Source organism: Mugil cephalus, chromosome 14 (genome assembly GCF_022458985.1).
Source record: "Mugil cephalus isolate CIBA_MC_2020 chromosome 14, CIBA_Mcephalus_1.1, whole genome shotgun sequence".
Lineage (NCBI taxonomy): Eukaryota > Metazoa > Chordata > Actinopteri > Mugiliformes > Mugilidae > Mugil > Mugil cephalus.
Window position 1 is genome coordinate 4751271 of NC_061783.1, and position 72089 is coordinate 4823359.

Consider the following 72089-nt stretch of genomic DNA (forward strand, 5'->3'; position numbering starts at 1 on the left):
AGGGCAGCTCAGAACAGAGCCAGCCTTCTTTATCAGTCTGTTCAGTCTCTTTTTTGTCTACCGCTGTGATGCTGCCACTCAGTCCACGTAAGCAGCAGTCCGTGTCGTATATACGCAGTTGTAAAGGCTCCACAGGAGTCTTCCCTGCACTCCGAAGGACAGAAGGGACATTAGCAGGTAGAGTCTGGTCTGGCCTTTCTTATAAATTACCCTCAGGTGGTCAGACCAGTGCAATTTTCTGTTCAAGTGGACATTCATGTACTTATAAGAGTCCACTACCTCAATGTCCATTCCCTGGATGTTCACTGGTGTGTGCGGTGTGTCCTTGTGCCAGCTCCTTGGTTTTACCCACATTCAGCTGGAGGCAGTTTTCCTGGCACCAAAATACAAACTCTCAGGTGAATCCTCTGTAATGTCCATCTTCCGCATCCTGTATGAGGTTGACGACTGCAGAGTCATCTGAGAATTTCTGCAGATGACAGCTGGTTGAAAGGCATCTAGAGGTTGTTCATGGCCTTAAGCTATGGATGTGTTTTCCACTGAATGCTGTATAGGATTGTAAGCACAAAAATATCCTGCAGGGCTACCTTTGCTTTTAGCTTTCCAAGGGTATCTTGTTGGCATTTAATATCTCTGTTTCAATTTCACTAATTAAAATGAATACAACCACAATAATGTGAATGTAGCAAGCTGGCCAAGATGTATTGTAGCGTAAAGGAGCTTTGCTTGTTAACTAGTTACCAGTGTTGTCTTGCAACATTTAAGTTTTCTGTTATTTAATAGATAACATATTGAATGGCCAGCCGGTTACAACTAAGGTACCCTCTATATGCTCCATCTGTCACATCCCAGTTTCCAGTTGCAGCACAGTTGCCAAATCAGATTGACTGGCCTTCTGTCCTGTGCATGTGTTCATTCCGTTATGAACAGAATATGACAGGGGGACCTTGTTTAGGGCCATCAAAATCCCAGAGACACTTCTAACTATGAGCCGCTGTTGATATTCTCATGGTGAAAAAAAGTTAGATATGAGCTGGAGGAGAATGAAGCAATCAAATTGAAAGCTAGAGAGTGGTGAGCTTGGGCAGGCTGGTCCAGGGATTGGTGCCAGGGTAGGCTGATTGGCATTGGCATTTTTTGAGCATTCTCTGATCAGCATCTTTCTGTCTCTGTGGGCGTTCAGTCAACCAATATGAGTTCTTCTCTGAACTTGTGTTTATAGTGGGCTCCTTGACAAGTTACTGGTGTGGACTTGGTATAGCCATGTATTCCAGACTGCATTTCTCAGGCGTCATCAAGTGGACCACTGTTCCATTCCAGAATGACTGTAATCCGTCTGTTCCAAGGAGGGTAAGAAAAATAAGACGAGAGGCTACCTAAAGATAGTATGTTTCAAAGCTACAGTATACAGCATCTTTTATATGATATAATCTATAATCTATTTTTGGGCATCTTTGGAGCAATTTAGGCACAAGAGGACAAGAAAAGGACACACACCATTGTCTGTGAAGGTTCTTGGTCACCCAGGTCATTGTATATTTGGAAAGTGTTGCAAGTCATTGTCATAAAGAGAGTTTTGTGTTTTGATGTTTTCGAAGTTGCAGACAAGCTGGACTTGTAGGATTTCTTAAAGATCACCTCAGTCTGTGGGAAAACTTTTACGCAAAGGAGGTTCTTGTAATGCAGGTTTCAGATGGCCAATACATACAGATGTTCCTATCTAACGTCCATTCCTTATCCATCTTTCAGAAGTAAGGAAGCAACTTGGTGTCAACAAAAGTAGAAAAAGAACAGCAGGCATGCGTTAAAAATCAGTATAAGAATGACTGTCAATGACTGAATCTGAAAATCTTAGGTTACTCCTTACAGCATGACACACTGTGTTAATGGCAGAGTGTCTTTACTGGTGAATGATTTTTCTTTGTGTTAGCCCTGCTATAGACTGGCAACCTGTCCAGACTGTACCCCGTCTCTCACCCAGTGACAGATAGGGTCCAGCAAACCTAGGATAAGCGATCATAAGCTTTTCCTGCATGGCCCTACCAGAATTTCCAAACCAATATTGCCACAGTATACAAGTACACATCTAAAAGCATTGATATAGGTATTGGCATGTTAGCCTTGGGATTACTCGGTATCAAAGCAAAAGGAAAAATAGCGGTAATTCACATCCCTTATAAAAGTGCACATCACTTGAGGAACTCTAAGTACAGACATTACAGTGGAAATAGTTCAAGGAAAAGGGTACATGTACAAGAAACCACCACCATTATATAAGCTGCTGTTTTAAAAATTAATTTCGTCGTAACATTTCAGCATGGCTTGCTACCTAATGACATTTCAAGACTGGCCTTTCCTGCTGTGATAAACAGTGCAACCGTGTGCACTGTGCGGTGTAAAGGAAGTGAACTCCAGAAAATATATGTTTTATGCATACAGCATTGCATGATGCAAGCACCTCCTATGTAGGCACAGTCTGATAAAGCATGCTGAAGTACACTATGGGTGTCATATAATTCTCATATTGGTCTGAACATGAAATTGCATTAAATATGCATTAAGCAGCACATTACCTCTAAGGGAAACTGCTTTCATTGTACGGATGCCGAGCCATTTCTAGCAGAGTCATCACAATGCAAGAATTGTTAGGCTTGCAAGGATACAGCATCATTCAAAGCACATGGTTGTGGTTTGAATAATGCTGTATAAAGAAAAGTCATAACACAAGTAGTGAGACTAGTGAAGGTTTAGTCTCATATACATGTAAGCACAAATATACACATTTATTGATATCTATCTATAAATCTATTAATTAATTAATGATAAGAATAACTTCTTACAAGCTAGATTGTAGATTCAATAGATCAAAGAGGCCTCTGTTTTACATAATCATCAACCTAAATGTTGTTTCTTTCTAACATTTTTTTGTTGTTGTTTTTACAATTATGTATCATATCTTTGGACGCGTGATGCTTTATAACCACAGAAACCAAATGCAGCAACACTTTCTATGAAGGTTGTATTTATAATGCCCTATGAATGCACTCATAATGTTTTATAAGGTGTCTATAAAGCATTATAATGGTAATTATTACCATCTATACATATTCACAAGTCCTTATAACCAACTTCATGATGCATTATGACAACTGGTTATGAATGATTATAATTTTAATCTGAATAGTGCATTATAAATATGTCAATATCTGCCTACTCACTTGTTAGTTTTATGATGCATCATAACTACTTCGCTTTGCTAAATGTGCATAGTGATGCATAATGAGTTTTGACTTCGCCTATAGTGCTTTATATCTGTAGTTATAAGTATATGTAATAAAGTTATAATAATGTATACATCTCCCTACAGCACACTGTTATAAACAGCTATGCAATATCATAAGTGCTATTTGTCAGTGCTAAGTAAAGTGACAAGAATATGACACTATTATTAACAGATATAAGTTACTATGAGTAATTAAAAGGTGCAATGAACTAAGTCCTGACTCTGGCATCTTTACCCCATATGCACAATGTTAATATCATAGGTGTTATTTATCAGCTTTAGGTAAATTAGTGCAAATGAGGTGTTGTGGATATAAGACTATTATAAATATTTATTTATTTAAACCAACACACATAATCAGAATGATTATCAATGCTCTGAGCACATTACACAAACACATGAAACAGGCCACAAAAGTGGCACGCCGTGGTCCTAGAGATGTGGCTCTTGAAAGTGCCTTTGGGTTGGTGAGGTGATTCAGGGTCAGAGGTCAGGGGATGGTTTGACAGCAACTACAAGAAGAACAGAGGCAAATCTTTAGTGCTCTAGCTGGGTTTGTTTTTAATGCAGGTTTGATTGAAAACACATAAGCAGATCACGTTTTTTTGTTTAAAGCAGCCTAATGAGACATTGTGTTACCGCATATCGTGCAGGCAGCGCAGATTACCCGTAGGTGGCTTAAGCTAGCTACACGAAAGTTACCAGACACGGCTAGTTTTAACTCACAATTTAGATCGTTTTCATATTCTTGCGTTTAATGATTGAAACCATTCGAAATCATTGCTTTATTACGTAAACGATGTGCTTCATATAAGCAAAGTAAGGCATTAGCTCACAAAACACTAGCAGGACAGAGAGACAACCTACCTGTCCTGGAGAGGACTCAGCGGAGAAAGGAAAGAAAAGCCGCTTTACGACTAGTACATACAGTCAATGCTTTGCGACAGTGGGAGGAGCTGTGGACGGAGGTGGGTGGGGTCTGAGGTCAGGGGTCATGGACTAAGGAATGACATTTCTACAATAATAATAATATAAATAAAAACGATATTAAAATAATATCTTACGGCATTCAATAAATGCGGACATTTCTAGCGATCCTGTATAAGCGACCGATACAACAAATAACCATTATTTTTTTTCGAATCTCAAAGTGCCGAATCTTGCAGCAAAATTGTCGTTACATTAAAAACCGAAATAAGACCATTACAAATCTACTCTAAATGAAATAAAATCAAACCTCTTTATTGCGCAGTGTCACATTGACAGTCATCCTCATAGCACGAAATAACTTCCAATTGAAATACATCAGTTTGAAATTCGTTTCGAGCGGCATGAAAATTTGAGGAAAATCGGCAGGCACCAAACAATAGATTAATTTTCGTGACAGTTTCACATCCACTGTTAGACCGGGTTGGCATTTAACCGCTTGTTTATACAGGATCGCTAGAAATGTCCGCATTTATTGAATGCCGTCAGATGTTATTTTAATATCGTTTTTATTTATATTATTATTATTGTAGAAATGTCATTCTTTAGTCCATGACCCCTGACCCCTGACCCCACCCACCTCCCTCCTCAGCTCCTCCCACTGTCGTAAAGCATTGACCGCGGCTTTTCTTTCCTTTCTCCGCTGAGTCCTCTCCAGAACAGGTAGGTTGTCTCTCTGTCCTGCTAGTGTTTTGTGAGCTAATGCCTTACTTAGTTTACATGAAGCACATCGTTTACATATTAAAGCAATGATTTCGAATGGTTTCAATCATTAAACGCAAGAATATGAAAACGATCTAACTTGTGGGGGAAAACTAGCCGTGTCTGGTAACCTTTGTGTAGCTAGTTTAAGCCACCTTCGGGTAATCTGCGCTGCCTGCATGATATGCGGTAACACAATGTCTCATTAGGCTGCTTTAAACAAAAAAACGTGATCTGCTTATGTGTTTTCAATCAAACCTTTCTGCATAAAAACAAACCCAACTAGAGCACTAAAGATTTGCCTTTCTTCTTCTTGTAGTTGCTGTCAAACCATCTCCTGACCTCTGACCCTGAATCACCTCACCAACCCAAAGGCACTTTTAAGAGCCACATCTCTAGGACCACGCCGTGCCACATTTGTGGCCTGTTTGATGTGTTTCATGTGTTTGTGTAATGTGCTCAGAGCATTGATAATCATTCTGATTATGTGTGTTGGTTTAAATGAAAATAAAGTGAAATAAATGCATTTCTTTTGTCTTTACTGTTCAGGCTCTCATTTCATTGCGCCTCATATTTGTTTATAATAGTCTTATATCCACAACACCTCATTTGCACTAATTTACCTAAAGCTGACAAATAACACCTATGATATTAACATTGTGCATATGGGGTAAAGATGCCAGACTCAGGACTTAGTTCATTGCACCTTTTAATTACTCATAGTAACTTATATCTGTTAATAATAGTGTCATATTCTTGTCACTTTACTTAGCGCTGACAAATAGCACTTATGATATTGCATAGCTGTTTATAACAGTGTGCTGTAGGGAGATGTATACATTATTATAACTTTATTACATATACTTATAACTACAGATATAAAGCACTATAGGCGAAGTCAAAACTCATTATGCATCACTATATACATTTAGCAAAGCAAAGTAGTTACGATGCATCATAAAACTAACAAGTGAGTAGGCAGATATTGACATATTTATAATGCACTATTCAGATTAAAATTATAATCATTCATAACCAGTTGTCATAATGCATCATGAAGTTGGTTATGACGACTTGTGAATATGTATAGATGGTAATAATTACCATTATAATGCTTTATAGACACCTTATAAAACATTATGAGTGCATTTATAGGGCATTATAAATACAACCTTCATAGAAAGTGTTACCCCAAATGCTGAACCAGAAAGTTTGTATTGAAAATGTTTCATCATAAGTAAAAAGTTCATTTGTTTCCCAGGGAATTATATAGTTCAGGAACACACAGAGACATGAGGAAAAAGGGAGGAATAAAACAAAGAAATGCTCTTAAGCACCTAATTGTTTTACACCAAGATAAAAGAATATTAAAATCAATACAGAGATTGACAAGGAATCAATATAAACTATAACTATAAACTCACTATAAACTACCTGTTTATTTTCCATTTTCTCTTTTTTAGTTTAGATGTTCTGAGGTGCAGAACAAATGAATCTTCTATCACTGTTCAATAAAAGATATATGAGGAGGAAAAAAAGGTCACTGTCACTGCGTCCCATGTTATGTGATAAAAAAGATTAACGCGTTTAAGCTAACACTGGGTGTAACGTTTATTGGTTCTCTGCCTCCTTTGGGCATTGTGTTGCTATGAAGAAGCTGACTTTGCAATGACTGCTGTTGTTCTGTGGTCCCACAAGGTACATTCAAGCTCTGACTTATAGGACTGAAAATTGAAGCCAATGTGGAAGGGCCAAGAATTGCAGTTCATCAAACTGCCACTTCAGGCTGGTTAGGTATAGTCAGGCACTGCAAAAAATATGATTGCTGGAGCCACAACGTTGGACTTCACACTCAAGTGAGTTTAGTACGTCCAAGCATGATTGTTGGGACGATCCCCCACATGGTACATATCGCACTGTCTACAGCATCCTGTTCAGGTGTGGGTATATGAGGCTGGAACCACCACCGCACCGTGGCTGCCACTGCCTATTTGTGAGAGCATTAGTCTTACATACCATCACCTGCCCTGTATCAGCACACTGTTCATACTGGTGCATCTTTCTAATTGTGCTTTCATGACTAATTTCTGCTGGTAAGCTGGCATCCCAAGGCATTATGCTGCCATGTACTATGCTTTCACATCTTCAGGCATGAAATGTTAAGGAGATGTTTTGTTACCTGCTTGACAGTTTCGACTGTGCCTCCAGTCTTCCTCAGAAGCATCATCCGACGTGTTGCTAATGTGTAATTCATCAGGTGGCCGGCTGATAAAAAAGATGCCACATACCTATTGGAGATAGGCCCTGGCGATGACCCCAGAGGCACATTTTCCACGAGTCCCTAACTCATCTGTTATTTATAAATCAGTCAGGGAGAGGGTGGCTGTAACATGAATCCATTTTTGATACACCAGTAGAGGCTTCCCCCTCATAACAGGATATTGATTTAATAAGGTTTGTTGCAGTTTCCCTAGGGAGATTTTCAACAGCACAGCCTCTCATTACGGATGTTGTTTTGCAAGGGTGCATCTAATTTTTCCACATTGGACTTCAAGCTGAGTGGCAGATGTCATATATTGTATTTATTCATGCCACTTAAGTTTGATTTGCATCCTGTTTATTTCAGGATACTTGGTCACAGCGTGCTTTAAGCTAACTGCTGAAGTTTAGCAGGTGCAGTGTTGACGTTGAAAGTGTTTCTACTTGTTAATTAGCAAGAAACACACACGTATCACTGAATTTATATGTCAGATTATATATGTCAGTTATATGTCAACACACTACAGTTCAGTTAGCTATTTCTTTACAGAACTGAGTTACTATTTCAATACTGCACATTCCATGTGTTTGACAACTAAAGGCCAAGGGAAGCTATTCAGTGTATAGCATTGTGCAAAAGCTGCAAAAACGGAATGTGCTGCACAGTAAGGACACTGTCAAAACCCAAACTGAACTTTTTGAGATCAATACTCAGTGAGGAATAAACTTTCTGTTACAGGACTTGTTGTTCTTCTTATGGTTGAAGATGGTTCTTTATGTGTTTCAATTATGTTGGTTCACCAGCAACAGGAACTCTATACTGAAATAAAAAAACAATGAAAATCTTTTCTTGTCTGTGAATGAATAAACAAACTAATTTATTTTAGTGGGTCAGTATATAAACTGAGCAGCAAGGTGTTTAATTCCAAAAGGTTTTGTGTTGAACGTACAAGTGTGATTCTTGACAGCTTTCATATCCAACCTGGCTCTATAAAGCTCATATAAAATCTAAATTAGCTAGACCAGCCTACAGTAAATCTTTGCTTTAGATGAAGACAAGATTAACAACATATAGCCATAGGCTTTCTATAAAACATAACCGGGTGATTGATGAGTTTGGATCAAAGATTTTTAATGAGGCTGCAGCATGCAGTAACCGGATTAGCGAAATGCAAGGCGTAACTGAAACAGGATATATGTGTTTCCTGCTCTCAAGAGTGCTGTTTTTATTTTGTCCGGGTAATCGATTGGTCAAATCTCCTGGTTGGAAATATAACAACTGGAAGATTCATTCTACTTCCAAACACAAGTACTGTATTCGTCACCCGCAGATTCATTTATTCAACATCATAATAAATTAGTTAGTCCAACAAAAATCAATAACAGGCATCTTATCCATCAGCAGCTAAAGCCATGAGAAACAGTGGCCATAGATTATCATCAGAGAGACAAAACTCATTCTGTGACCACAAACCAAGTAATCACCTTTCATCACAACCTGTTTTACAATTATATTTCACCAATAAATAATTTCTTTACGAGTTCCAGCGCCATAGTTAAAGCTACAGTGGGTGCTCACCATTAAACCTGCCTGGATAAGGTAAAAATCTTTACAATTTATGAATTATTTTTGTTGTTAAAGGCCTAAAGGATTGCTGAGATCTGTTATAAGGCTTGACCAGATTTGAACGAACCTTGCTAGTGTTCCTACAGTATTTGTCCAAACAGACAATATATTGTGAAGATATTTCAACTGTGAGCCATAGCTAGCTGGAAATATATGCACCAGTGGGTTTGGGAGTAGCAGTGTTTGTATTCAGGAATTCCACTTCCATTATGGTGTATCTCACTATAGTTTGCTGTTATCTCTGAGTGTTCATGAATTTTTAGGTTAGAAAGTGTGGATAGTTACAAAAATGTTGCTACCTTTTGGACAAAAAATGGAAAAGCTTAAAGTTTAAACTGAACATCTTATCAGGAGTCTGTAGGGTGGATGTATGGATGATTGCACATAAGCATAATAAAACTTAAAAAAATACTTGCTGTTGATTCAATGTTACAACAGTCATTGGTTGTAAGTGAAAAAAACAAACCTTGTGTGTTGTAGATCTAGCGAACTGACATAGTTTAGTGTCATGTCTTGTACAGTATGTTCACAGTAGCTGGCAAATTTAACTACCATGCCCTTGAGCTTGTAAAACATGAAGAAGATAGGCTGGGTTAATAACCAACAACAGCAGGCACATTATATTAAATTTGATTAGACATGTCATCAAGAAAGTAGGACGCTACCCACGTTCTCAACTCTTCATCTGACAAAAGTGATCAATAAAAGGTTTCCTTTCATCCATCCATACATCATCTATGACTGCTTATCCTCTTGAGGATTGTGGGGCCTGGAACCTATCCCACCTGTCATTGGGTGAAGGGCAGGTTACACCATGTATAGATCTGTAATCTATCACATGGCAACATGTAAAGACAAACCACCATTTAGATTCGCATCCCCATAACCAATTCAGAATTACCTTAACGAGAACGTGGGAGGAGGCCCAAGTGGAGAAAACCCACGCAGGCAAATGGAGAACATCAGAGAAGATTTAATTTGATCTAAATTTCATCACCTCATTCATTAGGTTTGTGTGTGCTGGTGTTGTTTTCTGTTTCCATTAATCTTCTGTTTACACCAGTGCGGAAAAAGTACTACCTTGAATTGTAAAATACTCACACAGACTAAAGAGCTATGGCTCTTGATCGACAGATTTTGGACATACCTCCTTTAGTGTAAAGGCAGATAAACAGAAAGTAGAAAATATCAATTCCATCGTTGACACGTGTGGAAATTTAGGACATGATGGAGTATTTTGCTTTCTCTTTGTTGTGTCACTGCAGGTTATAACTGGATATGTCCACAAAACTGTGAATTCTTGGGAGAAAGAAGTGGAAGTACAGAAAGAAAAAAGGTGTACTTGCTGAACATTCTTCTGTTAGCAACAAGGAAAATGATAACATTGTTCTGGCTTAAACCCCACCCATCCACTCTACATCAATGGTAAGAGAGATTAATTAATCTCTTAATTAATTAATGATTCCTCTCTAGATGGATATATAGGATGCCATGGATATGCTTGTCGAATTGTAAAAAGTTCTGATGAGTACTGTGAAGTTGTATAATTTTGATGTGCATATATTTGAGTAAAAAATATTTGATCAAAAAATAAACAAACTGTGAATTCTTTTCACACATGTAACATATTTTTGGACAATCTCGGACGATCTTGTTTGTTCCTATAATTTTTGTCAGTTCTCTTTTTAGAGGTCTACAAATGTTCTGACATGTCTTATTTATTAATACATTAATGCAGGACATCTTTACTTAAGTGAAAGCACCGATTGCTTCTTGCACAATTAAGATTAAAGAATAATCTGTAGTTAATGTCAAATACACTGTACTCGTTTACAAAAAAACAGATGAAACAGCTATTTCAATGACAAATTGTTTCAAAAAGACAACCAGTTTTCTTTTTCAGATGCTAAAGATGAGAAATGAAGAATTCATTTGGATCAGTGGTGAAACATCTTCAAGAAACCTCAAGCAAGTCCACTTGCTTTTGTCTTAGCTTCCATTCAGATAAATGACCTGAATGATAGAGACTCTTCATAGACAGTGATGAGACCTTAGTGCAATGTCACCAACACCACCAACATGACCATCAGTTGTACATCACACACATTTTGTAGTCAGTTAGTGGCGGGATATAAAGTCAGTTCAATTTCCTGTTCAACTGATTTGGAAACATATCCCCATGCAGCTTCTCGTTAAAATGTCAGAACATTTCACACACACAATGCAGAACATTATTAATTCAGTACCCCTCAGTTAAGGATTTTCATGATGAATCCCCAACTAGCAATACTTGCAGAAATTACCAGAGGTCTGTAATAATATATTACTCTAAAAAGCTAACCTCAGTGGCTTGGCTGCATGGACAGGCTTTCTTCAAAGTTGTCAAGACTCTTGGGAGTAATATTTTGTTCTACAAAGGCTCCTAAAACAACTCTCCTCTTCTTTGTCAGTTATTGGTTGTTAAATGTAACAAATAGAGTTTTAATGTCCCTTTGGTTATTTTAAATTCAATGAAAACTGAGTGCAGACGCAACCCATGTCAAAAGCCACTGAACTAGTTTCAGCAAAGTAAAAAGCCAGAGATCTGATATCTGGACCATTAGCTAATTAGTGTGACAACAATCCTTTCCTGGGGGTGCATGCAGATCAGTACAAAGAGTCTTCCTTTTCTATTCACTTGAAATCATACAGCTGAGTAAAAACAAACATCTACATCTTGCTCAAGACCAAAACTCACACAGTTTCACTCCTTTTTTTTCCTTTGGTAACGTTTAAAAAAGAATCATACTGTCACAACACAAGCCTCTGGCTAGCGCAGTGTCTCTTCAGTTTGACTACTGCCACCTTGAGAAAACCCCCCTTTTGTTTGAGTCAAGTCATCTCCTTTGATTACATATGCATCAACAGTGGCTTAGAAGTTCAGTCTGAACACACCCTGAAGGCACACTATGACACTTGCAGGAGTAACACCTACTAGCTTTCTTACAGAATGCTAGTTAACAAGACTAATATGTCTTTCATCAGTAATTTAAATGCTAGAGACAAGAGATGCTACTTGGAGCAACTTGGAGCAACTTGGAGCCAGCAGTCTTGCCCAAAACTAACCCCCTTCCTAATATTGTGTAGGTCTCCCTTGTGCCTGTAAAACAGTTGTGACTCATCAGAGAATGAACAAGGGTCTTCTGAGGGTGTCCTGTGGTGTATGGTAACAGGATGATGTTAGCGGGGGCTTTTGGGCCCCTTTGGGTTGAAGAGAGGGGCCTCTGTGGATCAGATACCCGACCAGTTTGGGTTCTAGTGAATTTGGAGGCCAGGTCAACACCTTGTGCTGTTCTTCATGTTTTTTTGAGATATTCTTAAACCATTTTTGTGTGTGTGTCTGTGTCAGGCTGCATCCTGCTGGGGATGGCTGCTGATACCAAGGAGTGTCATTGCTGTGGGGTGCGGGTGCCTGGTGTGGTCTAGGTGGGTGGTACATGTCTAAGTAACATCTACATCAATGCCAAAGGTTTCCCAGCAGAACATTGAATTGTCACAAGATGATCAATGATATTTACTTATCCTGTCAGTTGTTTTAACGTCTGCTGATCTGTTTACATACAGTTACATACAAACTCACCTATGCCTGACATGTTAGTTCTGCAGTTCAACCACCCAGTCCCTCTCTAACATTCAAACGAATCTACCTCTGACTAGACCTTTCCATAACCCTTGAGACATTCCTTGGTGAATTTAATACTGTGCTTAAGATCAACATCCTTTTAAAAATGTCCAACTCTGGTTCAACTTTCTTCTAATTACCTTCAAGATGTTTTCACTCCAGACAGATGTCCCTCCTGGCTCCACTGGCAGTTGAAGTTGGCCAGATTTTTCATCTAGTCACCTGCCAAGTACTTTTTAAAACCGCTTGCCCTTTGCCAAACAGTTTGCAAGCAATTCTCAGATGGTTCTGTTCACCTACTCCATAGGTCTTCAACAGCGACCCCTAGAGGGTGGTTATTGATTACTGTCATTTTGCATTCAACGCTGCTCTGAATTGTCGTAATTACAACTCTTTATTTTACGACTCTCTGGTATAATACTTGTCTGCAGTTATACTTTTACAAGGAAGCAGCAGCTCCAATTTGTCTTACCATGTTTAATTTTCTATGGTTTGTGTTCTTCTTCAGAAGGCACTCTTTGTGGTAGCAGGTTTTACTTTCGGATCTATTGTAATAATATATTTTTTGGTTAGATTTGTTTTGTTGAAGAGCCCATTATTTTCCATGCACACTTGTGCGTGTGTTACAACCACAACCAGACAAATAACTTGAATAACCTTAAATTACAGCTTTTCACAAATCATCAGAAAAACTTTGTGAGCACAAGTTCACTGATGTTCACTACGTTCTTGAAAGCAGTGCAGCAGTTTGTGATTTGTGGTTGAATGAATATTTCCGTTGAAGCTGCCTTTGGCTACGGTTTTGTTTTTTCTTCCCTCAGAGAGGTCTGGACAGGCAGTCGACAAGCCAATAACGCTTTACAGGAGACAGATGTCAGGTAGACTGGCTAGATTTGCCCTGGGTTATCCCTGCCACCTGCAGCGTTTGAAGTCAGCTCCAAGAAGGCCTCAGTGTCTTCTGTCCCAAAAGACGGCCGATGAGACAGACTGCATCCAGGCATGCCAAGTCTGAGCCCCCAGGGCTGGACACGCTGCCAAGACTTGAACAACCCTCTTTTCACTCACATTTAAACACATATTGGTTCCGCAGTAAGAAGCTGCTCTTCCAGTTTTATAAAGATGAGAAGTTAAGATAGAAGAGGCAAGTAGTTTGAAGCTGAACATAACATTTTGTAGGAGGAGATGGTAGCCCACTTACCGTCCAGTCGTTACAAGATAGTCCACTTCATTTACTTCATCTGTGATTGGCCATGATATTTTAGGTCGTCTGTGTAAATGCCTTATTTTCAGTAGATTTAGATATCACCTTAAATCACTTGTTTCATTTATGATAAATATTAAATTACATTCTACAGTGATTATAGAAGATTTGCCATGTGGTCAATGGCAAGACCAAACCCTAAACTAGCAAGATGGGAGATTTAGGAGGTGGACCATAATGACTTAATTAGCAGCTCCTGTTAGAAATCTAGTTACAGTTAAGTAAATATGTGTGTCACCACAGGCATATCTCTCAATTTACAGTTAGTACAGGGACTATAATTAGAGCATGTTTAAGCCTCATCTAGTATATATCTATCTAGTTGACTGGTGGCTGATCAAAACCTCTTATATGGTGGAGTTGGAACCCCTCTATAGTTGTTTGCTAGCACAAGTAACAGCTGGCTTCCAGAGGCTGAAAGGCATTGGTTTCAAAAGGATAATAATCTAATGGGAGAATTCAACAATTCTACATTTCTCCAGCCAGCATCTGTTCAAAAACAGCTGCATTTTTGTTCCAACCAGATTTCCTCCAGGGTGTAGGAAACACAAAGTCCATGACTACTGATGTGACCTCAGTGGGCTCAGTCACACTCAGCCTCTCCCTTTCTCCAGTTTTCTTCTTTATCCCCTCCCTTCTCTCAGTTGGTGAATTTCTTGGAAAGAAAACAAATGAAGAACCAAACGTAATTACTCCTGGGTACTTGATAATGTTCAATCTTATAGAACAGCCCAACCAAAGCACATGCCTAAATAAGCCGTGTTAGTGATTAGAGTGCAAGCTGATGCTTATTGATGCTTATTTAGCCGAATCATTCCAAATCCCACAGGCAAGCCTTTTCCCCTTTTTCCTCTTAAGCTTGTTGTTGCATGCGTCTCTCCTAACCAGTGGGGTAATGTGTTGCCAAACATGAATCAAAGCTGCATTCTGCCTTCAGGTGTATCAACAGCAGTAATGTGCTCCTGCATTCGTTATCGCAAACGTAGCTTGAAGCGCTCCCGTTACACACAATTACATCACTTTCAGGAGCAGAAATATTTCAGTGTTGTTGCTTATTCTTTTACTGGAGCTGAAATAAAACAGAATCGGCTCAGTTATCGGATACACAGGAGCACAGGTTTTTTTGGGCAAAGTCAAACAGGACTGTGGCTAGACTCCTTGTCATTCCAGATGTCGTCATTTCTGCCTTGTTATTCCTGCCCCCGACTGGTAGCCCCGCCCTGATGTATCTCATCTGTGTTCCCTTCCTACTTTTCCAGTTTGTCTTTGTTCTCTGTGAGAAAAATTCACCAGACTGTTTTAATGTGCATTTAGTTATTTTTATGTGCTCGTGGTGATTTTTGGATTTTGTCTTTTGCCTGCATTCAGATTATAAAACCCAGACAGCTCTTTGGAGTGGTACTGGAGCTGTTAAGCATTACATCCTCTCTCCATACCAACCACAACATCAATTACAGCCTGTGATTGAAAGAAAATAAACACATATACTTTATGGAGATTTAAATTCTGTTTTGTCCTCCTGCTAATCTCTTAGCTTTGTAGTGGCTGCACAAGGGGAGACGGCTGATTGGGAAATAAAAGTGTTTGCGTCTGAAGTAAAAAAGTGATGAGTTGAGGCAGGTTGCAAACACAAGCGTGGTTGGAAAAACAAAGATGAAAGCACTTATCATGCTCTAAGGGTGGGACACAAAGCCTTCATATGTCCAGGCAATAATAAGCCTTTTTTTTTCTTTTTTTTTTTAAATCAACTTTATGTGTTTATGTCACATATTCTGCTTGGCTAAAATAACTATATGTGTTTTTCCAGTCAGCTACATAAATGATCAAATAAAATAAGATGCTCAGTCTGATATGTGCAGAAAAGAAAAGCAGGAAGAGAAAACACCAACAAATTCTCTATAAACTGACAATGCTTGTTAGCAAACAATTGCCTTGGATGAATCCATTTAATCATGAGAATCCAACATTATCTCTTGGTGAGATACAGTACATCAATCAGTTTATATAACAAAGCTCTATCTATCCACCTATGTATCTCTGATGGACTTAAGCCATTTAAACCTAATATGAATGTAGTTAGTTAACTTCCTGTAGTTCAATCGTCTCTGAATCACCAGTCAAACTAATAAAGGAGGAAACCAGAAAATCCATGCAGATACAAGGAGAGCATACAAACTCCACCCAGACTGGAATCCGGACCTTCTCAGAGGCATCAGTGCTAACCACAGAGCCACTGTGCTGTCTCAGTTTCCTCGAGTTGTTACCTCTAAATGACAGTGTATTCATTTAAGTTATTCTACATAATTACTCTATCAAGCATCTCAATCAGTTTAATGATGGAGAAGAAGGGAAAATGACAGCCGGTAATTTTATCAATCTCACCAACCTAGTCCCAGGTCAGTTCTGATTTGCTGCTTCATTTGCTTTAAATGATAGAGGTATAGAAATACTCAAGGTGCACAGACAAAAAGAAGGCTACTTTATTCCTTAATATGGAATTGCAATTGAATTTTTGTAAAACTGTTTAAAATGGATAGTAACTGCGAGAAAACAAAAAACTACTGAACTTGTAACGTGTTTCACAGTTTTCCACTAAGCTTGAAGAACCATGTCTCCACTGCTTTTGTAATTGCAGTTGTTTGCTTATGCGGAACAGGGATACTAGATACTTAGTCTTTCACTGTGTGCTTTGGTGGCGAGGCAGATGGTGTACAGAAGGTCGATCACAGCCTTTAATGAAGGCAATGAGACGTGTAAGAATGAACCAGAACTGTCAAAGCGTGGGCTGGAAAACCAGAAAAAAACAATGCTACAAACATCTATTAGCATAAAATGCTGATCATTGCAGCTTCAGACCAAAGTCTATGTTGCTCTTTGCATATTTCTGCCTCCTTTTGACATGGTCCCTAAGTTCTCTCATTAGTTCCATGCTATATATGGATTTGTACCATGCACATTGAGATCGCACAATAATTCTCTTTTTACATGTCCCTGTGCTCCTTTAAAACCTGCTCAGTTTTTGCTGACCTTCAACACTCTAAAACAATAGGAACTGAAGGCTTCACCAGCACCACTACTGAGATTGTCATTTTAAGCTTACTAACTAATGATAGGCTTAAAGATGATCTTTAGTTCTACAGAGTCATCTTTGATGCCAAACTGTTTTAAGAGCAGATGTACGCTTGGCACCTGAATCATTCATAAAGCAGCACAGCTAACAGACCGCACGACAGTTTCACTGAGAGGACACAATCAGAGTTATTCTTTGTCATTAGAACTGGAAGCAGCAGGGGTGCCATCGTGTCAGTCTCTAAATGCAGATTAATGATCACGTAAAGAAATTGCTGCTATTTCCTCTCTCACCCATTGCACTCTTCAATCCTTTGATTAGCCTCGTATATTAATTGAGAAATGTAATGGACTGAAAGAGCTCAGAGCAAAAAGAAGGGGTGCAGCAAAAAGGCAGAAGCCAAGTGACAGCAATCTGAACACATTCAGACTTATCGAAACCTGGAGAAGCACAGCACATCCCACAGATGAGGAGTACGATGAAGAGTTCCTCTCAAAAGATTGTAGTTTCCTAAGCTCAGACAGCTTCATGTCATTTTCTGGCTGAAAAATATGTTCACTCAGTGTGCAAATTCACGGAAGTGCAAAGATGAAATGATTACTAAGTAGTAATATTACTTCCATTGCGTCATTACTCAATTGCGTAGCTGTTCAACTGGAAAGTCCTGGCGTAACAAATTGAAGACCAGAGGCACTGACCATATGTTATGGCTTCCACCCAGCCAAGTAACAGATCCTGCTTAACGTCTATTTACTGAGAGTGTGAAGTGAAACGAGGCTGGGGCTAATGCGTCTCGACACTACCATCCTCACTTCTCCATCTGCTCCGTCGCCAATGACAAGGCTTCCAGAAAAGCTTGCCGTTTTCAGCTGAATGGCGAAGGACACAATGTGAAGCGGCACATCAACAGGGGACACAGTCCGGCAGAGGAAGTCACAGTCACGGATTCATGTCGTAGAAACTTCGCTTACTAGACAAGCAAATAGACGCTGACACCATGTCCCTGTTCAACACATTCTTCATAAACAAACTATATCCCAGACCACAAATATCTGAGAACTTTCGTTCTTCAGTTCAGGCTCTGGAGTTGGAAGATCAACGAAGGAGAATTTCAGTTTGAAATAATGTATTCTGCAATAACTTACCAAGTCTTATCTTTGATTAGCTTTACACTATTTTCAAATAAATAACTATAGGAGATATCTCACCACACTTCACCCATACACACTAAGTCAAACAAAATCCTGTAACTTTATATTTTTTTGGGACTTTTTGTAGGCAGCTACTGCCTGAAGTCTTGGACCAAACCTTTACTACTTTTTGTATCTTCACTGATGCTCCCCCAAGGCCTCCACTGAATCCGCAATAAGCTTTTGCTTCTTTCTTTAGTCTGTTCCTCAGCAGCTGGACAGCAGGTCAGATTCAGTCAGCCAGTTGAGCATATTCCACCTCTTCACCTTCAAAATCTCACTGGTTGCTTTGAACATAGGTCTTCAATGTTTTTCAGCCCAAGCAGAACTCCACAGTTCAGTGTGGTTGTGTTCCTGCTAAGCTAACTCAGTCCACCAACATGGACGTAAAAGCGTTACAACAGGCTGTCCTGCTGAATGTTGAAATGCTGTGAAATATCATTCAAAAAACTTTTGATGCATTTGGCAAAGAAAGCGCACAGGATGCCGGGAGGCCTCTGAAGTCATCCTGACGCTTTCGTCTGTTGTAGAATCATCAATAGACGCCAGTGTGGCAGTTTCTCTGGCAGATCAACACAGGCAATAGTGTTTGACAGATCTTGAGAGGTTCCTTTCTTTTGTTTAAGCATTTTGAACTTCAGCAGTTTGCCTTTAGATGTTTTTGTGAACTGCCATCTGATTCGTATTTAATGCTTATCTCTTTTGTCATCAGTTAAGAAATGGATCAAAAACAACTGCAGCTGAATAAGAGAAATGTCTTTATACACATGTACACGTTTCTCCCTTGGTACATGCTACCCACAACACAACTTAGTCACCAGCTGTGGCCATTATCAGTCGCTCATGCATCACGTGTCATCTAATACCATGAGTCTTTTTATTATAAATATGCTGAACGTATTATTATACATGTGCATGTATGAATTTTTGTGCTTCTCTCTTCACATCCTCAGCTTCCATCTCTTTTGTACTACTGCCTTTTTTTCATCTTCTTTTCATCTGGAGGGATGGGAAGAGTCGAAGAGTATGTGTTGGAAAAGGAGTGCATGGGATGAAAAGAGGTTAAGGGGATAACAGGGGTGGAATGTGATGACGGGGAACCCAGGGATTGAGGGGTGGGACCACATCTCTGGAGTCACATCTCAGTAAGAGGGGGATGGAGAGGGTGGGAGTTGAGAACTTCATTACAATTTATCAGAGCCCAGAACCATCTTGCTGTGAGGCAACAGTGCTTGCCATGGACAGAGAATTGAAAAATGTCTGCTATAATTTAAAAAAAGCATAAAAATTAGAAAATCTTTGCTATTATAAAGATCACACGCTTAATAAATCATTCAATATTATTGGATGTAATTTAAAACACATATTCTCATATGACTTAATTAAACATGTAAATCATGCAGCAGAGCAACTTCAGATTTCTGCAATTTTCTGCTGTTAGAATTTTATGAAGCTCAAAGAGATATAATTATTAATTATAGTAACTGATGGAGAGAAAAAGAAACAAAGATAAGGAAAGGATTTAGGTGGGAAAACTTCAGATGATGAAAGGTTGCACATATGGAGAGCAATCTACCATATCATCACTTCTGGAAAACGTGTCACCGTTTGGCTCTCTGTTATAGGAAGTTTTCCTTAAAGTTCTTTTTGCAATGAGGTCCCCAACAAAAAGGCATGGTCCTCATGGGTACCATAACTCCCGGCCTGCTAGCAACAAGCCCGCCATCCCCTGGCCAGCTAGCCTCCAGACCCCTATTGTTGTCATCTCTCCCTCTGCCGATGTGACTCCAGTTCCCACTCCAGGGACATGGTTATCTGGCACCTCCCCTACTCATGTTCCTGAGCCTGCAGACATCCGTCTCTGTTCCTGATTTCCCTGACTTCCCTTTCTCCGTCTGCTGCCGTTCCTGCTTCAGACATCTTCCTAGTGACCGTGGCCTGCTGATGTCTTTTGTTAATCGAGACCCTCTCTGTGTCAAGGACAGCCCCCGGATTTCTCAACTCCCTTCCGGCGCCACACCAACACCAAGGATATATATTTAAAATATTGCTAGAGGCTATCACGTAAAGATGGTACAAGCCACATCCGCCAACACAAGATGAACGTCTGAAAGCAGCGAGTGAAAGACATGATGCAGAGCAGTTGACTCGTAAGTGAGGAATACAAGAGCAGCACTGCTATGAGAACATATAGCTATTGTTACAATCAGCCATTCAATAACATTTTGAAAAGTCCATCCATAACGTCCATGAGATGCTGTGTGCTATTCATCTAAGAAGTTCATGAACTACCACACCATTGAAAAGACAGCACTAGTATTGCTGTGAGATTTATTCTGGCTCAAACGACAACTCAGTAATAGATTTCACAGCCCATTAGTGCTCCTATCTGACATGCATAACAACAAACAGCAATTCATGAGGTGGTCTCTGTTGCTGCAGGATTGCAATATTAAAATTTATCACATTGCAGGAACTGTGACTGTTGTGGCCATTGCCTTATCTTGTTTAGTTCAAGAGTTTAGTTTGTTGTTTGTTTAGTTTTAGTGGGGTGGGTGAGATTACCTGATTTGTGCCGTTCTTTCTCCCTACTTGCCGTGCTTGCTCTTACATTTTTTTGTCTTTCAGCTTTCTGTGCGCCCAGTGGTGACAGGGGGAGAGCTGATTGGTGTTAAGTTTAATCAGCATATTGTTGGATCACGATATCTCTTTGTCTTGTGTATATTTGTTGTCGTTTAACTAAAGCAGTCCTAGTACAGTAGGGGTAAAAGGCCAGTGTTTGCTTCCCTTCTGTTTTATCCTACGAGGGAGTTTACTGTAGCACTGGTCCTTCTTGAGAACAGGGAATGGGTAGAGACTTTATTTTATGTGTTACCCACCTGGGCTGGCTGTTTGTACATTTATGTATACACCGTACTAACAATGTGAGAACTGGAATATGGATATGTTACAGTAACAAACTACAGAGTCAATGCAATCCAGCTTGTTTGCAAATGGATGGAGTGTGTTGTACCATTTTTAAAAAACAGAAAATTGAGGTTAAAATCTATGTGTAAGTGTCATTTGCAAACAAGTTCTCCAAAACAGTTTTCAAACTATGGAGTGTGACAGTCGGCTATAAATCACCACTACAAGGGTTAGACCTGGGTCTGGAAAAGGCAATGGGGACTATCTGGTCAAAAGCCATGAGGACAGTCACATTAAGAACCAAGCAGAGGGAATAAACCGGTCATGATCTATTTTTAAGTCTGTCACTGTTCTTCTGTTGATTGTTAAAAAAAAAAAACATTGCCCACACCGCACTAAAGTGACATAGTCTCCTCTCACTACCACTCTTCATCGTGGTGACTGGCCAACTGACTAGGGCTCTGTAGATCCTCACTCACTTTTTATATGAGTATGATAAATATAACATTCGGTCTGGGTCAGGCTCAGGCTACAACAACAGGGTTACATAGCTGATACGTGTAGGGAAAAAACAGACGAGAAAGAAAGATGAGATGCCATACATTTGTGATTCAGTCATTCAGACATTCAGTCATTTGTGATTTAGAAATGGCTTTGGATTTCTAAATGTGGATGAACAACAGTAATAAATGATGCAAAATATGTGTGGACCTGTGCAGTTTCCATCATTGTTGCTGAATACTGTCATTCCACTGAGTACTCATTTGAATACATACTATCAGACTGTGTGCTGCACTGTTGTATTATTGTATTGCTGTAGTGATTGTCTGGAAATGTATCATTACTACTGGTTTTAAATTACATTATGCCGGGGACACTGGAAGGATCCATGACGCCAAAAGGCATCAGACTGAGACACTGGGATTTCAGGGAAACCGGGAACAGGGACAGATAGATGTCTGCAGACTCAGGAACATGAGTATGTGAGGTGCCAGCTAACCATGTCCATTGAGTGGGAACTGGACCGACACCATTAGAACAATTGATGGCAACAATAAGTGGCTGGAGGCTTGCTGGCCAGGTGACGACAGGCTGGTTGCTAGTAGGCAAGGAGTTATGGCATCCACAAGGACCATGTCTTCTTGTTGGGCCTCTCATGTCTAAAATAATTCAATTAAAATACCACACCAGAGACCAAAAGTGGGACACAAAATTTCTATAGATTGCTATGTTTTCCATTTGTACAAAATGTGAAACATTTTGTGTTGAGGTTATAATTTCTTCAAACTGTCGGTCACCTTTTAAAAGTAATTATCCCATTGTTGTCCAGATTTACATTGGGTTTCTCTTTCCTCTCATATAAGAAGCTAAGTCTAAATCTAAAGTGTCACAGGCGGTTGCAGTGAATATGAACACATTTGATTCCACTTCTGCATAACCTGATGTTGCAATATGCATATACACAGGTGAGTCCTCAATTCTAGTTACAGAAAACAATACAAATGAATCAAGAGACAATAGCAACAGTATTGTGGCTCATCACTTAGTATTTTAAGTTTTGTCTAACTTAAACGAATGTTAACTGCATGAGGTCAACTTCAATTATGTATAAATGTGTGAAAATAAATTTTACATTGATGACGAAGGCCCCTGCTCTGACTAACCTTTGTATTTTCAGGTATGAGTACACTAGTTTACTGCTCCTCAGGATGCACACCTTGAGGAGGGATGGTCTGTTGTACCTGAGATGAAGATGTCATCTCCTTGTCAGGTGTAAACCTTGTGTTACATCCATGAAAATGGATTAGAGATGAGGGAGGATAACAGTAACAAAAAAAATAAAAAAGAAATAAAAGGAAAGAGTGAAAGAATTGGGGAACTTTAAAAAAAACAGCAGAAAGAGAGAAAATAAATAAAAATAAGCCTTACAGAATACAAAAGAACGACATCCTCTCTCTGCATGGAGGGAGAGAAACCCTGATATCAGCAGTCAAAACCACCAGCAGCCTCCTGGCAATGGATGTGCCTTCTCTGTCTCCCATAGCAAACAAGAGACACTTCATCACCTCCTGCAGCATGGGGGAAGGGCTGCACATGAAAGCACACAAGAAAGAAGAAGAAAAAGAAGAAGAAAAGGAAGAAAAGGAAGAAGAAGAAAAAGTTCAGAAATTCTTGATATGTACTTTTTCAAATTACCCTGCAGCTAAACACTCCAACAAAAGGAAAATGGAGTTCTCAAATAGAACAGTGCCCTACGTTGCAGTACGGATTTTCCAGTGTCTAAAAAAAAACTTCATACGTTGAATGGGGGTCATCCCAGCTGTCACTGGGCGAGGGGCAGGGCAGACCCTAGACATGTGATTTAGGATCAGCCTAACGAGCATGTCTCTGAAGGGTAGCAGGTAGCAGGAAGTCCGAGTACCTGGAGAAAAAATCCAAAGTCTGAAGTTGATTTCTTTTTAGTTGATTTTTTCAGCCTTATTCACGTCTGTGTCCTCGTCTGATGAATGTGAAATGGTTTGCAGCACTCATGTGTACTGTATATAGCAGACTATAAGTGCACTTTACAGTGTTTTTCATTCATCCATTTAGTCTTATGAGCTATTGCCAGTATTATATCACCCATTTTATGGGCTTCATTTGCCTTTAAGGACTTTTTATGTTTTTTTTAATCAAATCCAATTCAGTTTTTGGTCCACATAACCAAATGGTGTTACAGATCATTCAGACAGCTGTCTGAGGAATAAGTTATACTTTTTTTTGTAATGCTCTTGTTTCTTCTGCAAAGGCATAGCCACCTGAAGCTATAGTTCCCACTTAAAACAATACATAACTGCAAACTAAAAAAAGAAAAAAAAGAAGTGAACTTTGCATGTATTTTCATGTAACTCTGACTTATAAGTCAAATATATATATCTAGGTCTGAACGAGTCAATGTGAACAGATCTAAGCATAGCTCAGCTAAGCAATCACAATAAAAAGACAATAAAAAAAATGTATGTAAATATGACCATCGAACATCTTCTGTGAATCCAGCATATTACATTTTAAAAGTTTTCTTTCAGCCTGATAGTGGTTTTGCTGACATTTGGTGACTACAGCAGGAGCTAAACTGAAAATTGCTCCTGATTGTTTTGGTACTTCAGTATGTCCATTCGTACCCTGGTGATTTATACCAAGAGTCATTACATAGTCATTACACTGCCCTCCCTGGCAGATGATAAATCCCACATACACCTAAAGTCAGTGTACTTGGTACTTTTGTTGTTATAGCTCTCTGTCGGCAGTCAGTTGGTTGGCTTTAAATTTTAGTTTTTTAAAAGATGACATGTTCAAAGAATATATATATATATATATATATATATATATATATATATATATATATATATATATATATATTTTTTTTTTTTTTTTCTTTTTTCTTTTTTTCTTTTTCAGTGGTAACCTTGTGATACTGTAGCAAGCTTTTGACAGATGTGAATAGGATCATGGGCACCGACACCTTCAAACAGCATCTGATATAAGGCGATGGCCATGAGATGATCTTTTAGTTATAGTTTCATATGTAAGAAAAATGATTCTATTTTTTCTCTCTCTAAGAGTGATGTTGATTGATTTCTCCAGTGCTTTCAAAACTATACAGCCCATTATACTGAGGGACAAGTTTCGTGGACACTGGAGCAGAGCATCACCTCACATCCTGGATATTGGTCTGCCTGACTGACAGACCACAGTATGGGGACTGTGTGTCTGACGCGGTCATCTGCGGCACAGGAGTTCCACAATAAACTCTACAGGCTCTCTTTCCTTTTTCCCTCTACACTGCAGATGTCAGACCAGGTGTCATCTTCAAAAGTTCTCTGCCTTATCACAAACGGGGAAAACAGGCAATACAGAAGACTCACCGGTGACACTGAAGTTAAAGACTGGAAGAAACCTGTTAATTTCCATTCTTTAAACTTGTGAGCACGTACACCATGAAGTGTTGCCGAGCCTTTTCTTCCTCCTTCATCCTCTGCAAAAATGGGTCTCTCTCTTTCCTCTTGTCAATAGCTCATACATGTACGCCACTGGGTTAGTTGATAGATGCCATTCCTCGGCTGGTCGGTGATGGTTCTTCGGGGTTTCCTGGGGGTCTGTCGCATCCTGGTTGCTGTTCTGGGCTGGGGGCGGGGTCTGGTCGGGGGACTTCCTGAGTCCTGGGGGCCCTCGCCCCGTCTGTGGGTCCCATGGGCTGCTGTTGTGCCTTGGCCCTGCTGCCAGGGACTTGGCCCTCACTTGCCTGCCTCCTAAATTGCACTCACCTCACACTCCACCATACACTATGTCGCCCATTACAACCAAGGCTAGATACACCACACACACCCATCCCAAGTTTTTAATGCACCTCACCTTAGGGGTCCACCCAGGATCGGTCAGGGTCAGGGCAGGCTGCAGGACAGTAGTGTGCTGCAGTCCTCTGACCCTCCTGTTTGCCTCCTGTTTGCCCCCTGTCTTAATGCACCACACCACATCCAGGGTCACGGTGTAGGGGCTTGCTTCCTCATCAGGGACTGAGGAAGCACAGTAATAGGGACACTGTCACTTTTCATTATCCCTTGGCATGGATGGGGGGCCTGGTCCTCCGCTAGCAGGGGGATCTTGGGCTGGCGGTCTGTGGCCCCACGGCGGTTGGTAGGGGTACCTACCTAGGTTCTCTGGTGTCCTCTTGGCCTGGCTTTGTCTCCCGGTGCTGCGTGGCGACGGGTTCGTGGCGGCTCCCTTGGGTGCCCGGTTGTTCCGGTATCGACTGGTTCGGGTGGTGGCTTGGTGCTCTCCCTCTCCCTTCGATGGGGGGCTGGGGTCTCTCCCTGGCGGATGGGGGTTCCCTCTTCCCGTGGTCTCCCTGGCCTGGGTGCGCCAGGGGCACGGGGCCGGCACCTTGGCCCCCCTGCTCGGATGGCCCGTCCCTGGTTTGGCGCTCGGCTGGTGCCCGTCTGCGGGGGCTTTGCTGGGCTCCTGGGGGGGTCCTCTCGGCTGGAGAGGTGTCCATGGCTGCCCTGCGGGCGGGGGGTGGGGTCTTTGGGGGGGGGTGTTGGCGGCGGTGGGTGGACGGGCTGCAGTGGCTGGGGGGTGTGGGGGGTATGGGGAGCTGCTCTGGCCTGCACCGACTTGTGCTTGCTTGGCGGGTCTGGGGGTGTTGGTCGTCGCTCGCCTCTGCGCTGGGGTGTGGCTTGCCCCGTGGCTACGGTGGTTCTCTGGTCCTGTCACCCATGCGCCCCACACTGGGGTGGAGGTTCTCGGGCGCTGGGGCTTCTGACCTGACTCTGGGCCCTGGTAATGGTCTCACTCATATTTAGGGAATGCCCACATGCATGTGTGTTGTCACCTGCCAGCCCGTGCTGGATCACATCAAAAAGAATTGATGAGTCCCGGCTATTAAGGGCTGGATTTTCGCTTTCACTCTGTCACTACGTGCCCTATGGCAGATTTCTCTCCTTCCATTGGGACACCCTTACCCCCCCTGGACTCTCTCATCTCTCCAGAGATGACTGTACCCAGTCATACTTGAGTGAGGTGACTTGGGAAGCACAGAACCCTGTACTCCACTAGTTCCTACTAGCACCACAATCAATCTCCTCCACTGTCCATCCTTCTACATATTTTCTTTCCTTTGTTCCCCCCCTCTATTCACTGAGGTGTAGCACTGCCCTCCCTGCCACACAAGGTCACTACACTCAATAAAGTTCAACAGGACAGTTCTCAGGGAGGGCTGGTGATGGTCACACTCACGCACTGAAGTAATAAAGCTTTCAGCTGCAAGAATATAACTGCATGAACCTCATATAATGTTGACACCCTGTGGTGTTCAACTATGCAGACAAATGCAGACAAAAAAAAAAAAAAAAAAAAAAAAAAAAAAAAAAAAAAGATAGAAAAGTCATCCTTTCTACCTTGTCCTTGGACATATTGCCTATTACATATTACATATCGCCTGAACTGCGTCTTCTTCAATAGCAACCAAAGCAACTAACACATTGGATGATGTACGGTGTGGTGTAAAATGAAGATGGCGGAGATTACACCCCAAAGAGTATTATACATGCATTTAAAACGCAGAATTTCTTTAAAATTATTTTTACAATGTTTTATTTTGGCATTATGCTGTCGTTGTAATATGTACACATATAATATGTTGGTATGTTGGTGTCTGTTTGGTGTCTGGTCATGTCCTCTCTAAAGGTGGGGCATAGAATTTTTATTTTTAGCAGTTTTTTCTAAAATACGTAAAAGTATCTTTTTAACCCTCTTACAGCCACTGAGTTGGAGGCACTGACATTAAACATAAACAACACTGCAGCCAATCATGTGAGACCAGTATGAAACCACTGGACATTGGTACGTCAGTCAAATGGTTGTACACACTGGAGATATTATATGTTTCCCTCTGTAAACCTACCCAAGAACGCCTTCTAAAGTGTTTAAAAGAGATTAGATGGTTATGATTTAAAGTAAACGGCTAAAATAAAGTACAGTAGAGCATACGCAGGAATGAACATGTGCTTTGTTTTCGTACCTGTAAATGTTTCTTTAAATTCAAAGTAGAGTCTCTTGATGCGGAAAGTTTCGCCGGGAGGCATAATTTACATTGCACTGTTATGTTACTGTATTATGTTATGTTTTTTCTGCCATGTCCATACGTTCTGCAGCTGTTCCAGGCTGCTGATCAACCGGCAATGGCAGGTACATCACGGCGTGATCACTCCAGCATGGATGGCATGGTGTGGGTGTGTTGTTTTGTTGTAAAGTGTCACATTGTGTATGCACTGTGTCTGCTGCTCGACACATATTTGATTTGAAAAATCAAATATGATTGCATTACATTTCTTCCCCTGTACTGTTACAGATCAGTTACTGTTTTTTGCGTCCTGATTACGTACTGTCGTTACTCCCCAAGCCTGTGTGTGACTGCCTTAACGGTCAGAACAAAAAAAAAAATTAGGAGCTTCAACTTTGAAAAGATTTGGGTTCAATGTGTGCGAGGAAAAATTCAAGAATACAAAATAAAGATAATGTGCCAATAGGAAGGCAAAACAAAAACAGCAGATAAAAAGTAAAAGTCAAAAAACAAGTGCGCCTGTGTTATCTTCCCACATGGTCGTAGAGACCAATGTTATTTGTCTAGCTTGATTATTTGTCATCATTATTGATCTGGTTACTTCGAATCAGGTATTGATGACAACCTCCAGGTCTTAATCAACACAAACACATTTGAAAAAATCACATTGACAGTGCCTCAGACCAATGTCTGCTATTTTTTTGTGGCCAGTCACGCATACTCTCAACCTTTGCAAACCACTGTCACCACCACTAGAGACCATAGCAGCGAAATGTGTGGGAGACTCAGTACACAATATTGCCATCATTTTATTTACTGCTGCCTTGAAACCACCGCTCAATACATCTTCCAAGTTCCAAGGTTGGTACGGACTTAACCCGTGACCCATTGCAGACCTTTTGCTTTCACTAGTCATTACCTTCTGAAAAGGTCTACATGTTTCTGTTCTTATTTTTTCTTCAAATTTATCATTCTCTCCTTCTCATCTTCAACTACCGCTTCTCCTCACTAGGGGCGCTGGGGTTTCTGGAGCCTATTCCATTTGTCATCGGTCGAGAGGCGGGGTAGACCCTGTACCCCTCTACCTCAGGGCTAACATAGAGAAACAGACAACCTTTCCCACTCACACCTACGGCCAATTTAGCATGTCTTTGGAGGGTGGGGGAAAACCAGAGAACCTGGAGAAAACCCATGCAGGCACAGGGAGAACATGCAAAGAGACCAAGAACCTTCCTGCTGTGAGGCTCAGTGATAACCACTAAACTACTGCTGTAGTTTAGCCCTTTCTTCAAATTTAAAAATAGCTGGATAGCTGGCTTGCTAGAATGAAACATTTAGATAGGCATCACAAGCTGAGGAACCAAAATCACCAAATTCCTGGGGAGCAAACCATGGATGATCCTGATTTCTCTTTACATTTTTCAGAATAGCTTAAAGCACAGTGCTGTTGCTAAGGTTGTTTTTGAATGAGAAAACATTGTGGGCATACTCTCAACATCGTTACAATCTTTCCCGTAACGCACCTAATAAAGTATTTATTGCTGGCAGAGTTTAGAAGTTGCACTGACCTCCTAAGCTCAGCATATTCTGCAGTTGCAGGTGCTTCACCTTAGCTGAACCTGGCAAGAATTTAGCAGCGTATTTCTAGTCACGAATAGGCCTGCAAACCACACACGTTAGTTTGTGTGTGTCGTAATGGTTGATGGCTGCTATGCATAAAGAAGTCACAGAGGCACCTGCTCACCGATGTTTGAGAATTGAAGTCAAGTTCAACACACAAAAGCATGGGTTATTCAGGATACTTCAGAGGAAAAAGCTAAGAAAAAATAAAACCTAAACTTTTGTTATATATAAAAAGTGTTTACTCCACTGGTAAATGAGCAGATTTATGTAATGTAAAAAGTCATGGATAAGGCTACTGGACATTTTGCACTTAAAAAAATTATAGCAATGTCATGCCACTGAAAACAAATGTGACACATTTTACAGGAAAAAACAACAAGTAAATAAAAAGCTGAATTAGATGAATTGCACATATGTGCACAAGCTTGGGCGTGTGTCAAAATAAAGTTCTCATGTAGCTCATGTGAAATAAAACACGCCTCTACTCACCATAGTAAGGTTAATACACCTTCATTGTTGCATGCAGAGCACCTTCTCTCTCCAACTTTTCAACCCTCCAGTTTGGGTCTTTGAACCAGTGACGGGGTCAATGATGCGGACCCTATGCCATAACCTGAAGAGCATGAAATGTAACGTGTCGCGTCAACAGGGACCCTCACAGCTGTGATGTACAGCTGTTTGTTCACGTGACCCAGCGGCCAGACAAGCACAGAAAGTTTCTTTCTATGCTTCTAGTTTCATATGTTCTGTGTCGCAAGTGTGAAAGTTACTGTTGACCCACATTTTTCTTGTCTTTACTTGGGGTGTTTTGAAATCATGTAACAGCACAGACGCACCAGTGCACGGGTATCACATGTGGACAAAAACCCATGGTGGTCACTGCAATATAACATGAGACAGGCAAAAGTAATATTAAATAAAAACAGAATGAAAATCAACTAATGAAAATCAGACATTTCTTTTGAATTGTGGTTCAACACAATGTTTGTGAAACCTTTTCTCATACAAGAGAATAATTGAGGTCGTATCAAACACAAACAGAGTCCATTGTAATAACTGCATCAAGAAAATAAAGAATGCAGTGCAGAGGCCAACATCAATCAAATGAAAAAATACACTTACTGGAGGAAAAGCTAGTGAGATTACACATTGATGGCATGCTTACACACCTAGAGCACACCTAAACACACGCATGTCATTCTGAAAAAGTAACCAGCTCATGGTCACTAGGGTGCTTGAATGGGAAAATGATTAAAGACACAGGATGGATTAAGGTGAATGATGGATGTGGAGCATCTAATGACCCATCTATGTTTCAGAACAGGTAGTCTAATCTGTTCAGCATTTCATTTCCCGAGGGGGGCATCAGAGGAGTCATCAGATAAGCATTCAGAGGGAAGAGGAACCATCAAGGATCAATACACCGTCGTCTTCCCAGGCAAGCGCCACTGCGTTGCTGTTTGAAGATCTGTTTGACTTTGATTTTTGATCAGCTCTACTGGAGGACTGTGCAAAGGAAACGTACTGCAAACACTGTGTGATACCTGATTCACAGCCTTGATGACAAAGGCTCTTTCATGGTGTGGTGACGGAAAAAGTTTGAGTTGAATGCGGATTGCAAGTACTTGTTTTTTTTTTTTTTTTTCAATCATTTAATCAGTGTTAAATTATTCTAAAGGAATTATATACTGAAGGAGTTACACCTAAATATGGGATGCATATCCTGAAGAGAATGCATGTGAAGGCTAGTGGGAGGCTGCCTGACGCTACATACTGACACTAAAGATGCAGCATTTTGGAAAAAAACAGCTGTGGTTGCACAGAGCATAAGAATACAGCTCATGGACACCGTTTCAACATGAACCCAGTGAGGACAGCTTTATGAATAGAAGCAGGAGCTTTCATCTGTAGCAGCTACCTGAGAATAGCGACGTATTGTTTTGTAAGGTAGCTTGGGTTAGTCACCCTCCAATACAATGCTGACAAAGGATGAGAGGGAGGCGAAGTTATGAGCCATAGAGATACAGCTTTAAATGGAAACACAGCAGAGTTAAATGAACCTCAATGGACTGTCTGGTGTTTGAAAGCAGTAGCAGCGAAGACTCTGGAGCAAGTACGAGCATAAAAAACACCTAATACACCACAACATCTTTACGTGAGCAAAACTGAGGAAAATGAACACAAAACACACTCTGGATGAATTCTGTGACAAACAGCCTAGTGAAAGGGCACAAAGGATAGTGTAAACAGCTCTATTGAACACTCTGAAGCCATTTATTCTTTCAGACAGACAGGTCAAAAATATAAGTGCAGGGTTTCTGATGTAGACACAGTCTACTAAGCCAGTCAGGCAGAACCTATGTAATCTGAGTAATGGTGTTCTGTAACAGAGGACTTTGGTTTCATGGAAGTAAACTGTAAGTAAACACAATATGTTTGTCAGTCAAACGTCAAGTTTAAACAAGGTGTGGACCTAAATGTAAAACACACAGATGAGACCAGGTGGCAGTGGTTTAATGAAGTTTAATGAAGACTTAAAGTTAAGGTGGTTACGTAACGTGCTGTCACGTAAAGGCTAGCAGTCTAAAAGTGCAAAACAGTGCTCCAATACAAGGTAGAATGATAATAATAATAATAATAATAATAATAAAAAGATCTTAATGTAGTCAAAAGATGCCAAGAGCCAGGCAACTGCCCACACTCTACAGTGTAAAAATGAAAAATGAAAAATTCAAGGCAACTGCTTGCAATAGATTTTGAAGGATAACTCAAAATCTTAAGTTTTGAAGAAAACTAAGCATGATTCTGCCACTTACTTATTATTTATCACATACCAGCCACTACCCTAGACGGCATTGGTTTGGCTTATGTGATAAAAAAGAAAGTATTGGAGTGAGACAATCACGTACACTTCATATCAGGTCAGATTAATATGTAATGCATCATCAGTTTCAGCCTGGATAACGTTATGGGATAGACTAAATCGTGACAAAAATTATGTTAAGTATTGATTATTTAGGGGATTCTTGTGACATGTTAATGCTAACCGCTAGCTAATGTAGCGTTAGTCACGTGCTTCAGTGGTTCCATATATTTTTCTTCTTCCTTGCTCAGGGCACCACAGGCATGGACAGGGCGGGAGGCGAACCTGTGACCCTTCGAACACCAAGCTGACAGTCCACTGAAACATGCTAACAGTCATTTACAAGCTATAGATGTTTGGCATCCAGTTAAGCCCGGCCCCTCAAAAAACGTCAAATCGTTTACAAGCATGAAGGGGTCTATACAGTGTATATCTACACTGGAGAGCTTCTCCTTTACAGTGCCATGCTATTCACAAAAAAAAGTTAAAATACTGAATACTAATAAAAAACTGTTAAAGAAAAAAGCTAAGCTTCTAAAACTAGGGCTTTTGAGACAAAGAGCTTGGTTTTCAGGCTTCTGACACGTGTGCAAGCTGAAGTAAGTTCCATGAAGATGTGCTAAATGACCTCAAAAGTGTATTGGGAAGGTCCATGTTCAGAGCATAAAGCAGTTCAAGAGATCTGCAAGGACAATGGTCTCTTCCAAGACAATGGCAATACTATAAGTAACTGTGGGAAGCGAAGTAGGTGCACTCTCATCTTCCTCAGCGATGCTCTTCAAATTTCAAACTTAATACTTATACAGCTCTGACTGTGTTTCTGTATACATGACGGGGAAGGAGTGGTTCAGCCAAAAATTTGATCTAGTGAGGTGTGATTTTAGTCCAAGTGCTTTAAAAGTACACACTCAGTCACTGTTGCACGACCAGTGAGGTCCTCTTCTGTGTCGTAGTCGATGGTGTCTCAGAAGACTTGACTAGAGCTGATAAAATTGCAGATTGTGCACTTCATAGAATAAGTGCAACGAGAGAGAGAGAGAGAGCGATTACCTGGATAAAAAAGATAAGATAAGATAATATTACATAATGCAGCACATAAACCGAACAGTGAACATTCTTCTACCTTCTCGTCAGGTTGTGCATATATACTCACTCACCAGGAGGCCCGCGTATACCTTTCACCACAGATTTAAATGTCCAGTTTTTATCTTACTTGTTCGAGAGGAGTTCTTTTAATTTATTCATTTAATCTCTCTAGGGAGGCTGTGTAAATCTCTGCTACTGTTGAAATGTATTCATTTTATAAGGGTAGAGCTTATAAATTGGCAGTCGGGTGCATATTATTAGATCTGAACCAAGTTGCTTAATACCACAGACACTGGACATTTTTTTTTGCTTATTTGACAGAAAATCCCGCTAGAGCATGTGAGGAACATACAAACACAACACACTTTACATATCAATTATAGATTTTAATACAAAAGTAGCATACATCCCTAGGTCCATACTGACTTTAATATGTTTAATTTATCGTAAATGATTGTGCTGGTGACAAATCAAGCTTCTGCATGTTTATCTCTTTGAGGGGGGCAGAACGCGCGTGTTAAGAGAAAGAGCAGTACCAGTCTGTTATCTGGAAATCTGCTGGCTGTACTAGAAGCCTGGACATATGCCCTTTGCTCCTGAGGGGCGTCAAATAACAGCTATTGGGCGGCCAGAAACACAATACCAAAGGAATTATAATGTTGCTTGCATATGTAGACCTAAGCCTATTTAAGTGCCCTCAAAGTGTATGGTGAAATGGAAAACTGCTTCTTCAGATAGTTTAGGCATTTTGAGATAAAACTTGACATAAGACAAACGGCCGTGTTTTTGTTCTCGACGCTGTTATTCTCGCCCCTCTCCTCATTAGGTTCACCTGGGCAGGAGACAGGCGGAGCACCTGATCCCGCTGCAGCCAGTCTTAATCAGCGCACTTTAAAAGGATTGCCGTGGCTCCCCTCCAGCGCCAGATAAATTCCTCACACTCGGCCTGTGCCGGTGCAAGAGCTACGGCTTGAGGGAAGATAGTGAGTGATTCTTTTGTTGTGAACATTTTCCATCGTCTCTCTTTTTGTTTTTCTCTCCTTTCTTAGTGCCTCTGTGAAAAAGCAGGTCTCCTGCCCAAGTTTCCAGCACTTTCTGTTCGCTTTTTTCCCTTTTTGGATTTTTGTTGTTGTACTCACCTGCTTGAATTTTGTGTTCAACTCGATCTTATTACATCCGACTTTTTGGGTCTCTTGCTTTATGGGTCCGACCTCCGGCCGGGTAGCAGTCCCATATTTAATTATATTCATTTATTTATTTTTACACATTACTCATAAACATTTATGACCATAGGCTATACATTGAACTGATCCTACAGCTTAAACTGCTTTGAGGGCAAGGATGATACGGGGATCACGAGTTGTGTGCCCCCATGTTCACAAAAATCTAATCTCAGTAACTTTAAATATTTTTATATCTACAATTCTTCATGAACCTGGGGACAAAATGTTAAAATGCTATTTTTTCTCAATTGTACACTAAATACGTATTATGCATAGAGCTACTTGTTGCTCGTTTAATAGTGTTATTAGTTATTTGAGATCCTTGTTTTAAAAAGACAAAATATCAAGGGGAATTTCGCTGCAAGTTATTGACTCTGACCGCGTAAATACGCAGCGCTGACGTTGACGCACGGGACGAAAGCTTCCGAGCTGTGAGGTGGGGGTCTTGAGGAGTATAAGAGGTTTAGGCTAAACGCAGCCAGACCGCACAGACACATCTGACCGCTGCCGAGGGACCACACTCTCCTCTTCCATCTGGATAGAAAACTCTCTCGCGCAGAGGCGTCGACACATTCTCCGGAAACTTTTTGTTTTTGCGCCTCCCAGTCGGGTTTCTCCCCCCGCTCTCTTACCAGACGATTGGTTCCCTTCGCATAATACTCTGAGCAAGTTTTCAGCACCGCGGGCAGAGTGGACAGCGCCGCAGCATGGAGTCCTACACGGTCCCCGGAGCCCAGCTCTCCCTGGCTGAACTTTACTCCGCCGTGCCCTACGACAGCACTCAGAACTACACCGAGCAGCAGAGCCCGGTGAGGAGCGCCGGGGGTATGATCACAGCCATATCCATCACTGCGCTCTACTCCGTCATTTGCGTGGTGGGACTTCTGGGCAACATCCTCGTCATGTACGGGGTGGTCAGGTAAACGCTGTCAAAATTTATAATCTTACCGAGTACTGCTGATGAGAGCACCAAAGCCCAAATGTTTAATGTGAAATCCCCCCACAGACAAAGCGACTTTGAGATCCTTCACAAAACCCAATGAACACTAAAGTCCAAGTCTTTGCGCGCTTTCCCCACCGGCTCTCTATTGTCTTATGAAAGTAGTCATAAAACTCCGTGTAATGTTTCCAAATTCATTGGAATGCTTAAAGCTATGGTAAACTGAGATTTTCTGGAATAATTTAGTTTTCTGTGAAAATTCCCAATCGAATAAAAACGACGCAAAACTGCGTTGGAATTAATCCAGAGCGGTTAAGTTGATCAACAATTAATTCATTCATTTCCCCTTCCTGCTCGATTCGCTGTATTTATGCTTGAAGTTTGAGCCATTTTGTGCGAGCCTGCGTAAAAGGGTGCGCATTCAAAACGAGTGACCATTCAATAAAGCATGAGTTTCATCATTTCGGGTCAAAGTTGACCCGAAATGATGAAACTCAACGAGTGGCAAGTTTTATACCAACGATTGTTGAGGCAGTCGAGGCTGCAAGGCTCAGATTCTGCGTCTGGTCTGACTCATTGTGGACGTCCATTCGCTCAAAGATGTGGGTTTGATGGATCTGAGAAATCCCACGGTCAGGAAATACATAGGCAGATTCATTGTATCTGTAAATGAAAGTGAATGTTTTAAAATCTCAGCTGTTGAAAAATTCAAATTATTTTTTTTTTCTTCCATTAGTAGATGTTTTATAATTGTCTGGCCAAGGTCACAGACCAAAGTTATGCTCACAACCACCTCATTCCCTGAGAAGCCTCTCAGTCCTTGCTGTAAAATTGTTTCTGTTTTGTGCAGCAGAGCTTGTCCTCGCTCACTGATGCATTCCCCCAATATCACTGGAAGCATTAATTATAAGAAGCGGTCAGAATTCATTTAGGGTGTCCCAATTTTAAGACGGGCTATAATGTGTGCTATGCATACTTTGCGGTACACATGGACAAAATTCTTTGTTAATGTGTTTTTTTTCACAGGCAGCATGTAGAAGACTGCTTCAAGAAACTGGTAAATAAATATTCACAGCTGTGTATCACATTATATCACAGCTCTGCCTGATTTACATTCGTGAGTAGGAGTGAATTATTGGTCGGAACAATCTACACAGACGGGTGAGGGCGCGGAGAAGGCAGAGATTCAAATTGTCCCCACAGATTCTGCGTTTGCGTGAGGGAGAAGGAGCTCACCCTCCAAATGTGGTTGCATCAGCCATCCTGGTCAGAATGGATTATCTCCTGTGGAACAACTTGGAACTTGGAACAACAAACCTGAAAGATATGCAGATTTTGAATAAAATGCTGGGTAAACACTATTCACCGTCATCATTTGCCTTCCTCTAGGACTTGAACATATGCTTTTATGTGGTGCAGATTTGCTGACCTAATGATAACCAGAATGCAGATTGACTTAGGTGGATTTATTCCATCTATAAATGATTCCTGTCTGTGTTAACATTTAATTCAAAGTCAAATAAAGTGAACACGTTACAACATGGCAGGGGGTGCTTGTGAACCGGTGGAGCTGAGTTCAATGGGCCTGTGAGACTATATCAAAGAAAGTTGAGAATCTCTGTGATAAATAACGTAAGAAATGAACTGACTGATGTATTTTCTGCCAAAAACCTCCCAACAGTAATTCCCGAAAGCACTGGAAAACCCTCGATACAAAACTGGTTTGGTCCAGGCATTTTTGAAAAATAGCCAGATATTGGGATTTTGGCGCTCATTTAGCTCACTGGATGTAGACGCTCAAATCCCCATTTAAAATCTGTCACTTAACAGTCTGCATGGACACTCCGGTGTGGATTTTGTTACGTGGCTGCTGTGGCTTTGAGAGCCCTTGGTCTGATTGCTCACACTTACACCTCTGGAAATAGGCCACTCTGTCATGCTCGTTAGGTCGGCAGCAGGAGACTCCTCTTATTTCAAAGCCATCGCTTCCTCCACCTTCTGGCTGCCGCTCCTGTTAAATAAGGACTGGTTCAGTGCTCATGCAATTTATTATCAAGTTGCCACCATTTGAAATGAACTGGATCGGTGGACTTTTATTATACTGCCTCTTATGGATTATGCTCCATTGTATCCGAAGCTGGGCCCAGGTTATAGGAGTATTTACTGTGATTTAAGGACCAATTTGTTCTGGGACCTTAGCTCAGATTAGAACTCCTGTAGTGGACATAGGTGGAGTTTGAGCTTGTGAAAGTGGGATGTCGATATACCTGGTGTGAAATGCACTTTAGTGTCGTTTCGATTTGTTCAACACCTCCCAGGTCTTTTGGTGACTATGCGAAAGGGATGAGCTGGGGTGACCATCCCTGCCATATAGATTGCCCTCGTCTTCGCAGTGACACCTGTTGATTAGGCGATGATGGCAGTGGGTCAGGCATGCTAAAATGCTGTGCTGATATCACAGTTTGCATGCAAAACTGTGGACAGAGAGTACGTTAAGCACAAGCAGCAAAACTGTGTGGAAAATGTATTATTTGGGGTCTGGGAGTGGATATCTTAACCCGTATATTGGCACCTGTCGCCAGTAGGAACATGGCTGTGAGGGTGAGATGGCGGTCTGACAGTCTGTTTATTTTGTGGCTGAGTCAACTGCATCCCACCGCTTAGCTTCCACCTCACCCATCAGCTTTTGTGTCAGTGTGTGTGTGACTTTCAGCCCTGGAAACACAGGAGAGTCAAGCCCCACTTATCTGTCTGCCCTGAAAGGACTGATTAAGTCACACAATACAGTGGAACTCCCATCTGCTTAGACAGGGTGATCCGGATGCAAATGTTAATTCCATGTAGCTGATTGTGAATCTCTGTGGAGGCCAGGGATGGAGAAAAAAATGCAGTAAAAAGTTTTCAAAAACTAGAAGAACATCATCCCTCATGCTTATGCTTAATAGTGATAATAATAATTTGCTTAGTGGAAACATTTTTTTTTGTCAGGCACATCCTTCCAACATTTCACCTCTTCTTTTCATAACAGATTATACTGAATGAGTTTTTATGCACCCGGCCAGATTTATGAGATCACACAATCCGTACAGCCGGGCTTCAAGTTAGTTTTTGTTGTTTGTGTAGTGCTACATGGAGCAGTCAGGGTGTTGTAGGATTATTGGCAATTTTAAGCATATTTTAGCAGCAGTTGAACTTACTCCAGCAGTAAAAGACCAACGATTCATCACTTCTTGATCATTTCCGTGTAACAAACAGAACTCAGGCCAATTTCTCCAAGTACATCTCTGGTGCAAAGTTGGTCTGGGACCCCTCTGTTGGGAACTGATCATCTCCTTATGCTCAGCCAGTTTGCTCATTTGGCTTTATATGGAGATGGACAGAACAGTTGGGTTGGATTTCTTTGCAGCAAAGTTATTGTAGTTCTACCTAGTTGGACAAAGATGTTTTATCTTTCAGTTGAATCACACAAATCTTTATGGAATCTTTTTTTAGGCAGACCTCTTGTAGTAAAACAAACCCAAACATATATAGATAAGTAGTTACGTTAAAGTTATGCCTGGGAAACAGAGGTTATGTTTCTTAATGAACTACATTCCAATTATTAACCTAACAGTATTACAAATTTATTGACGGGTTTAGTTGTGTATATGTGGGGCTTATTATAAGACTACTGAAAATACCACTCTAAGAAGCATTACACACCTACTTCCTGCTTAGTTAGATTAGATCAACACCGCGCAGAGCTGGAGGCGTTTGTTTAATGGCGAACTAAATGATAAACCTGTGAAGATGGGCTGTAATCAATAGCACCTCATCGAGGTTAACAAGTAGAGATTGTTCACATGGCTTCACATACAGAGACCAAAGGTCAGGATGGTCAATACTTGCTGCTTTGCTACGCACATACACATGCACACAGTAATGTGCTGCTGTAAGGCTATATACTTTTTTTTCTGATCAATGCAAAGAAGAAGGGATTGGACAGGCGTAACAGCCACTTAGCCATGTACTCATGCTGTAAGATGGGTTTTAAACTCTGATTTCCAAGCAATAACATTAAAAAAAAGCTCCACCCCCTCTATCAGCATTATACGCTTTTAATTAACCATAATCTCAAGACCACTTATGTCATTGCAATGACCAATATATTTTATTTTATGTGTACATCTCTTGAAGTGAAATTAAAGTCCCGCACTTCTCTGCTGTTGAGAGGGGGACACACTATGCAGCCTGGACCGCCGCACTAATCCCACCAATCTCCAATAGAAAGTTCTGCCTCCTTCATACCAGTCTTTTGGATTTATTACATTCCAGAAAGCTCCAGCAACCTTCCACTACTGTAAAAGGCTGCAGACTTATACTCATTATTTTTACGTCCCTTTCTACATTTTCATTTCCACATGATATATCAGATTGGGTATTATAGCACTGAGGTCTACAGCTTCAGCTTGTTTACTGAATGGAGGGAGGATGTGGTGATGTCCACTGTGTTCAAGCCCGTCTTGACAGCTTAGATTAGAGCGGAGGACAAAGAGATTTCTTCTTCTCTTTCTCTGGCTCTGATGCTAGATGTAATCCTTTCCCCTGTGTCAAACACCGGGCAGAATCAAAGGCCTCAAACAGTTTGAGATCCAAATTTAAAAAGATAGATCTCCGCTGTGTGTGATCACAATGCAGTCTTGATTATTATGCTTTTGGTTTCATAACTTCAGCCGTATTGTATGTTGCCAGGTAAGAGGTGTTTTTACCTGTTTTCGAAGACTTCAAAGCATGGCGTTTAAACCATAATGCAGGCAGCTCCTACATAACTGACAAAAGCTCACATCTCTGTTTGCTTTAAGTGGACCCAGACACAGATGATGGAACATTTACATGACAGTTTAAAGGACTAAAGGTACAAAAGGATGTTCGAAATAAGCCACTTTCTGCATGTTTGTTCTGTCTAGACTGCAAAAAAAAAACTAAACTAAAAGTAAGACGCTCATGAGGTCATGATGACCGGATGGATGTAAGACAAGATATTTTTATTAATTACATTTATTATGACCTATTCCAAATAGAGAGAAGTAAACACTTTGCATTAATTTGATTCTAATGAATGAGTGAGTCACTATTCAGTCAAATCTGAACACACAGACGCGCAGGATAGCTTTCAGTATTACCAACACTTCCTGAGAGTACCATTATGTCTGATACCGACGCTAAACAAATATCTACACTCAGGAAAGACATCTATCAGTTAACATAGGAATAGGCTTTTTTCTGTATGAACTACAATCCAATCGTTACATCCACGATGCAATCGGACCAAATAATAACTCATTTAGCATGTGGTGCATATTACCAAAATGATCTTTTATCATGAAAACAGGACACTGAAATGAGAATGCCAGTAACTGACATCGATCAGCCACAACATTAAAACCACATCAACCACCCACCTAGACCAGACCAGACACCCCCACCCCATACGCAAACACTGGACTTGCATACTTTGCAGATCAGGGTTGACAGGCTCAATTCTGAAGTGCAGGCTGTGGAGAATAAGAGGTCATTTTGGAATTGGAACAGTGGTGTACTTGATGATGCACAATGCATTCTGGGATACCTGGCTCTACCAAGTTCATACGAGTTAACTTCCAATGTGTCCTAGATAAAACAGGCAGAACAAATACACATCAATTTATTTCCACTGTACAGGAATGTTATTGACACAAATATGTATTGATACACAAAAGTCACATTTATCAAGTTATTTGAAATTACCACCTCATAAACGAGGGGATTATAGGAGGCGCGTTCAGAAAGTCAACACAGTTCCAAACCAGGATAGTTGACCTTAAATCCACTTTTGCCCATCACGTCACTGAGTCATTTGCACTGCAGGTGGTCCACTCAAGATGACAAGCAACCTTCAAAGCTTGCTGTTACTGGTTGCTCAGCAGTTAAAGACCAACTAGAAAGAGTTGAAATTGATTTTTTAGAAGCAATCCACCCAACTGGTGAGTGGCAGCGCAGAGGGGGTTATTATTATTATTAACAATAATAATTAGAAAAATTAGAATTATGGTTTTTCCAACCTCTTATTAAACCTATCAGTACTTATAACATTTGTACATATACACACAAATTAAATATGCATCAATAAATTTTTAAAAACCTTGCGGTCTTGCACAAAGTGGATAGTCAAATACATTTAAATACATCATTTACATAGTTTTTATTTTTTTATTTTTTACTTTATTATTCGCATTGGCAAAAATAAAGGGCAGATTATGAATCAGCACAATGGAGCAAATGCGTGGCTATACAGTGTAGAGAAAGGTATAAAATGTCACTGTGAGTGGGTGTGTGTGCGCGCGCATGTGTGTGTGATAATCTATAATCTGACGCATATACAACACAATCCTATTTCATTCATGTCTCCTAAGGAGAGGAGGGAAAGAAAAACAAAAGGAGCTGTGTGAGGTTGCAGAAGCCAAAGACTAGCCTGCGTTTGCTTTACACCACTTTCTAAGAAACATATAGGGTAGAGTCAGTGATATGGTATGTTGTGATTCCATTGTATATTCTCTATGAATATGGGTTTCTGCAATTCAACCAGTTATATTATAAGGTAATTTCTGTGCTCCATGTGCCGACTTTTAAGTTGGAGCACGTTCCCCTCCAGAGGTAAACAGAGTAGGTAGTCTTGAATAATGTAAATTATAAGAAAAACAGCTTCTGCAAAAGTCTGCTGTGAGGCAGACAGGTCTCTGTTCCAGAAAAATCCATTTAGGATTTGATTTAGGTAAGTTTAAAGTTACTTTTGTCAAATGAACTGTCATTTCATTTATATCATACGTATATACTCATATTTATATAATACTAGATCTGTAAGAGAAATAGATGTTTTAGATGGTACTGACCACATTGACCAAAGTGGAAATTTTAAAATCTCCCATCTTCCATGAGAAATAAATGCTGCCCCAGTTGGGCTTCAGTTTGATTTTAGTCCCCTCTTAAGCCGTGACACTGATCCAGCTTGCGTCTTCCTGGATCCGGAACATCTAAATAAACTGCAGCCTGTGATAACATAATTAATTACACTGCTGCTTTTTCTGCTATATCTAAAAGCTCATTCCTCTTAATTAATTGCAATAGTAACCAATTCATGTATATTATTTCACCTTCACCACATGATGAGAACAGATTGTTGAGATAAATGGACCCCTCCATTTTCAGCTTTCAATTGGTCACTACTCAGTGTGACTGCTCAACAGGCCAGGGATCCATTCCAACAGCAACACATACCATAAAAAAAAGCAGTGGCTATAACTCCACCATGACTACCATTCAGACTCCTAGGATATTGAATACACTGTCTGTGTGAAAGATGACCAGAGGTAAAATACGCATAACTGTGGTCATTCTAATGGAAGAAAGCTATAAAAAATTGCACTGCACATAAACATAAATTCATTTTGCTTTTATTTCACATGCAAATGATAAACAAGTTGTAAATCTTCCAATCCAATGTCCTTGTGCATTCAGCCAATACTTCATCATTCATTTAACAACTTTAATTTTTCTTTTTCTATCTGTGGACTCCCTGCTGTGCACATCTCATAAAACTAAATATACTGAGATTTATGATTATTCCAGCATCATTGAGAAGATCCCTTCAGGCTTAGATAAGCCAACACTGTACTAAATAAAATCAGTTCACAACAAGTGACGTAAGAGAGAGAAAAAATCAACCATTCAAAGTAAATTCACATTCCCATGTTGGAAGGATGGTTCAGTCTCATTCAGTATACATACTATGCATGAATGCCAGTTCAAAAGCAGTAGTATTTTCACAAATCCCTGGTGCCTTCCATGTAAGTAGACTACCTGATCCATGGCCAGCGGGCCAATTTTAACCATCTCTTCAAATAACAAATTCAGAAAAAATACCTAGGCTGTAAGGATTTAGAGAAACATGTATAACATTAGGGATTTAAGGCAGAAACCATACCATACATGGGTTATTACTTCCACATTCCCATATCCCATAATCGTCTCCCTCTTGCGTTAGTGACTACTGTCTGCTTGCACTCACTCCCATTCTTACAAAGTACTTTGGAAGACTGGTCATGCAACACATCAAGTCTGCACTCCCCCGGCCCTTTCCAGTATGCATCGGTCCAACCACTCGATCAATGATGCCATCTCCACTACCCTCCACTCATCTCTCACACGTCCGGACACAAAGGACTCTTGTGTTAGAATGCTGTTCATTGACTTCAGTTCAGCATTAAATACCATCATCGACAAACAGCTCATCCAAACTGGACCACCTGAGGGGACAGCACCTCGCTGTTCAACTGGATGCTGGACCACACATCCAGCACCATCGTCCTGAACAAAGGGGCTCCCCAGGGCTGTGTCCTGAGCCTCCTCCCCTTCACTCTACCGATCTATGACCGCACACCAATGGACAGCTCAAACCTATTCATCAAGTTTGCGGAGGACACGACTGTGGTGGGTCTCGTCAGCAGCACCACCTCCAGGAGTGAGGTGAGCCGTCCGCCTTGTCTCACTGAATGTGGAGAAGACAAGAGATTGTCGTGTACTTCAGGAGAGTGCACACCCAGCATGCTCCCCCGACCACCAATGGTGTAGTTGCGGAGAGGATGAGCAGCTCCCTTCTACAACCAACACAGCTTCACTGGCAAAGAAGGCTCAACAGCTCCTCTACTTCCTCCACAAACTGAGAGAAGCCAGAGCCCCAGCCCTATCAGAGGCACCATCAAAACCATCCTGACCAGCAGCATCACTGTGTGGTACATACAATACAGTCCCCTGTATTGTTAGTGATCCCACCCACCCATCACACAGCTTTCTCAGTCTGCTTTTATGTTTAAGTTGCAGCACTGTAGGCCTTTGAGGAAGGAAATTTCAATCCTGTATATGTGTTGCGCATGTCGGAACTGTCAATAAAATTGACTTCTTTTTAATGCTTTAATAACACTTTTTTTTCAATCTGTGGCCCCAACCAGATATACCAAGATGAAGACTGCTACCAACATCTACATCTTCAACTTAGCTCTCGCTGACGCCTTGGCCACCAGCACGCTGCCCTTCCAGAGCGCCAAGTACCTCATGAACACGTGGCCGTTCGGGGAAGTCCTGTGCAAGCTCATTATCGCCATTGACTACTACAACATGTTCACGAGCATCTTCACCCTAACGATGATGAGCGTGGATCGCTACATCGCAGTGTGTCACCCGGTCAGGGCGCTGGAGTTTCGGACGCCAGTCAAGGCGAAGATGATCAACGTGCTAATCTGGGTCCTGTCCTCAGCCATTGGCGTGCCCATTACAGTCATGGCTGTGACCAAAGTGACAGATAGTGGTGAGATCATTATAGAATTATCCTTTATTATCTCCAGATATTCTCCTAGGATGATTGACCGCCTCCCAGAAACGGGTGGAACATCTTATTACTAATCCACCCCTCATTAAATGTTACAGATTTAATGACAGCTGTCAGGTCATCCCAAAATCTGTTCTTTGCACTGTAAAAGCTATTCCAGCTGTAATAACTTTTACAACCCTTGAATTACAGAATTAATCCTCTAATTTCTGAGAAATACCTTAGGCAATAAACCCCAGTATTGAGTAGCTGTGATCTTTGGGCCCTCAGGTGGGATTCATTAAGAGCAGACCATATTGTAAATCACTGCATGCACTGCAGGAACATTGCTGAAAACCATTCAGTGAACACTGTTTATTGTCGCATCCACAAATGCAAGTTAAACTCTCCCAATTAAAGCAATTAAAGAAACACAATTAAACAAGATTTAGCTTCTGGACTAATTTAAGACGAGCAAGAACAACAGCGACTCGGTTCCTCACTTTTCATATGCCTATAGGGCGTTGTTAATGGATGGTCCTAAAACCACATTATGTAGTCAATACTAAACATAAACAGAAGGGGTGGTCGCTGGATGTGCATTATACCAGGAGCAGAGTTTGCTTTTCATTAATGTTAATTTAGTTGCAACCATGAGGTTTACCTGACCTTAATAAAGTGGTTATTTGATTAATTGTCCTCCATCCAAAGTGTGTACTGTGCAGCTAGCATCGGACTTCCATCTCACCTTAAATGTCAGAGTCAGACGACAGAGTTAATTTGCTATTTCTGACTATTTCTGTAATTTCCTGAAAATAGTACATTTTAATTTGTGAAGAATTCCTACAGAGATTGAGATGCTGTCTGAGGTGAGAAAGCTCGAAGGCCTGGAACTAATCCTCATGTTTTTCTTTTTCTATTTCGTTGCAACGAAAACCCTGTGACTGCCTTCCAGCAGAGACTGGAAATATACAGTACCTTGTACCTTTAGCTTATTACAGCATATCCACTCTCTGTGAAGGCTATGTGCCATTTCTGAAGAGCTAGTCTATGAATTGCCTCACTTCTTCCTTGACAAGCTCAGATGACACGTTCGATGAATGTCTTCTTTTGTAGCATCACCCAGGCATAATCATTCCTTTTTAGTTGATTATTTGGCAAACTCCACTTTACAGAACCTTAATCACCTCACTGGTACAAAGAGGTGTCCGGAAGTGATCAATATTAATTCAATATGATATTAAAATAAGACTACATGTACATGTACTATGGGTGTTACTGCAGGAGTATTTTGCGGCTGAAGCCTCTACTCTGACTTCAGCAGAGATCTTTCTGGGCATCCCATTTGATAAATACTGTATATTATCCAATTCCCATCAAACTCTACATGCCATCTCTTTCCAGGTGAAACCATGTGCATGCTGAAGTTTCCTGATCCTGACTGGTACTGGGACATTGTGACCAAGATCTGCGTCTTCATCTTTGCCTTTGTGGTCCCTGTGATGGTCATCACCATATGTTACGGCCTAATGATCCTACGTCTGAAGAGCGTTCGCCTACTCTCGGGCTCTAAGGAGAAAGACCGCAATATGCGCCGCATTACCCGTATGGTTCTGGTGGTGGTGGCGGCCTTCATCATCTGCTGGACCCCCATTCACATATTTATCATTGTGAAGACCATGGTGGAGATTGACAGGAAGAACCCCTTTGTGATAGCCAGCTGGCACCTGTGCATCGCCTTGGGCTACACCAACAGCAGCCTCAACCCGGTCCTCTACGCATTTTTGGATGAAAATTTCAAGCGATGCTTCAGGGATTTCTGCCTCCCCTGTCGGACCCATGTGGAGCAGAACAGTCTGACTAGAGGCCGCAACAACACTGCGGAGCCAGTGTCCGTTTGTGCCCCAACAGAAGCTAGGAAGAAGCCGGCATGACTAGGCATGGACTGGGTCCCCCACAGCTCTCGCTCACGGAGGATCCAACAAGATCTGCAATCGGAAGTCACCCAGATCTCCACAACAGAGTTTTGAGAAAAAAATTATTATTTTTTCCAATTTGGCTAGACATTCAAAGAAAAGGCATCGGAAAATGAGTTTCCTTTTGGTCCTAGTTTTCTATTAAAATTCTTATCGGCTTCTCTCATAGAAAACCTTACAATGTCATTGGCATTACGCTGATAAGGATGGCTTAACGAGCATGTCCAAATATTAAATTAAGATGACAAAACAGAACATCCCCAGCTCATGGTTGAGATTAAGAGAGGAGAAAATATTTTGCTGGAGCACAAATTACAAAGGAATGCTTGCAGGTTTCCAGCTCATTAAGCAAAGACTGCATTGTTCACAGACCATCCATCAATTTCAAACAGGATAATGTGACACAAAAGAAAAGTTTGAAAGTTTCAAACTCTGTTACTTTGTTTAAAAAAAATCCTTGCATGTACATAGCAAGAAAAAAAGAGATGATTTTGGTGAGTATTCTGAATGAGAATCAAATAAAAAATGGTTTCATTTGAATCTTAACTATCAACATAAAACAAATGAGCCTTACAGAGCAGATCCACACGACCACTGCCCACCGACAGCTGGATGATGAATTCCAGCAGTTTGCTGCCCTACAAGGCTAAACACTCTCTGCAAAGATAAGCAGGAATGACTTTGCTAAGCTTGGCGGTTTTATTTTTTATTTAATAGAAGAGACACTACACCATCAACTGTTCTGGAAGAGCAATTTTGGAGACTTTTTTGGGAAATCACAATCAAACAGAGTTTGTGGTGTTTTGTGGAGAAAAAAAATAGTAGCATTGTGCCACTGCCACTAGGATTTCTACGGGCTCCTTTTCTCCTCACCTACTTGACTTTTGTTAGTAGTGTCAAGTCTGCATAGAGCCTCTGAGCAGAATCACTAGTTGATAATGATGATATATCTGTCATTGACTCACAAATATAAAGTCCAGGACTAAGCCACAGCTGGAACTGAGAGCAGCTGCATCACATTGTAGATGGAAATGCCTGTCCTGACAACAATTAAGAAACTGCTTCAAGGAGATTATTGATCTGCATTTCAAATGAGAAAAACGTTGGTCATCCATTACAGCAAAATAGCTGTAGCACATTTAAGACGAACTGAATGTTGACTGCACAAGTAAATCATTCTAAGTAACTGATGGATCCAAACAGAACTTGACTTGAGTCAAATTAGAGTCATCAATCAGTACATGCAGGGAAGTTAATGACCAGTTCAGCATTGTATACATCATGAGTTATGTCACGTGGTTTAATCTAAATCTAGGAAGGTGAAAATGGAAGGAAGAAAACTCAACAAATGTGAATTTGTAGATATATTTAAAGTCTTTACATTTAGGCAAATACGCCCACAGTTCATGCTTTGTTATGCTTTCATTTCACATTCCTTTTGATATGTGAATCTAAAAAAAATAAATAAAATAAAATAAAATAAAATAAAAATGGAAGTAAACAGGACAATGCAAAAAAGAAAAAAAAAATCTGTTCTGTTTAGAGATTCAATGATATGCATAGGGTTTGGATGGAGACTTCCCCAGAGAGACTGGAATAGATACAGGAAAATATTGACTGTCTGCAGGAGCAAGATGGACATTGTGATACAAGTGCTGCATATTTTCTTACTGTGATAGTGATGATTTAAAGTGTACAACAGTGTATCTCTGCTTCGACCAGGGGCTGCATAAGTGGGGTGCATAGTATATCTCAGCTGCCATTATTATTTTTGAAAAATGCATTTATATCAGCACAGAATGCATTTTGATTGATTTTCAAAATCCATAATACACAAGGAATTTGTTATTGTTCACCAACTATGTGATACCTACTTCTTATACAGTTAACGGTAAGATGTGTGTGGTTTTCATCCTGTCTGATTAAAAATGTTTCTTTGTGCCATTTTTCATTACACTGTAGGAGGAGAATTGATGTTTTGTTGTTCTTTTTAGAATACTTTATGTGGGAAAGAAAGGGACAATGCACATTAATGGACATTACAGCGTACATGTAAATGTGTTTGATAAAGGTTTTAAGTGTAGGTGGCCTTAAGCCATGCAAAGTTTTATATGTTAAACAGGCAGAGGGGACTTTCCTAAAATGATCAAAACCTAACATGTTGTATTTAGTTAAGATATTGCGGTGGTGATAAGTGTAAGTCTTTTAATCTGGAATTTTCAGTGTTTTTTTGTAGAGCTGCCTGACTGGTTTTAGGATTGAAGTGCCTGTCATAGACCGACAAGTAAAGCAGTAGCTCATATGTGAAAGTATCGTAGAATGTAAAAACATCAGAGCGGCACTCTCAGATAAGGACCACCCAGATTTGTTTTAAGTTGTAAAGATGGAGTTTTATATAAATAGTTTCAGTAGCTGGGTACAGTTAGCCACACTGGGAAAACAGTGTGTCTCAGGCAACAAAGTCATGAGAAACGATCAACAATATTTCACCTCCCCGTACAACAAGGATCAAGGATCAGCACTGGTTATGTCATGATATCATGGTTGTAGAGGTTTTGACCTTTACAAACAAGCAGGTCAATTCTAAGCCCAACTTACTAAAGCTCCTTATTGCTCTGTGACCTTTTGGCCTTCTATCAGCAAATATGGGCAAACACACAGTAATCCAACATCCATAGGTCAAAATGTTTTTCAAACATACATATATACATTAACATGGTCACTCTGGCAGAGCTTTGCCACATTGTCACATTGTGGAACAATATTAGAAAATAAATTACATTTAAGTAAGTAAGGCTACACACTACATAAACTCAAATGTACATGTGCCGAATCCCTCATTGTAGCTTTTGTGTAGCATGGAACTCCTGTTCCATTAACAAAAGAACATTTGAAAATATGACCTAAATTAGACCACTGACTAATTATTTGTCAAGAAATACAAAGCATGCCCTCAGCAACCAAACGGTCAAGTCCACTATAAAACAAGTGAACGTTGGCACCAACGGTAGTCAATATTATAACGTGCTAATACACCATGGGTATGTCATTTAAATGTCTGAATTGTAGAAGATTTTTAGTTCATTAGCAAGGTTCTTGTCAACAGAAAGCTGAAGATGAACAGCTGAAGTGAAGAGTTGTACTCTCAGTGTGCTTCAGCTAAAGGTTGCCTGATCATGTCAAAAGGTCACACTCAGAGGCAGGGTGAAAGGTATATTGGACAGGACCTCTTATCTCCAAAGAGTGCGTTTTCACCGCCCTCCCACACCCCTAGCCAACTAACTAACTATAGACATATGGCTGTGAGTGACTGTGTTAACTTTGTACAGATCCAATTTGTTAAAACCTCAAACCCGCCCATTTGAAAGAAAGGTCGTCCGGCAAGCACGTAGTCTGAAGCCCAAACAGACCTTTCCTCATGTAACTGCAAAGCATGTGACATGATTCTTCCCCAATCAGCCCTGAACAGTGTGAAGCAGCTGTAGCAACACTTTAGCCGAGTCTAAAAACTATAGAGATATTACACAGAACAAATAACAAAATGATGTCATTGGATCCCATTTGTTTTTCTTTCCTAGAACACCTGTACGTGTTTCAGCTCATGTCTGTTAAGAAACACTCAGTGAATAATCTTAGCAACACAAAGGCTACAAAACAGAAAGCTGAATGTAAGTTTTACGGGAAATTAGACGAAACATTGCAAATGAGGCATTCAGAGAAGGCAGAAGCCTGAGCTCTTGACTTGCAGTGAGTTCATAAACTCTGGGAAGTATGACCACATATAAAATATACAGTATTTCTGAGACAGAAAATCAACATTGTGTACCTTGTCAATGTACAAGGCTGATTTCTGTGCCAAGGTTTGGATCTTGACTCGGATCTACTAGTTTGCATAGAAGGCATGTTGCTTGATTCACTGTCCCTGAGTGCTGGCATTGAACATAGATTGTGTGGAAGCATGCAGTATGTATAATTCCAAGAAATGCTGTAACAAGATAACGTAGAGTAACCAGACTCAGTTATTATCAGATTACAGTGTGAGTCTGGGTTTAGATGTATGGAATTTATTATGGGACATGCTTCAATTGATTGAAATTGAAAATTGAAATTGAAACATTCAGCCACAAAAAATGCATAAATGCATGTTAGACTAGTGCTTAATACCTGGCTTTGTTGTTGACTACTTTATGTCTGCAGATTCATCCATCAGCCAGATCATTGGTTGAACCAAAACCTATTACAGTAGCCTAAATCCTGATTTGTCACTACTATAAATATCTATAAGCCATCTTGTTGGCTAAATTACAATGTGTGAAAACAAAAGTGTCTAAGGAGCATGGCGGTGGTGGAAGGGAAGTCACTGTTACTGCTGTTTTCATATAAAGCCTTTAATCTGCTCATGTGTTGCTTGTAATTTACCTTGCATTAGTTGGTCATTTTTCTATGATGTGCAGGTGTGTCCTCCTGTGTGAATATAAATAACTGCTACTTTTGTGCAAGATGCTAATTTGCTGTGTAACACTTGATTGAGCAGGGCCGTTGTGTTCACCCTTCTCTTGATACCATACCAGTTCCCTCTTTGCAGTATTAACATGTTATTTGGAAGCTTCTTCTTTTGCAAATGTCGTATCAAACTTTTCTCATGTGGCAGCTGTGTTTTGGGCATAACTACAATTGCTGGTAAAAAAAATAAAATAAAATAAATATAATATAAAAGAAAACTGCATGAGCATTTTTTTCCTGACATCTAGTTTCCTGGAAACTATGAAATGGGATAGCATAATATTTTCCAGAAAATGATTGGCCCAATAATGGAATAATGCATCTTGCACGATCATGATTGAATTCAAAAGCTGAGAGTGCTTCAGAATAGTCGGTGAAGTGCATTTCCACCAGATAAACACACAGTAGATGACCTACGGCTGTCCTGCGTCCAAGACTGCGCTACCCACAGCTATCAGAAAATTAGACACCCAACTCGCCATCTCCTGTGCAAACTCATATCAGCATCCTACTGTTGCCAAGGAGACTGGCAGCATCTCATCCGCACAATACTCCAGTGAAAGAGCTCAAGAGTTTCAAGGAGGTTTTCCTTCAGTAGCAGCCACTTATAAATTACACTGATTGCCCCATCCACAGCGACGGAGAAGCCTCCCTGCTGATTAGCTGAGGGCTGGCCTCTTTAAAAACCAAGGGGAAGGCTCAAATGAGTTGGTGGTGGTTTTCATGGTGGTTTTCAACAGCAGTTCAGCCTATGGATTCTAGTGAAGAGGAGGCTGTGCGGCCCCTTCTCCTTGGTCAGTGACCCTGATTCTAAGAGATAACAGTTATGTATTAGAACTGTCTGAATTGCAAAGTAATTGCAAACTTTGTTATGAAACCATAAACACACCTATCAAGTTGCAAAGCAAGCTTTCCTTAAAGTAACCAAAACCTAGACATCCATAACACTGCACACAGTGAGTCTTTTCAGTTATTATAGCTCTGTGGAGCTGTACTGACGCACAGCCAGGCTTTGAGTGAAATCCAGACAGGCGTGCTAACATGATCACAATGACAACTCTCATATGGTTATGTATAATTTGATTACATTTGCTTCAAGGACTCAAATGCAGATAGAGGTTGCCAAGCATGTATTAATGTTGCAGACAGTTGCCCACACACCAGGCACAAGAGATACATTTCCTTTGATGACGGTGCCTCACAGCAAGAAGGTTCTGGGTTCAAATCCATAGACTGGAAACCTGTCCAGGATGTACCACACTCGCTCAATGACAGCTGGGATAGGCTCCAGCCCCTCTAGACAGGCCGTAACAGAAAAGTAAGGAAGGAAGGAAGGAAGGAAGGAAAACAAATTATGTCCTGCAACTTGAGTGTGATCTGGTGATCTGTTCTTTCTCTTTCCCAGGCTGATGCGGTTGGATAGACTCAACCCTGGTACTGAAAACCACACTTAAACTTCAAACTTTCACGTTGAGTGGCACTCAATGAACGATCTGTACTTGTCACCACAGCATTACTGCAAAAAACTTAGTAAAGTCAGAGCAGTTGTCGTGCGCTCGTCAAGTTCTGGTTTAAACTTAGGGGTTAATTGTCTTTTAATTGTCACTTGAAAAAAAAAATAAATCAATAAAAATAAATCAGAACATTCACTACATTTGTGTGTCAGTTTTCTATAGCCCGTCAGTTTGGTGTAATTTCAATTCTTGAGTTGAAGTGGTCGCAACTTTCAAATGAGTAGGCGGACCAGAAGACCTCAGTCATAGACAAAGTGGGAGATGGGTTTGGGTTAGGATTGATTTTGGGGAGTGGGCATCTATTAAATAATGGACCTCTCCAGTAGACTACAGTGTATAATGACGACACAAAACACTGGAAAAAGTTGTAGGTTGGAGAAAGCGGGGCATGTTTCATGTCTGATTTGATTTTACCAGTGTATCTACAGTCTTCCACAAAAGATTCTGGTATTTTGAGTTGTTTTATTCCTTCAATTTAGCTCTGCAATAATGAGCGTTTTCAGTCATTTTTTTAGTCATTCAGAGTTAATTGACCCTAAAAAGTGTTTTGTTGGCCCAGTTTAAGCCGCAGGGTTTTTCAAATCTCCTTTAACACATTTTGCTGCAATGGAGGAATCTCCCAATGATTTCGCAGCAGGCAATCTGTCAACCAAAAACTGTGAGTGTCCATATGACGAACACACACATTGGTCTACTACCTTCTGGTGGTACTGCCAGCACAGCAGATATATTAAAGCCTGTGACGGCAGAATAATGCATAATGTGAAGTTGTCCTTCAAATCTACAGTTCTTTCTGTAGATGACATGAATGCCTGTGTCATGTTTGTCACCATGGTGGCAGCAGGGATACAATCAAGTTTCTAATCAACATGCAACTTGGGAGTCAGAAAAAAAAGATGCCAGAAAAATCTTTCAGAAAAATGTGCTGTCAGGGATACAATCAGGAGGCCAAGGACAGGAGGATGCTTTCTCCAGTGATAAATGTCTTTTATTAAATCATCTAGGAGAACTTGAGACTTGTAAACTGCAGGTTTCTAGTTAACATGCAACTTGGGAGTCAGAAAAAAAAGATGCCAGAAAAATGTTTTGTGAAGTTTGTGAAGAGTACACATTTTCAATGGGAAAACTATTTAGGAAACTCATTGATTATTCACTTGACGTAATATACTACACATCTGAGTCTTAGTTAAGCTGCAAATGCCTGAACTTATAAATAAGAATGAGAAATGTTACCATAGCCTAAAAAATATTTAAAAATGCATTAAAAGCACACCTTTTTGACTGCCAAACCATTTTCTATCATCCTCCAGTTAAGCTGACATTTCTTCTAGCAGACTCCATAAAAGTATATAAAATATAAATGCCTTTCTATGTGTTCAAAATTGATACTGAATGGGTACTGAGTAGTTTTTCGCTCGTAGAGTAGCTCGAGCTGAACAGAGTAACAATGAGAGGGCATACATGGATGTCATTGTTTGAAAGAAAGCCGTTCACTTTGAAAGCACGTAAAGGGGAGGCTAATGGAAAGACATGAAGAGATACTCCTTGAGTTATTCTGAAATGTTCATTAGTGGAAACACTTGAGATCAGAGGTTGTAAACAAGCGATGGATAACATGCAGTATGGATGGCAATTTGCTTTATTCACTGTGTAGGGATTAGAAAGAATTGGGGCACAAACTGTACTAAATAATGAATGTCACATTTGCGGTCATTTCTTTTAGTTATTTCTATTTTAAAGGCATCTGCATATACTATAGGTATACTATAATAATCAAATACAAAACAGGAAGAATGAACAATAAGAATAACCAGAAAAATTCTGCAGATAAATGTGGATGGATATACAGCACGGTTGTTTTTGTTTATGTCACTCATTAATCTCAGCTCCACTGCCATGGTTACTGGCCTGTTTCCTCATTTTCATTCGAAAATTTGAGTTCAGACGCAGGGAAGCTTGAAAAGCTTCTGTTACTTGCGTCATACTGTCATGTATTCTTATGCAACATGGTACATTTGATGTGTGTTTGATCTAATCTTAGGAGCTAATTGTATTGAAGTCTGGCCAAATGTATCATCTTGCATTTATGAGCTTTCACACTTTTGAGCAAGAGAAGTAACAGAAGATAAGGCAATATTTTTAGAAATTAGGTTTAAAAAGTGAGGGTTTAAGTTATTTTTGGTTGGATTTTACCAGTGTACTGCGTCTACAGTCGTCCACAGAAGGTGTTGCATTGTGTGTTGTTTGTTACATGTAAGCTGTACGTTTTAATTTGCCTTCTAAATCACACATTCTTAATGCAGGAAAACAGATTGAACCAAACCACCTCTTGCTTTGTCTACTCCAATAAAGTTTCTTCAAACTCATTCTAATGCTGTGTCCTGTCACGGTGAGAATCATGGGTAATTAAACCTAACCTTCCTGAGGAGTTGGCGTGTGGCCTGTTGCCTGCAGCTCTTCATCTAACAGCTCACTGTAGCTGCTCCTTCTCATTCCACTAAACCCTGCAATATTAAAACAAATGATGACTAAATTCATGCCATTCATTAGATGTGCGACAGGTGACTTCATAATAAAAGTCTTGCGTTTTGCCAGTTAAATGCTTATGAGTAGGACATATTCTCTGCAGTCTCTGAACCCACCAGCTTTAGTTTGGTGACAATTCAGTGTTCTTCATTTATATAAGGATTACATTAGCATTTACTTGATGACAACATCTGCTGTGTTTTCATCCATGAACTCATTTGGGTGAAAGATTGCGACTTAACAGATATTAGTTTTCATTAAAATCATTGGAAATGTCAGCTCAGGCTGCAAAGACGCCCCAAACACTGTATGTATGTATATAACTCTGTATGGGATTTACATCCACCGTCAGCCCAGGTGCTTCAGGAAAATGCTATCAAGTGCCGCCATGCACCACATCTAAACATTAATAGTGTCTGTACATGACTACGTTTGAGCTCTGTCACATGCTCAGCCGAAGTTGCCATGACTACAAAAAGCCCTGCTAGTCCACAGCCAGCACAGCGCCTGACAGCAGAACCTGACTGCTGAACCGGAGATTGATTTAACCCATGGAGCTATTGAATGGGAAGGATTGGAATCAGACGCAGATTCACAGCAGACTGCATGTGGACATAATGACGGGGCTTAGGCCCCAGCTTACATTTAACAGCCCACCTTATCAGGCTTGTACAGGGGTATTATCTGGCGAGTGTGTGGCTGATCGTGCTGATGGGGGTGACTTTCATTGGTTGCATGAGTTGCTCATGGGGACTGAAGCAAAAGAGAAGCTCACCCCTGGCATGGCTGCCTGCCTCGCAGCCAAATGGACTGTCCAACTCGCATTATAAAAGACAAAGCCTCGACACTGTGTGTGAAGCATTGCACATTTTTGTCTCTCCACATCTCAGGTGGCCCAATTATGTGGCAGGCCTGTGTTAGCTGGAAGCATAAGGAAATGTAAAACAACAACAAAGAGCAGTCAAATGTAAAGAGCAGTCTGAGCACTGTAGGCCATTAGTCTTTGCTCATATTATTTTTGAGATTCCAGTGTATAAAATGGATTTTTACAGTCCTCAAAGTTGCCTTGAAAGAAGCTTTTCTGCACAATTCAGTTTTATTCCTATAGTACCTATAATAAGTCACGACTCTTGCAGAACACAAAGCAGAGCCCTCAGAGAAGGCCAACCCGTCATATGCTCATAAGCTTCATATGCATATCTTACTGGCATGTAGGAATCAAGCAAGAATTGTATTTTTTTAATATAAAGACTTAAATCTTAAGTCATTTGTGCACAAGACTTTCTACAAAAGTGTTATTTAGTTTATTAAAAATTAGCATTACAGGCTTTTTGCAAAACAAACAAACAAACAAACAAACAAATGCCCATTAATTACATACCCAAAGTAAATTGAATGCTGTTCATGAACACTGTGAAGCTCATGCACGGTCTTGGTCTCTTGTGAAAGTCAAGACTCTGACATTTCTATCACAAAAGTCAGAATCACTAAGTGCTATTGTTCTTGAATAATAATAATAAGTTGTTGGGTTTGTTTTGGTTTTGAACAAATGTGTCGGTTGTGTCGGCTGTGGTGGTTGAATCCTATAATGACTTTTATCTATGAAATCAGAAGAAAATGACATGCTGCATGCAGCATTGACTCCAACACAACTCATGTACAGAGAATGTTAAAGGGTTGAGTTACTGCTGTGTGATCAGTTTAAGGTTTATCAGCTGCTCAGCAGCATCACTTAAAACCATGTGAATGAGTGACAGTCATGCTGGTATTTTTGATTTTTGTTAGTACACTGGGAACCATTTATTCCCCCTCCTCAATGATTAGTAGAGGATGTGTGTTACACAGAACATCTCAATGTTGCACTGTTGTCCAAAAAAATGTATCTTTTATATTAAAATAATGCAAACACTTTTTTCACACCACTCTACATTTCAGAGTTCCACTTCAAATTAAAGATGTTGTGTCTACTACACTACTACTACTACTACAACAGTGCTCTTCTTCTTGACGAGGTCTCCCATTAGTGGCTCCTTCTTGGGCTCTGATCTGAGAAGCTGCTTCATCACAGCACTTCAGAAGTGTTCATGATTACCATACTACAGCAGCTAAACATAGCTAATAGCTTTCTGCCAACGCCACTTTGCCACAACAGAAAGTGACGGCCTCGAATGTGTTGAGAAGCCGAGGAATTCAAATTTTTCAGCAGGGCCAGCTGTTAGATGAAGATCACTCCAGGTGATTTCAGGCACCACGAAGCTGGCAAAGAAATTACCACCAGCTGCTGCCGAAGCAGAGAGCGTGCTTCAAGAACTTTTGATGACAACATCAGTCCATTCGTGCAATTTCAATTAATATTATTGTATCACGTGAAACCAGGGTAAAAGTAGTCTAAAACACCCTCGCACATCCAACTTTCAGCACAGTGGGAGGGCAGCAAGAAAACATCACTCAGAGGTCTAATTTCCCACCCCTCCTCCTGCCCTAGGGGTGAAAACTGTCAAGTAGTCTGCGAGTGCGTGCTTGGACTGACCGATAGCAATTTCCAAAGGGCAGCAGTTCAAAATTGAACGTGCAGAATCAGCAGGAAGAACGAGTCAACAAGAGAGAGGTAAAGAAAACAACAAAGTTCAGAGAGACAACCACACAGGACACTTTATACGTTACTATCGTTCTCATCTGAACACTGAAATTCACAAATACGGACATATGTAATATAATATAAATATATATATATAAGTACATGCATTACATGCATTGTTATTGATTGAGTTGGACAGCTTTGCCTCTGGTGGCTTACTGAATTACATACGCTCCACAGGCCGACAGACATGTACACTCACTGCACTGATATCTACACGCATTCAAAAAAAAAAAAAGTATAAAATGCAGCCGTGATTTATTGCCATCGATGTCGCCAACACTTTGCTGACTGAGCATGTGATATACCACTATTAGCGGTAGAGTCTGTGTAGATGATAAATGTGATAAATATCATTTAATTGTTTTTGGAGAAATCATTAACTTCCTCACAAAAAGAAAATCTGTGACATTTCAGAAGGAATTACGGCGCTGTATTACCATCCAAACATCTCATTCACATTGTGTTATTAAAATAATTGCGATAGAAAAATTGTAGGGTTCCCTCCTGTGTAGCTTTTCTACAATGAATATGACTGTTGAGATTAAATGTGCGAAAATCAGTGATAATGATTCCTACTGTTTGTGGGCTTGTTTTTCTAAAGTTTTTTATTACACCAGTTTTTAAAGAAAACTAACATTCTGGGGCCATTTTATGCTTATGTGCCCCTATTTGCTGGCCCCCAAAACAATAACAGTTGTTGATGTGCTGCAAAACAGCTCCACACTGCATTCACTGTATTTGGGTCTCAAGTAAATCAGAATAAGAGCGAAAGAAAAGCAAAGAATCAAAAAGCTGTGAACATCTTATTTTCCAATCTTAAGTTTTGTTACACAGAACAAATTACTTTCTGTGTGTTTTAGTGCTACAATATTTGCCCCATTTATTGATATTGATAGCACTGGCTGCAGTCATAAAGCATTTCTATGATGAGATGGTGAAAACAGTAGAACTAATAGGTCTGAAACATTTTGAAAAAGCATCCTCGACGAGATAGAAAATGGACAACTGACTAATACAGTAGACCTTGAAAGAACCAGACAGATACATAAGCCTTGTTTGACCCCAGTTCTTGCAAAGTCTGGTTTTATTCCACTTCTTCAGAATTCTCATTCTTTTCCGGAACTTTTCTCTCTGGGTCAGACAATCAAATTAAACTGGAAATCAAGGCTGTGTTATTACCAGAGCTTTAACCTCACCGGTTCATCCCTCTTCATAACTCTTACAGTCCAGGAGGTGGCATGTATTATTGTTCCTGATGCTGCCAATTACGTGTGTAGGCATACTTCAAGACTGATTTATTTCTATTATTCACCAGTTAATTCACCTACTATTTAGAGTTAGGCTCCAAGGTTGTTTTCTATTCATATAGAAGAAGAGCACATGACCCACTGCTGCAGACATATCTACAATCATTAGAAAGAAATAAGAGCTTTTAGAACTTAAAAAAAAAAAAAAAGTATAAAAAGACTGTCATCATGGAGGGATGTGCCTGTCCTTTACCACATGTATCTAATGTCTCTAAAACAGCTGTCTTTGGTATTATGTCAAGTCAGTAAAGTGCTTATACTTTTATTAGTTCACAGACACAATTACCATAAAGGCATCTTTAAATAGCTGCAACAATGAACGGTTATACACAAGATGCTCTGTGTTCATTTGCACATTTTTGTGCACAGTTTTGTACTACTCTCTGTTCATTTTTCAGTTAGATCTTGCATCAAAAGATGGACGAGACATGAGACTTCAGAAATCCACCTGTCCTTTGAAACCACGTGAGGCGCTGGACCTTGACAACTGCTGTAAAAATGTCTGAATCCGCTCCAAACAAACGTGCAGGTATGACATAACTTCTTTAAAGCTGTTCTTGAAAGGGTACTCATAGCTGGCTACAATAACTCATGAACAAGTAAATGATAAAGATGTTTCAGAAGCTAAACACAGTGTATACAAAAATACAGTATACGGCTAAAAGCAATGGATGAAATGTAAAGTTAAAAGTAGTAAATAGCTAAACTCTGATTTAAAACAAAAGAAAAAAAAACTAAGAGGTGTAATTTTAAGGAATTTATACATGATAGGTGCTGCACTAGAGCTCATCAGACAGGATTGGCAGGCAACTGTTAGGTGCATCACTGCCACCATCTGGACTGGAGTGTGAAGCAGGGCAGTTTACAAATTCTATCGATCCATGTGCTTTGCATAAACCTCAAAATAACCATATAAACCACACCCCCACCTAAACACACAAATCATTTTAAATGGGCCCAATGAGTAGGGTTTGAAATTAGAACTTCACAGAAAGCAAATTGGAGACGCCACTCGGTGAAGTGGAGGTTGTCAGTCTTTAACTCAGCCCCACTTACACAGATTTACACATTAATGGTTGATTTAATGATTTCATCCCTGGTCTAAATGGGTGAATAGTTGAGCCACATCCCCACTGTGCTCCCAAACATCTGTCCAAAGAAGCACATCCCTCATAATTCTTAAGTGACAAGAAATCGCAGAGATGCTGATTCACACTGGCTTAGTTTTATCTCTGCGCTACGAGAATTATTTACGGTGCAGTTTTGACATTACAAATATGGCCAATTTGCAAGGGATTAAGATCACAGACAACGTTCATCATCGTTCAACATTGGAAGTCTGCCCAACACTGCTGCTAACACAGTATTATGACAGTTTCATGAGGCCCCTGATTGATTGGGCTGGCTTTATGTGACAATGGACAGAAGTGAAGTAGTGACGTATGTGATGTATAATTTTTAGAACATTTTTCAGACCAATGCTGGAGCGTGTAAAAACTATTTTCCGGACCTTATTCCTCTTTTTTCATGCAGCAGGGGAAGCATGTGGTGGCTACTGAAGCATATCAGTGCTGGGTATGTCATGCCAGGTGATAGTTTCTCTCTTTCGGCTTGGCCAGTGGAACCACTGCCTGAGATGTTGCTGACTTCCTGTGGAATGACAAAAAAAGAAAAATCTCAGTATGCGTTCATTTAATGGAACCTCTCAACCTCTCCTGCAGACGATGTAATTAACTACCATACCAGTGTTTTTCTTTTAAAATCTCCACATTTCTGTGAGCTGGCACACACTGATGGCTGCATCCTGTTCATACAGTTATTCTCAACTCCATCTTTCACTTTGTTTTGATTTTAAGAAGATGACTGGGGTTTGAAATTAAGCAAATGTGAAATGAAAGCCATTGCTTCTGAGTTGCATGCTTTTCATCCTGGAAGCCCTTTTGTCATGGGCAAATTGGTTTCAGGAGAAGAGCCAGAGTAAGGGTGATTTATAAATTTTAATGAATCGGTCAAAAAGGATTCAAGGACATTTTAGTGAAATTCTGACCATGAAAAGAACAAAACGCAGATCTAACTCTCAAAACTAGTGTGAAACGGGAGCTACAGACCTGAGAGGGGAGCTTGCTGGCTAGTGTCTGGTAGCCAGGCTTTCTTTCACCCTTCAGTTGTTTCCTTAACCACCCTGGGCAAAAAGCATCTGGGTTGGGTAGCAGAGGCAAAAACAGGGACCTTGGCATGGTGAATCATGACATTCTACTGCCTCTAGGTATGTGGAACGTCACCTCACTAGGGGGTGAAGGAAGATGGATATGATTGGTTGCTTCACCTGCTGAGGTGCTGGACTCTTTGATTTTCTGTGGTTGCCCAGGTTGAGGGGTGGCGGTGATACTTCCCATGTGAACTCACACATCCATGTGGCAGTTCAGCCGCAGGAATGAGGGACCTCTATGGGACTGCAAGTTTTGTGGAATATTTAACTACTGTATGTGCTCATCTAGCAGACTGGATACTTCAGAGTCCCAGGCTGGAGTCTTCTTGGAAGGTATTCTGTTTGGGAAGTCCATGGCTCTGCTAGTAGACCTCAGCTATGGAGAAACTTGAAGGGGGGTGATTGGAAGAATTAGCATGCCTGACCTGACAGAGCGGTGTTACAATAGACTTTATTGCCCAGTATGTTTATAAGGAATAATAAGGAATTTATAAGGAGTTGTGCTCATTACTTTTAAGATCTAGTTTTCCCCCGCATGTATAGATTCTGCTTTTTCAGTATGGCATAATAAAAATAAAAAGGTATCCATTGTTTCCGGGACATTTCCCAATTAGTCATCCTTGTACGAATTACCTGCAAACCGCCTGTTTCGGTATTTTCAAATTTGACATTTTTGTCTCTAAAGCTTCCTTTCCCTCGCTATCCCCCAGCAGTCTTGGGAAGACTTGCTTACTCTCAAGACGCTGGGTAGGGGGTTTATTTCAGTGTTATATAGCTGTACACTGGGCCTCAGTGATCGCTCCTACTTGAAAATTAGGGCTGCACGGAACTCCTGTTTACCCAAGGCTATTCAGTTCAGTTCAACGTGAAATTATTAATTTCACCTCATTGAAAGCCAAATGCCGCCTCCTCCTCCAGTGGAAGTCTTCCCCTTGTGTATCTCAGTGGCTTGAGGGCACCATGTTTTTTTTTCTCCAACTTGAGAAACATGGTAGCACTTTCTATGAAGGTTGTATTTATAATGCCCTATGAATGCACTCATAATGTTTTATAAGGTGTCTATAAAGCATTATAATGGTCATTATTACCATCTATACATATTCACAAGTTGTTATAACCAACTTCATGATGCATTATGACAACTGGTTACGAATGATTATAATTTTAATCTGAATAGTGCATTATAAATATGTCAATATCTGCCTACTCACTTGTTAGTTTTATAATGCATCATAACTACTTTGCTTTGCTAAATGTGTATAGTGATGCATAATGACTTTTGACTTCGCCTATAGTGCTTTATATCTGTAGTTATAAGTATATGTAATAAAGTTATAATAATGTATACATCTCCCTACAGCACACTGTTATAAACAGCTATGCAATATCATAAGTGCCAATTGTCAGCGCTAAGTAAAGTGACAAGAATATGACACTATTATTAACAGATATAAGTTACTATGAGTAATTAAAAGGTGCAATGAACTAAGTCCTGAGTCTGGCATCTTTACCCCATATGCACAATGTTAATATCATAGGTGTTATTTGTCAGCTTTAGGTAAATTAGTGCAAATGAGGTGTTGTGGATATAAGACTATTATAAACAAATATGAGGCACAATGAAATGAGAGCCTGGACAGTAAAGACAAAAGAAATGCATTTAGTTCACTTTATTTTCATTTAAACCAACACACATAATCAGAATGATTATCAATGCTCTGAGCACATTACACAAACACATGAAACAGGCCACAAAAGTGGCACGGCGTGGTCCTAGAGATGTGGCTCTCAAAAGTGCCTTTGGGTTGGTGAGGTGATTCAGGGTCAGAGGTCAGGAGATGGTTTGACAGCAACTACAAGAAGAACAGAGGCAAATTTTTAGTGCTCTAGCTGGGTTGGTTTTTATGCAGAAGGATTTGAATGAAAACACATAAGCAGATCACGTTTTTTGTTTAAAGCAGCCTAATGAGACATTATGTTACCGCATATCGTGCAGGCAGCGCAGATTACCCGTAGGTGGCTTAAGCTAGCTAGACGAAAGTTACCAGACACGGCTAGTTTTAATTCACAAATTAGATCGTTTTCATTATCTTGCGTTTAATGATTGAAACCATTCGAAATCATTGCTTTAATATGTAAACGATGTGCTTCATGTAAGCAAAGTAAGGCATTAGCTCAAAAAACACTAGCAGGACAGAGAGAGCATTCAATAAAGGCAGACATTTCTAGCGACCCTTTATAAGAGACCGATACAACAAATAACCATTTTTTTTTCGAATCTCAAAGTGCCGAATCCTGCAGCAAAATTGACGTTACATTAAAAACCGAAATAAGACCATTACAAATCTAGTCTAAATGAAATTAAATCAAACCTCTTCATTGCGCAGTGTCCCATTGACAGTCGTCCTCATAGCACGAAATAACTTCCAATTGAAATACATCAGTTTGAAATTCGTTTCGAGCGGCATGAAAATTTGAGAAAAATCGGCAGGCACCAAACAATAGATTAATTTTCGTGACAGTTTCACATCCACTGTTAGACCGGGTTGGCATTTAACCGCTTGTTTATACAGGATCGCTAGAAATGTCCGCATTTATTGAATGCCGTCAGATATTATTTTGATATCGTTTTTATTAATATTATTATTATTGTAGAAATGTCATTCCTTAGTCCATGACCCCTGACCTCTGATCCCACCCACCCACCTCCGTCCCCAGCTCCTCCCACTGTCGTAAAGCATTGACTGTATGTACTAATCGTAAAGCGGCTTTTCTTTCCTTTCTCCGCTGAGTCCTCTCCAGGACAGGTAGGTTGTCTCTCTGTCCTGCTAGTGTTTTTTGAACTAATGTCTTACTTTGCTTACATGAAGCACATCGTTTACATATTAAAGCAATGATTTCGAATGGTTTCAATCATTAAACGCAAGAATATGAAAACGATCTAATTTGTGAATTAAAACTAGCCGTGTCTGGTAACTTTCGTCTAGCTAGCTTAAGCCACCTACGGGTAATCTGCACTGCCTGCACGATATGCGGTAACATACTGTCTCATTAGGCTGCTTTAAACAAAAAAAACGTGATCTGCTTATGTGTTTTCATTCAAACCTTTCTGCATAAAAACAAACCCAACTAGAGCACTAAAGATTTGCCTCTGTTCTTCTTGTAGTTGCTGTCTAACCATCTCCTGACCTATGACCCTGAATCACCTCACCAACCCAAAGGCGATTTTAAGAGCCACATCTCTAGGACCACGCCGTGCCACTTTTGTGGCCTGTTTCATGTGTTTGTGTAATGTGCTCAGAGCGTTGATAATCTGATTATGTGTGTTGGTTTAAATGAAAATAAAGTGAACTAAATGCATTTCTTTTGTCTTTACTGTCCAGGCTCTTATTTCATTGTGCCTCATATTTGTTTATAATAGTCTTATATCCACAACACCTCATTTGCACTAATTTACCTAAAGCTGACAAATAACACCTATGATATTAACATTGTGCATATGGGGTAAAGATGCCAGACTCAGGACTTAGTTCATTGCACCTTTTAATTACTCATAGTAACTTATATCTGTTAATAATAGTGTCATATTCTTGTCACTTTACTTAGCGCTGACAATTGGCACTTATGATATTGCATAGATGTTTATAACAGTGTGCTGTAGGGAGATGTATACATTATTATAACTTTATTACATATACTTATAACTACAGATATAAAGCACTATAGGCGAAGTCAAAAGTCATTATGCATCACTATCACATTTAGCAAAGCAAAGTAGTTATGATGCATTATAAAACTAACAAGTGACTAGGCAGATATTGACATATTTATAATGCACTATTCAGATTAAAATTATAATCATTCATAACCAGTTGTCATAATGCATCATGAAGTTGGTTATAACGACTTGTGAATATGTATAGATGGTAATAATGACCATTATAATGCTTTATAGACACCTTATAAAACATTATGAGTGTATTCATAGGGCATTATAAATACAACCTTCATAGAAAGTGTTACCAGAAACATAAATACACAATGAGAGGGTTTTCCCATAAGTTCTTTTCCAAGTGGCAATTTCGTATTCTAATGAGTTGCGGGTGCTGCCAAATTAGATGCTGGTTTGTTAAATATTCATGTTTGTGATTTCTGCCTCAGCCGGAGTGGGACGTGTGGATGCTGGGAATAATTTGGTGATTATGTTTTTGATGTATTAATTAGATTTTTGTCGCTGTTGTTGTTAATATTTCCTTTGTCTAATTGTTCTGTCAGTTCTTTAAAAAAAAAAAAAAAGGTGAGAAAAGTACTTGGTTTGTCTGCACTGCAGTTTCATAGTCATTCTTATTTTTGCCAATAACAATATTTAGCATAGCTGTTGTATCGTCACCTCTGCAGTCATATGTCTTACTTGGACACTTGGACAATTCAACTCATGTTTTTTATGATCGCCAGTGTTAGGAATTATTTTTGAAATTTCGCCTTTTCATTTTAAAACCTTCTTCAGCTAAAAGCTGAACTCGAAATAAACCACTGTTTAAACATGCGGCACAATGTGAAGGTGTACTGTAGGAGAAAAATGTTGCTAACAATCAGCGGTGGTAAGAATAAATACCTGTGAGGCTTTACATGTGTTTTAATGTGGCTATTAATGTTAGTCTCACTGCATCACTCCTAAATGACTCCCTATTCCCTATGACCTACGTGATAAACACTCAGTAAATTGAATTATCTTTCTACATTACCACCAAAGACAGATGGCCGATCTGCTTGCATTCAGTGGCTCCAAGAGTCTCACAAAGCTGCCTTTTGCTGTGTGGTACTGCAGATGCACTGCATACATGTCACATTAGCAGAGGCGTCTAATTTATGTAAACTGGAGTCGGCAATGAGGACTTGCACAAAATATTCATGCTTTTTAGCCTCAGTGGGGTTTAGTGTAACCTCTCCATGCGACAGTGTCTCATTAGAGGTGTTCATTTGAATAAATAAACCCTGCACTAATCAACATCTATGGATTTATTCCCCTAATCTAACTAGTCAGAAACAACAGCATGTTTAGAGTTAATTTGTCAAGTGTTGACAGGCGGTTTGATGAAGGCTGAAAAAATAAATGTCTCAAAATGTAAAGCAGAGTAAATAAATAAATGTTAATGCTACAGTGACAAAGTATCCGGGCGGACCGTAATGTGTTCATATGATGCATGGCTGCCATCCAGCCGCTTACTGATGATGAAGAGCAGAATGTTCTATTTACATGGCAGATAATGTGGACAGAATATATGACATTTAGATCAAATATAAAAACCACAAGTGCATTTCCCAAATCCCAGCATATAAGCTAATGGAAAATAAGCTAATTTGCTCCACTGTTAAAGAATAAAACGGCCACAATCTGGCTATGTAGTTGTAAAAATGATGTGGGCTGCAACAGCCGTAACCTGTAGTATGTAGTGAATGTGTCCTCAGAGAGGTGGACTGTGACTCAGTTTTATGAATTATAAATGGTTTGCAATTAAAGTTGAAGCAAATTAAAAATGGACCTGAAGAAAAGGAAGAAAAGAAAAGTGAAGGATAAGGAGCACCTGATCTGCGAGATGAATCATTCGCTGCTATTAGATAGATGCTGGTGTACTTCCAAGAAGTGAGGAAAAAAAAAGAAAAATATATATATATCATAGATGTAAGATTGAACATAGTCAGACACAGTTCCACAATAGTTATATGAACAAATTAAAATATTGATAAATTACGAATTAAGTTAATTGTACGTTTATTTAAAAAATAAAAAATAAAAATAAAAAAAAGAAATAAAAAAAAGAAATCCCAGAAACTTAGCACTGACTAAACAAACAGCAGACATCCAAAGAGCAAAAACACTTGTCGTGGGAGGTCTACGCAGCTCCACTGACAGTCAAATGAAGCATGTGAGGATGATCCAGGCACCCAGAGAGTGGTGTTGGCAGACCAACAGTAACAGCTCCCCTAGCAAAAGATGAAACAGGAAAGTCAGTGAACATTTTTCCTGAGAGATGCAGTGAAGATAGTTTCAATGAATGAGCCCGTATGAGATTAATTTCATGCCATAAATTGAAACTGAAAAAGGTTTCACTAGGTTGAGATCTAATATTAACCTGAAGGCTTGAATAATCTCTGTAAATATCATTTAATATTAGTGTTTTCCTTCTTCACAGCTGCACCACTCTTTTTACAGGGATTCTCTGTGGGACGTAGATCATGCAGTGATCACAAACTAGAAGGAAAAAAACAAACTGCATGTGTTCGTAAAAGTTTTAAAAGCTTAAAACCTCCTTCTACAAAGTACTCTTCAGACCACCTTGTTTCAAACTATTACACAAACATTACGTCTCTACAAAGGCCAATCAAATCGTTTACGGTCTTTATGCAGAGATGGATAGAAGAGGAACCACACTGCATTCATCCTCATCATCTGAGCACCGTGGAGTTCGATTGCCTCTGACTGGATGAAGGATTATCCAACTGTGTGCATGCATTTTTTTCTCCGTATCAGTCGAAGCGTGCTTCATAATCAAATCAATGAAGAAACACTGTAAAAAGAACGCTGTAGCATTTAAAACTTAATTTCTGCCTTGTAATTTGTATAATAAACTTTTCCTTTCTTTTTTAAAAAAAAGGTAACAGCTTAGCTCAGACTTACTTTATTGGCCAGGTATGTGTGCACATATGAGGAATTTGACTAAAACTATAAACCTACGGAAAAAAACTACAACATAAATAAGACTTTCACAATAAAATAGTATATACATCTATACATGTGTATATAGTATATACAGTGAATTTTAAGGCCAAAACGTATTGAAACTTGAAAGATAACGGTGGTGGTACAGACTGCGGATTCTAGGCATGAAGACAACAAGACAACATCATTATACAGCTGGTTTACGTGTGATGTCCCGTGTATTTTGGTTTACATTTTAAAGGGCCGCATTTAGAGCCGCAGCCCAGAAATGAAATTCACCGTTCCTCATTGAATGTGATAATTACCACATGTGATAATAATGAATTTTGCTCACTAAAGACCTAATAGATGCTTGCGTGCTTCAAAGCCCTCGAACACGAAAGCTCCCAAAAAAGAAAACTTAATGGAGCCCTTCAAAGAGACACAGAAAATCACGAGCACGTTCCCAGTTAATTAACTGAGGCGCAGTTTGTACTATTGTGGCGTTTCTTTTTTCTTATTCTTTTTTTTTTTTTTTTTTTTCTTACCTCTTACAAATCAATAATACTGTATAACAGCATCCAGTTAATTTCACTGCTCGCAGCGCTCGGTTTACAGATGAAAAAGAAAAATATTCAGCTCTGCAGCCCCCTGAACATGGAAGCAAATCGTTCTCTCAGACCGACTAAGTCCACGTCAGATAAACTACACATACTCTACAATGTATATAAGATGCATAATATGGAAAAATGTGACACCAAGATACAGAAAATTGTATTGACACATTCATTTATTTGCTTGCGTTGTTTTAAATGGAAATGCTTGGGATTGTGAATCAGGTGAGAAAACGAATGTGATGCTAAAACATGGAGCTAATGAGCTTAGCAGAGGGCGAGGGTTAAAAACACGCTCGCCTCCAAGTGAATTCTCTGTGAAAAGGCCATCGCTGCCATGTCTGCACATTGCAACAAGCAGCCGTTTTTCATTTTTTAGTTAATTTGCTGTCTTTTTATAATAAAGCTTTAAAGAGGGAGTAAAATGTTTCAGGGGGACGTTTACTTTGCTGTTTTGCATATGGAAGGTTTCCTTTCATTTTGAACGGCAATAAACCTGCAATGACTGATCTTCATGTCCTTGTAAACCAATTTGTCCACCATCAATATATTCATCTGAGCTGCCATTCATTAGCAGCTCAAGGATCTGCTTGCAATATTGTCATGGGACTCTGACATACTGACCTGCGTCTTCATTTATTCATGGCGCAAATCAATGCAAAGCAGCCTTAAGTAATAGAGTAGAAGAAGTTAAGCACGTTGTATGCAACCATTGTTTTAAAATGAATTAAAACTCCCACTGTTAGCATTTATTGTTGAAAGCTGTGAAGTATTGAAGGGAATCACCTGCTCAAGTTACCATGACACGACTTGTGTCGGTTCAAAGAATCAAATCTCGGTTCTCTCCGGGTGCTTGCTTTGAGCAGCCACGGGATCTAAATGACAAATTCCCAGACTCCGCTGGGCTCTCGCTAGATCAATGCATCCACCTGTGTGGGTTGAGGCCAAAACATACTTATAGCCAGCACTGAGGGATTGATTCATAATCCGGTGAGGTCAAAGAAGAAGTCACACACCAGCAGACACAATTAAGCCATGAACGGTGATTTAAAGAGGTGAGCTGGGCGCACACATGCAGGGACTAAGTGAACTGGTGATGTTATTTTTCACAGAGAGGTGGAGCTACGACCATAGACCATAGTAGAAGGCTAGAAATGTAGCAGTGATCAGAATGGATACAGCCAAATGACTGTTACCTTCACCTTCCACGTGTTTTTTAGTTCCTCACTGCCCCACCAGCTTCATTTAGCATTCAGAAATATCTTTACTAAATACTTTCTATATTCTGACACAAATCGACACTTTTTACACGTTACTACTGGAGGATCAGTACTTTCTCTTTGGCATCCTTGAGGCTGATGTGCCCTTAAGCGAGGCGTCTCATCGTGAGCTCGCAGGACTCCTGTTTGTGTGTTTGTTTGTGTGTGTGTGTGTGTGTGTGGGTGTGTGTGTGTGTGTGTGTGTACGCGTGTGTGTGAAGTCTTTTCATTTTTTCTTAATTTTCCTTTCGTTTTTTTACATGTTCGAAATTAAACTAAACATATTCATTTCATTTCCTATCGTGAACTACACCACTCTTACTCTCTTACTAAAGGAAAGGCCTTGTTAATCTTAGTATAGAAGTAACCAGTGTAGTGTTAATCACTGCTTTAATGATATTACCAGATGTGCCCAGCACGGTGCCACATACGTTCCAAATCCACCACTGACCTGATGCTCCTCAGGGTCGCACTGGTGCGAACCTCACACAAGCTGATAAAAGAGGAAAGGGAGAACTTCAGACAGCTTTTTAGTGAGCCGAGGAACTGAGGAGTGCACTTCAGTACGGTGATTGATCATCATTCATTATAGCACTCATGAGCTGTGAGGACATGAGTGGTAATGCCCTTCTTCTGTCTGTCTGCATCAGTCTTATTTGTCTTCACTGCTCCAACTAATGACACACTTATTCATAACCAAGGAAATCCCTGTGCTGATAATCTGGCATTACACCACACATACAGAAGATGATGTAGAAGTAGTTGAAACAGAACTACTTGCTTCTTCGTGGTTGCATTTGGCCAGCTTTCTCCTTCTTGTAATTTATTTTTTACAGCAAACCAATGGTAATGGACGATGATGAGAAATGTGTTGGTCAGGACAGCCTGACTAGACCCAGACTGACAAAACCTTGACAAATTCATCAAGGCAAGGATGAGAGCTGTTTACTCAGATTTACTCAGAACTCAGATTTACAGACTCAGACCTGTTCGTTCACACTGAAATGGTTATTTCGGCTCCGTTTTGTGGTCCACTTTTCTTGCCAGCGGGAGAAAGTTATTACCACTGAGACCTTGAGTCAAAATGTGTCAGATTTCAATACAATAGTCAGGGTATATGCAGGTTATAGATTAGAAAAACAAAATGTGAAAATAAAAGCATAGACAGTATAATGATGGACGGTGGAACAGTTCCTCTACAGTGAAGCCAAAGCAAGTAGAGCTCCCCCTGGTGGCTGGCTGCAGTATAGGTCATTAGCGCCACCCCTTTCATGTACCTGGATGGATCTTGGGTCAGACTTAAATAAATCAATTTGTTTTCAAGGATTGTTTCTACTATTGTATGTAGTTACTGTAATACTGGGGCATTTTCAAGTGTCCATTCTGAGAAGTTTAATTTTAGTTAGATATTTGACACTATAGAAACAGGATGTGACATAGTGAAGGCTACAAATTGCCATGACAACCGCTTTGTGGAGCATTCCTGGAGGGTCATGAAAGTGGAAAAAAGTAAATCAAATAAATATGTATAGTGTATATCCAACACGTCCTTGTAACTTGTGGAGGTAGAGCAGAGTGTAGTATTAATTAAGCGAAAACACGAGTGAGTCTGGCGGATGTGTGGGTAGGTCATCGATATCACAGCTCTGCATGGCTCCACTTATTCATCTTTGCCATGTTTACTTGTTTTGACCAACAATTCACACATCTTTATTCCCCTCTGGGCCAGTGGACCCAAGCACCACATAAAGCATGTAATATAAATGTGTGTAGGGGGTGAAAATGTGTTCTTGTTCATGTTCTTCAAGGCTATTCACTTTCTGGTTAAAAGCATTATTCATTGATTTTTTTTTTTTTTCTCAGTAAACATGGCCCCACAGATCCAATCACCTGTTTTTCATGCGTCGCAAACAAAACTTTAATCCATTACAAGAAAAGCTTCTCAAAGTTCTGTAACTTTTAATGACGGGCAGAATCTCTCATTTCATACCCTTTATTCTTGTGAAGAAGTATCCCAGAGTATATTGTTAACATGAGTATGAGTATGAAATGGATTGAAGTCCTACTAGATGCAAATGTACAAATTCCCTGGAGCTCAAAGCTTTCCAGCATCTGTAATTTTTGAACAAGAAGCAACATGTGCAACATGCAAGACATACAGAATGTATAATCTAAATGATT

General features: G+C 40.1%; 1 protein-coding gene across 1 annotated transcript; it reads left to right on the forward strand.

The window, feature by feature from the left end:
* The first annotated feature begins 34782 nt into the window (after positions 1-34782).
* oprd1a (opioid receptor, delta 1a) lies at positions 34783-51356 on the forward strand. The gene is made up of 3 exons (XM_047606070.1): positions 34783-35259; positions 44304-44659; positions 46064-51356. Exons 1-3 carry the CDS (start codon positions 35048-35050, stop codon positions 46591-46593), a joined length of 1098 nt encoding a protein of 365 aa, XP_047462026.1. The 5' UTR covers positions 34783-35047; the 3' UTR covers positions 46594-51356.
* The last annotated feature ends 20733 nt before the right edge of the window (positions 51357-72089 follow it).

Coding starts and splice junctions, on each gene's coding strand:
- oprd1a (XM_047606070.1), top strand. CDS start 35,048: ATGGAGTCCTACACGGTCCCCGGAGCCCAGCTCTCCCTGGCTGAACTT. Junction 35,260..44,303: donor GTCATGTACGGGGTGGTCAG/GTAAACGCTGTC, acceptor GGCCCCAACCAG/ATATACCAAGATGAAGACTG. Junction 44,660..46,063: donor GACCAAAGTGACAGATAGTG/GTGAGATCATTA, acceptor ATCTCTTTCCAG/GTGAAACCATGTGCATGCTG.